The sequence below is a fragment of the Mus musculus genome, chromosome 7 (assembly GCF_000001635.26).
Source record: "Mus musculus strain C57BL/6J chromosome 7, GRCm38.p6 C57BL/6J".
Lineage (NCBI taxonomy): Eukaryota > Metazoa > Chordata > Mammalia > Rodentia > Muridae > Mus > Mus musculus.
The window spans coordinates 54,380,020-54,452,108 of NC_000073.6; the positions used below are offsets into that span (position 1 = coordinate 54,380,020).

Sequence of the window (72,089 nt, forward strand, 5' to 3'; positions counted from 1 at the left end):
AAGTTCCCTCTTCCTACTGACGGGCATTTGTAAACATTCTTATAGAATTTACTTGAATCTAAGCTTTACATTCTGGAGCACTGACATAACAAACAAGGGAAGTAACTGAAGTACAAGGGAAATGGTACTGTCTTTAACAGAGATGATGTATAATAAGGTCGTAGAATGTTTTATATAATTACTACATATGTTTTCAGACATAGAGTTTTTATAAAGGTAGATATAAGTAATTTTTTCAATAACAATGTGCAGAGTGGGAGCTGGGGAGATGGCTCAATGTATAAAGCACTTATCATACAACAAAGAAGACTGGAGATTGGGTGCTAGGAACAACTTAAAAACCAAAAGGGCATGAAGACCCTCTTGAAATTCCAGTGTGAATGTCAAGAGAAATGGGAGCCACAGAGTGAGATGGTTCCCTTGAGAATCCCACATCTGAGAGCTCTGGCTTCAGTGAGACCATGCCTCAGGGAGTAAGGTGGAGAGTGACTGGGAAAACTCTTAACATTAAACTTAGGCCTTCACACAAGCATGTGCACACACACACATTTACACATATGCAGAAAAACATGTTCCCACACAAGCATACACATACATACACCACATACATACACATACAGAAAATCAATATATAAAAACAGAAAATAATTTTATTTAATTGAATATCATACAAATGAGCAAGCTTCATGATCTTTTATGTCCTAATTGTCAGAATTGTGATAGAAAATACTACACTAACAGTGACTGTGTACCAAGTGTGTGAGGCATTGGATGGACACTGAGAGGCAAAACAAGTATATACAGTTTGAGATAAAATTTATGCTTAGTTTATTCTGTATAGTGTAAATGTAAATCATACAATTTTTAGACACAATAGAAAATGACCATTTTAAATAATAGAAACACAGTCTGCCAGAAATTTATAAGTGTGAGGGTAAGGAACAAATGGGAGCACAGATAAAGATAAATATATGGAGGGGGAAGGGAGAGGGAGAATTAACAAGTGGAATGCTTCATGGAGGGAGAAATCAAAGCTTTCTTTTCACTTTCATTTTCTACATTTGAACTGATAATAGCTATTTTGAAGATTTGATGTGTTTTACAGCCACCTACAGGGTCCCCAGTGAAGGAGATAAAGAAAGTACCCAAGAAGCTGAAGGGGTTTGCAGCCCCATAGGAGGAACAACAATATGAACTAACCAGTAGCCCCAGAGCTCCCTGGGACTAAACCACCAATCAAAGAAAACACATGGTGGGACTCATGGATCTAGCTGCATATGTCACAGAGAATGGCTTAGTTGGTCATCAATGGGAGGAGAGGCCGTTGGTCCTGTAAAGGTTCTATGCCCCAGTATAGGGGACTTCCAGGGCCAGGAAGCAGGAGTGGGTGGGTTGGGGAGCAGGGGGAGGGGGGAGGGAATAGAGGATTTTCGGAAGAAAAACTAGGAAAGGGGATAACATTTGAAATGTAAATTTAAAAATATCTAATAAAAAAGAGAATAGGATCACACACACAAAAAAAAATGCTCTTGCGTGCGCCAGACTCAACCAACAAGAATGACGCTGCAACAGGATCCTTCTGCACACATTTATTGGGAGAGCTTGATTGCAGAGGCGAAAAGACTCCGAGCCCAGAACTGATGCTGCTTATATAGGCCTAGGAGAGGCGTGTCTCACACCCGGATTGGTTATGCACTACACCTCATTTGCATGTTCCTCATCTGATTGGCTACTCTCTCTCTGTACCTCACAGAGCCTCATTATCATACCTCATTTGCATGTTTCAGATCTGATTGGTTATACTCTCAAAGCCTCATTATCATGCCCGGGCCAGGCAGTATCTTTGCAAAAAACTTTACTGCATATGTACACATTGGTTGTTTGTCCAAACTTATGTGTGGTGGCCAGCAGTAGTCAGTGCCACTCTGCAACGGCACATGTGGCTTCCCACATCTCCCCCTGTTTGTTTTAATAAAATGAGGCTGGACTAGGCCTGTGCAATTATGCCCATCCGCCATGGCTCCTGTTTTAGGTCGTTCCTCTAATGTCACAGCCTTACCTGTCATAGGGTAACCCTATCGCCACCGGGCCCCATGTCTTAGGTTGGACTGTGCACGAGGAAAGTTGCCCGTCTCTGGATACTGCAGTGCTGTGTGACAATAACTGCTAAATGATCTAGGGCGAACTCTGCAAAAGAGGCCAGCCAAAAAATGAATTAGTGGGGAAATCATGATCACTCTACCGCTTGCAATGAGGAAACCTCAGTGATGTGCAAGGACTGATCAATGATCATTGAGTCTCTCTCATCTCAGTGCCGTGGAGTGCAAGAGTAGAGAACTCAGATGCCAACTAATTCTTGATCATGGATAACCAAATTTCAGGGGAGGAGCCGTTTTCAATAGCTAAAAGTGCCTGAGTTATAATCACCTTGTCACGTTTTTGTTGGGTTCTGAATTTGCATACCAACCAGAGCATGAACACCAGTCCACAGCATATGGCAGCACCAAACAAAATCACTCCCACCCATTCCTTAAAGTAAGAAAAAGCAGAGGTAAGCCAAGAGGTAAATTCTCCGAGGGTCACTGCTTCCACTCTGGTCCCATTAAGGTTCAGGATCTGCATCTGCAGTCTCGTCTGCAACCTCTCCAGCTCCTGCGACCAGTTCCCCTTCAGGTAATTCGATAGGTCTGTACTTTTAATAAAAGAATTATTAATATACCTATTGGAAGTAATGCATACATGCGATGTGGATGCCACACAACTCATTTGTATGACATCCATCATCTGTTCCATATTATGTTGTAAAATATCCACTCTCTGATTCACTAACATTAACCCTGAGGCGATATGAGAATCCACCCTTTGCAAGGTAAGCAATGCTTCAGACGATTTTTCTGATATCTGACTTATGGTGTCAGCAGTATTAATTTGATGGGCCATAGCAGTTCCTGCGGTAACTGCTGATGCCGCAGACACCACAATGGCTGTAACAATGGCAGCTGTGATTCCAAAACCTCTCTTTTGCCGAATAAGACTCATTATTGGGAACTTCTCTGGATCTGCCCCAACAGGCACAGGGACAAAGATTGGTAGATGAACCACTAAGGCTAAGAATTTGGTTCCATTCCAGCATTGCGTCAAAAAACAAGTGACATTTGTACAATCTAACCATTCTGTATTATTTTGAAATTCAGCCAATATAAAGAAAAATGGAGGATTGACACAAACTTCTACTGGAGAAGTAGTCATATTTCTGATAATTCTATTAGTTGTCACATTATCTAAATGAGTAGAGGTATTGGAAAGAGTGGCAGAAACATTCAATATCTCATGAAAGTTTCCAGTCAGCAATGCAAAGGCTGACAGACTGGTACTAGCACCTGCCTCATTGCTTAAAATCCATTGGTAATATGGCCAAATATTTTCTTTCCCTGTAGCATCTCCTTTATCGTTCATTACAGCAAAATCTAGTGGGGGTGACAAAACAAAACCCTTTGCTATTTCTTTCCGAGGAAAAATTTTTGATTGACAAGGTGAAAAAACTATAGGAAATGTGAGGTCCGGATGACACCAAGGCATGCTGCATATAGCAGTAGCATTGCCAACAGGCCATCGTGATCTTTTGGGAATGGTCACCTTTCCCTTTATCATAATAGTGGTGATGTTTATAGGTGAAGTTATATTATTTTCAACATCACCTGAGCCTGATTGCGCTCCTTGAGCAACTTGTGTTAAAGCATTAAACAACACTCCAGAGCTCACCTTATTTTGGCTAATGGGATCTGCTCAATTAGAGATAATCTTTTTCTTTAAAAATATACAGGGTGTAAAAGGTTTATCCACATTATGCACAAAGCATAGTGTATAATTCAAATGAAAACTAGTACTATTATACACCCGTGGCTCTTGAGGAGTTTGTCGTGCACAACGCGCATCCAAATAACATTCCGTTGTAAAAAATAAAGGCAAGGTAGAAGAATTGGAATGTACCGGTAAAGGTACTGGCCATGATCTTACTATGGCCCACAAAGGTATACTTATCCCAGTCTCAATCATCAGGAGCAGGAGAATCATCTTGGGGTTCATCTTGCTCTTTCACGGTCCTTGTCCATTGCGTCGGGACCCAAAGTGGATTTTCTTCACCCTGTGGAAAAACACAAATAGCTCCCCGGGATCTGATTAAGATAGGATCCGGGCCATACCATTTATTATCAAGGACATTTTTCCATTTGACCATTTCATTGGGCGATTGAGGCCATTGTCCGGTGCCTTTCAGCTGGTGAACTTCCAGCATCATCCAATTTTTAAAAATTAAGAGTAAATATTGTAAGGGATAGAGCCATCTTTGGCGTCATAGCCTCTATTCCCCCTTTCTGTTTTTGCAAATATTGTTTCAGAGTGCGATGGGCTCTCTCAATTATGCCTTGGCCCTGTGGATTATAGGGCAATCCAGTAATATGTTTTACTTGCATTTGTTTGCAAAATTGGCTAAATTTAGAAGAAGTATATGCAGGACCATTATCTGTCTTTAACACTAGGGGCTTGCCCCATGCAGCCCAAGCCTCTAAGCAGTGAGATATGACATGAACTGCTTTTTCCCCTGTCAAGGGAGAGGCATGTAGGACACCAGAACTGGTATCGATGGATACATGTACATATTGTAATTTCCCAAAAGATGGGATATGCGTGACGTCCATTTGCCAAACATCTAGGGGTCGCAATCTGCGAGGATTAACACCCACGGAAGGTGCATTAACAAATTCTACACATTTACCACACTGTAGGACAATATCTCGGGCTTCTTTTCGTGTGAGCTTAAACTTTTGTCGTAATGTAGAAACAGGGACATGATAAAGTTGATGAAATTTCTTTGCACTTTCTATAGAACTTTGTAATAGGAAAACCATGTCTCTGGTGGATGAGTCAGCAATTGCATTTCCCTTAACCATAGGTCCAGATAATGATGTATGTGCTCTATTATGTTGAATATAAAAGGGATGCTCACGCATCAAAATACAATTTTGTATTTTCATCAAAATTTCAGATACAGGACTAGAGTGTTTAAAATTTCTGGCAGTCTCTAATGCTAGAACCGCATTAACTACATAAACAGAATCAGAGATAATATTTATGGGCATAGGAAATCTTTTAAAGACTTCTAAAACCACCAAACATTCTACCAATTGAGGGGCTCCTGGTGTAAATTGCAACCTTACAGCCTTTTCATTGATTACATAACTTCCAACTCCTGTTTTTGATCCATCTATATAAATATCAATGGCTCCCTTTATAGGGGTATTAGCCGTTACCTTTGGAAATATTACTGGATGTAATAACATAAAATGTAATAACGGATGTTTAGGATAATGATTATCAATTAAACCAGAATAACTGCATCTAAGAATGGTCCATTCATCTATAGTAGCACACAATATTTGCATTTGTGCGACAGTATAAGGGACAATTATGCTATTAGGCATTTTTCCAAAGTGAGTAATTGAAGTTTTTATCCCTTTGTGGGCCATATTTGCTACCATGGTGGGATAATGCTCTATAGTCTTATTAGGGGATACATGTGGATGTATCCATACTAAAGGACCATTTTGCCATAACACAGCAGTTGGCAGATTGATGGTGCATAATATGCATAGGCACAAAGGTTCTTGCTCATTTATACGAGTTAACTGTGCTGTTTGGATCGCCTTTTCCACTTTCCTAAGAACATCAGAAGCCTCAGGTGTTAATTGTCTCAATGAGGTAATATGTGAGTCTCCTTCTAAAATTTGAAATAAAGGTTTTAATTCTGAAGTAGGGATCCTTAAATAAGGTCTAATCCAATTTATATCTCCTAATAATTTTTGAAAATCATTTAGTGTCTTTAGATGATCTTTTCTAATACTAATCTTTTGTGGGGTGACACATCGTAAAGTAATAGTGGCTCCTAGAAAATGACTAACATTAGACTGCTGTACCTTTTCTGGTGCAATACTCAAACCATTATTTTTTAAAGTTTCATTAAGCAAGCCATAAGCTTGCTGTATACTTTCTTCTTCAGGTCCACAAATTACAATGTCGTCCATATAGTGACAAATTTTTAAGGAGGGGAAAACATCCCTAACCGGTTGCAAAGCTTTTCCTACATATAACTGACATATGGTAGGGCTATTTGCCATTCCTTGGGGTAATACCCGCCATTGGTACCTTTTATCAGGTTCCATATGATTAATAGAAGGCAAGGTAAATGCAAATCTAGGTTTATCTTTCTTATTTAATGGAATTGAAAAGAAACAATCCTTAATATCTACTACTATAATTCTCCAATCCTTAGGTAGAACTGAGAGTAGGGGGAGTCCTTTTTGTACAGGACCCATAACTTGCATTTGTGCATTAATGGCTCTTAGGTCATGTAACAATCTCCATTTACCTGACTTTTTCTTTACAACAAAAATGGGGGTATTCCAGGGTGATTGAATGGGTTCCACATGTCCCAGGTCTAATTGTTCTTGTACTAATTCTTTAGCTGCTTTTAACTTCTCAGAAGGTAAAGGCCACTGAGGCACCTACACCGTGTCCTTCGTATGTCACGGAATGGGCAAAGGCTCTTCAGTGGCCCCTAGAAAAAACCCAGCCCTTTCTTGTCTGCCTTTACTGTGGCTTTAACTGGTGAAATTCTACCTTGTAAATTTTTTCCAAGACCTAGTCCAGGTATATATCCCATTCCTTTCATCATTTCCTTGCTTTTTTGAGAATAGTCATTAGTTAGTATAAAGTTCATAGCTGATAACACATCTCTCCCCCATAGGTTTACAGGTAAAGGGAGTACATAAGGTTGAAAAAGCCCTGTCCTTCCTTCTTTATCTTTCCATTGTAAGGATTTTGCACTTATAGTTGGGGTAGCCTCATATCCTAATCCTTGTAAGCTATGTGATGATTGATTAACAGGCCAAGAAGCAGGCTACCACTTACTAGATATAATGCTTTTATCTGCTCCTGTATCCATTATACCTTGAAAGGGTTTTCCTTCTATTTGTAAAGATATGTACTTTATTTTCAAACCTACTCTTTCTACCCTTTGTACACTGCTTTTGCATATCACCTGTTTTCTTATGTTGTTTAGAATAACTCCAACCTTGAGTTTCCAATTTTAAGTTAACTTTCTGTTACAAGCAAAAGGCTGCCTGCCCCTTTAAAAGCTCCATTTGCAATCGGCCCTCAGCAGGGCTTTTTCAGCTGTACCTGAGTCCCAGCCACCGTGCAGCTAACTTGTCAATTTTTGCTGTGCAGACTGAGACTGCTTTTTATATTTTTCAACATGAAACACAGAACAACAATCATTCAATCATCCAAACAAAAACAAACATGAGTTGACAGACATATAGACAGTTTGGTGCACCAAAAAACAGACAGTAGAACACAGATATCCTATTCGAAGCTAAAAATATTTCCATAGGAGCCAGAGAGGAAGCAGGACGTCTCCCGTTTTCCTTCTGTCCCTAGGAGGGCTCTGAAATAGCTTATTTTCATTTTTTCTTCCTCTTCTAGGAATTCTGCACAGTGGCTGCTTCTAATAGTTACTCCTCTTTCCCTGAGAGCTATCTTTAAGCCTTTGATGAAGGCTGCCTCTTTAGTCAAAGTCCTCGAGAGGAGGGTAAATTGACTTAATATTTTGTTCTTCATTTTTATATTACCCTTTATATCTTTATATTATCCTTTGTATCTTTATATTTTAGCTTCCTTTCTTTTTCTCTTTTTATATTTCTTAAGTTACTTATTTTTCCGCGTGCGTCTTCTTTTTCCTTTCTCTCTGTTTCTGATATGCCTTCCTGATACTTCTACAAAGTCGCTGCCCTTCCTTAACAGCTGGTCTCACACAAACCCAGCAACAATTACCAGACCCACTGCGTAAGAAAGCATACCTCTCAGAGACTTACCTTAATTTCTTTACACTTACTGGTACCGCCATTCCTCAGCTGAAGAGTTCTGAATCCACGCAGTTGAATCCTTCTCAGCAGTCTGTTTTGCAGGAACCTTTATTAACACCGCTCCCCAGCTGAAGAGTTCTGAATCCACACCGGATCCTTCTCAGCAGTCTGTTTTACGGGAACTTTTATTAACCACTCCTTCCCCGCGATGCAGTTCTGAATCCTCCCTGTAGCAGGGGGTCTTCGCTCGTGCCTGAAGATGTTTCTTGTCCCAGGGTTTTCAGCACCACTTCTTGCGCGCTCCGGACTCAACCAGCAAGAATGACTCTGCAACAGGATCCTTCTGCACGCGTTTATTGGGAGAGCTTGATTGCAGAGGCGAAAAGACCCCGAGCCCAGAACTGGTGCTGCTTATATAGGCCTAGGAGAGGCGTGTCTCACACCCAGATTGGTTATGCACTACGCCTCATTTGCATGCCCGGGCCAGGCAGTGTCTTTGCAAAAAACTTTACTGTACACATTGGTTGTTTGTCCAAACTTATGCGTGGTGGCCAGCAGTAGTCAGTGCCACTCTGCAACGGCACATGTGGCTTCCCACAAAATGCTAGTTATTACATAAGCCTTTTTACCTGTTTTCACTGACTACACCTTGTTATGGTGGTGGCAAACTAATACAGCAGTTACATAAATGCACAAAGCAGACCTTAATGGGTTTGTGGCATTTATCTATTAAGAGTATCGACTGTATGCTGTCAAAGATTGTTAAGGATGAGACAAATGGATCTTACTATAGGGAAGGTGATTCACTCTTGCTGACCAAGGCAAGCCACAAAGTTTTTTGTTTTTTGTTTTGTTTTTGTTTTTGTTTTGGAGGGGAAAACAGGTAATTTAGGTAATTTATTTCCTCCATTGAGAAGAGGCCCCTATGTGTATAACATTTGTGGTTTCCTTTTTACTCATGCCTACTAGAATTTATATATCAACAAGTAATGATATCGTAGAACACTATAAATGTCATAATTTTCTGCAATGATCTATATGCAGACCCTTACTTCTAAGAAACTATAGACAGGATAGTGATAAGGAGACCCTTAACAACTTAAAGTTGTTTTTTAAAACAGTCAAAAGCAGTCAGCTCATGATATGAAGTAAATCACCCTGAACTGAGATGGTTTAAGGGAAGCACTGTGTATTCACTCAGTCTGTTACTCTGTTCTCAGCATTCCATGTCCCAGCTGCAACTAAGGTTATGCAATAGTCTGATGACACCAAATCCAGAATTATCTCAGTTCTACATAGGTGCTTACTAACACAGTCCCTTTGTCCTCAGCAAGTCAAACCTGCGCGGATTCTGTATACTCCAGTGACTTTCCAATGTAGTAAACCCCAAACTGAAAATACTGTGCAAGCTCCATTTCACTTTTCCTTGCTGAGGTTCCATAGAGCACAGTGATGTGATTGGGTACCACACCATGCTATGGACGGAGGTGAAGTGTATAATGGGTTCCCATCTCTGTGGCTTGTCAATCCAACAGCTCAGGTATATTGGTATCTCATTACCTTTTATAAAGGTAGAAAGATAAAAAGGTTAAAGTAAGAGAAATTCCACACTGAAATTAAAAGTCAGAATTCTTTACCTCATTTTGGAAGATAATGTAATTATAGGTGCTTGGAGTATTGAAGAAGTTGGGTGTCATTGTACAAGACACATGCTTACTTCCCAACTGAGTGTGTGTGTGTGTGTGTGTGTGTGTGTGTGTGTGTGTGTGTGTTATGAGAGAGAGAGAGAGAGAGAGAGAGAGAGAGAGAGAGCAGCATAAGAGCTTCAGTCAGGTGGGCTGAGACAACACTAATGGTCTCCTCACTCTCTTTCCTGTTTTTATTGGAGGCTAATATCAGTTAATATATATGTGTATTGTGAATGTGCTGTGTAGGTTTTGTGGCCCTGAGTCATTCTTCTTCTTCTACACAGATGATCATAATCAGTGCTGTTGAAGAGGACTTTTCTGTTAACCCCAGAATGCTGCAAGCAAAGTAGCAATGAGCTGAAACTGCTTCCACCATTGTGTTGCATCTGACATTTATTCCTTCCTTTATGCACTGTGTTGGGCTCTAAAGAGACTGCATTGGACTGGAGGTGAGTCAGGTTGAGGAGGCACAAGTCGGATGCTTTATCTCTTACTTGGTAAAAGGGAGGTCCTGGGGGTGATCGTTATTTTTTTTAAAGATTTTTAAAGTGTCTGACATCGGCATCCTAAGCATGTTTTGAACAATGGCACCGGAAGCTGAGGCAGCTTTAGAGTGGGCATTTGATGAGGCTTGTCCCCTCTAACACATGGAGCATCAAGGACTCTTCAACAGCCTGTGCCTACCCAAGGCACAGTGATCTCCTCTTCTGTGCCTGCCCCTTTGCTTTTCCTTTGTGTCTGTTTCCCTGCTTTGAATAACCACTGCATGAAGATTACTGACTATTGGCAATGCTCAATCTACCCAGATACGTAAGTCATGACACTGGAATGGACTCTGCCTTAGCTCTTTCAAGTTTCTTTGATAAATCTACTGAGCAGGACTCTTCCTAAGAACTGTGTGAATTTTTCTGATGAGTCTGTTAACAAAAGACTAGATGACTATTTCAGTTTTCCTCAGGCACAGCCTGTTTTGGCGTGTCAGCTTCATTTGTTGGCGAATCAATTAATTCCGTTTAGTAGATCTAAGAAGACCCATCTTAACTTACTTAAGATTTCAGTATATCTAAGGAAAGTCCTTAGCTTCGTCTGACTCATGTGCATATTGTCTACTTCCTGCGTAACACTGGAGAATCCATTTATTTCCAAAGAATCCAGAGTATCCTCATCATCACTGTGCCACACATTGAGAGCAACAGACTGACATCTCCATCTAATTGGTGACATTTTTCATTGCTTGTGTCTTGCCCTCTTCTGTGTTCCCACTGACTTTTCTTTACAATAAGCAATCAACCATTTTCTATGATACCCAGTCTCTGTTCTTCTTGCTTCCAGCCTATTTTACATCAAGTCGGTTAAATCAAACTATAGTGACTTCACATAGTCTCTCTCTCTGTGTGTGTGTGTGTGTGTGTGTGTGTGTGTGTTTGTGTGTGTGTTTCTTATCTATAAAAACAAATAAACAAACAAAAGTAATCAAAAAACTTGAACTTTAACTTAGCTACTATCCCCAAAATTTTTAGGATATTTGTGTTAATCTAATAAATTTTAAGGATCTGTAGCCATAGAGATATTTGTTGACTTTTGTAGGTTTTGTTATTTAGTTTAACCAATTATTGAATAGACTTTTGAAGTAGTGGATCCTTAGAGTAAAATAATACTTTTCTAAGAGTCAGGGAACTATAGAGAGGAGCTGTGATTTGCCTGAAGTGCCACAACTTTTCAGAAAGTCTCCATTTTACTGAAACTTAACAGGTACAATTCAAAGTGTCATGTGACTGTGTTCCAGCATGAATCATGATTGTTCAACCAACTAATGCTGCCTAGGGGTCTGGGCCATGAAAATAAATCCAAACCTCATGTTTTTATCAGTATCTGTTAATTACAGCATGTACACACAAAGACACACATACACACAGTAAAATCGAAGAGGAAGAGGTAGAAGAGGAAGGAAAGAATATATGCTTCAGTTCTTCTTAGAAGGAGGAACAAAATACTCTCAGGAGGTACAGGGTGACAGGGACTTGGGAGGAAGAGAAGAGATGGAGGGGGAAAGAGAGCATGAACAAGCATGTGAGGAGACAGGGATGATATACAGAGGGTCAGGAAATTGAACAGAGGTGTGTAGCAATGGGGGAATGGAGAACTTGGGGGGGGGGTGTAGCCACCAGAAAATCCCAGATGCCAAGAAAGCAAGAGTCTCCTAGGACTCAAAAGCGAAGGAGATTAGCTGAAATGCCCAACAAAGGGAGGGAGACCATGTAGAGAACATATATAGAGGTTAGGCAAGGCACCCAGATGGGGAATGGAGCCACCCACTCATCTCCAAACTTTTGAGCCAGAATTGCTCGTGCATAAAGGAAATACAGGGACAAAGTGTGGAGCAGAGACTGAAGGAAAGGCTATCCAGAGACTGTTCCACTTTGGGATTTATCCCATATACAGGCACCAAACCGAGACACTATTGCTGATGCCAAGAAGTGCTTGCTGTCAGGAGCCTAATATAGATATTTTCTGAGAGGATCTATGAGTACATGACAAAAAGAGATGTGGATGCTCATGGCCAACCATTGGACAGACTATATGACTGTTTCAGCTTTCCTCAGGCATACCCTGTTTAGGCATGTCAACTTCATTTGTTGGTGAATCAATTAATTCCTTTTAGTAGATCTGAGAAGACCCATCCAACGGAGGAGTTAGGGAAGGGACTGAAGGAGCTAATGGGTTTGCAACCTCATAGAAAGAACAACAATATCAATGACAATACTCTCCAGAGCTCCCAGGGACTAAACCACCAACCAAAGAGTACACATGGAGCGACCCATGGCTCCAGCCACATATGTAGCAGAGGATGGCCTTGCCTGGTATCAAGGGGAGGAGAGGTCTTTGGTCCTGTAAAGGCTCAATGCCCCAGGGTAGGGTAATTCCAGGAGAGTGAGATGAGAGTAGGTGAGTTGGGGAATACCCTCATAGAAGCAGCAGGAAGGAAGATGGGGTAGGGGGTTTGCAGAAGGAAAACTGGGAAAGGGGATAACATTTGAAATGTAAATAAATAAAATATCCAATTTAAAAAAATGTTAAAAAAAAATCATGATGTGTACGCCTCACTGTTCTGGAGATTTTACTGGATATCTATTTGCATGGAGACATTTTTCCTTTTTTATTTTATAGCACATAATTCTTACTTAACATGGGAGACAGTAAACTATTGTTTTGATATATAAGTAATATGTATTTTCTTATAAAAGTAGAATTTAATTTAATAATATCACATATTCTTAAGTCTAGAAACCATCTTCAATTTAACTGAGAGAAATTCCCTTTGTTTATTCTTTATTAAACAAGTATTTTTCACATTAAAGATTCCTAAAATATTTTGATGCCATTTGAGAAAGCAGAGACATAAGAAATGCTCATTTTTGGCCACTGGTGGTTACAGTTGTTGTGTTTTCTAGATATACTAGAAACAAACATATCAATTATTTAAAATTTAAAAAGTGATTAGAAAAGATATCAATTTTAAATAATATTTTATTTATTATTTAATTAGGTGCTTCTCTGCCATTCGGTATTCCTCAGGTGAGAATTCTTTGTTCAGCTCTGAGCCCCATGTTTTAATGGGGTTATTTGATTTTCTGGAGTCCACCTTCTTGAGTTCTTTGTATATATTGGGTATTAGTCCCCTATCCGATTTGGGATAGGTAAAGATCCTTTCCCAATCTGTTGGTGGCCTTTTTGTCTTATTGACGGTGTCTTTTGCTTTGCAGAAGCTTTGCAATTTTATGAGGTCCCATTTATCGATTCTTGATCTTACAGCACAAGCCATTGCTGTTCTATTCAGGAATTTTTCCCCTGTACCCATATCTTCGAGGCTTTTCCCTACTTTCTCCTCTATAAGTTTCAGTGTCTCTGGTTTTATGTGGAGTTCCTTAATCCACTTAGATTTGACCTTAGTACAAGGAGATAGAAATGGATCAATTCGCATTCTTCTACATGATAACCGCCAATTGTGCCAGCACCATTTGTTGAAAATGCTGTCTTTTTTCCACTGGATGGTTTTAGCTCCCTTGTCAAAGATCAAGTGACCATAGGTGTGTGGATTCATCTCTGGGTCTTCAATTCTGTTCCATTGGTCTACTTGTCTGTCATTATACCAGTACTATGCAGTTTTGATCACAATTGCTCTGTAGTACAGTTTTAGGTCCGGCATGGTGATTCCACAAGAGGTTCTTTTATCCTTGAGAAGAGTTTTTGCTATCCTTGGTTTTTTGTTATTCCAGATGAATCTGCTGATTGCCCTTTCTAATTCCTTGAAGAATTGAGTTGGAATTTTGATGGGGATTGCATTGAATCTGTAGATTGCTTTTGACAAGATAGCCATTTTTACTATATTGATCATGCCAATCCATGAGCATGGGAGATTGTTCCATCTTCTGAGATCTTCTTTAATTTCTTTCTTTAGAGACTTGAAGTTTTTATCATACAGATCTTTCACTTCCTTAGTTAGAGTCACGCCAAGGTATTTTATATTATTTGTGACTATTGAGAAGGGTGTTGTTTCCCTAATTTCTTTCTCAGCCTGTTTATCCTTTGTGTACAGAAAGGTGACTTGTTTGAGTTAATTTTATATCCAGCTACTTCATTGAAGCTGTTTATCAGGCTTAGGAGTTCTCTGGTGGAATTTTTAGCATCACTTATATATACTATCATATCATCTGCAAAAAGTGATATTTTGACTTTTTCCTTTCCAATTTGTATCCCCTTGATCTCCTTTTGTTGTCTAATTGCTCTGGCTAGGACTTCAAGTACAATGTTGAATAGGTAGGGCGAGAGTGGACAGCCTTGTCTAGTCCCTGATTTTAGTGGGATTGCTTCCAGATTCTCACCATTTACTTTGATGTTGGCTATTGGTTTGCTGTAGATTGCTTTAATCATGTTTAGGTATGGGCCTTGAATTCCTGAACTTTCCAAGACTTTTATCATGAATGCGTGTTGGAATTTGTCAAATGCTTTCTCAGCATCTAACGAGATGACCATGTGGTTTTTGTCTTTGAGTTTGTTTATATACTGGATTACATTGATGGATTTCCGTATATTGAACCATCCCTGCATCCCTGGGATGAAACCTACTTGGTCAGGATGGATGATTGTTTTGATGTGTTCTTGGATTTGGTTAGCAAGAACTTTATTGAGAATTTTTGCATCGATATACATAAAGGAAATTGGTCTGAAGTTCTCTATCTTTGTTGGGTCTTTTTGTGGTTTAGGTATCAGAGTAATTGTGGCTTCATAGAATGAGTAGGGTAGAGTACCTTCCATTTCTATTTTGTGGAATAGTTTGTGAAGAACTGGAATTAGGTCTTCTTTGAAGGTCTGATAGAACTCTGCACTAAACCCGTCTGGTCCTGGGCTTTTTTTTTTGGCTGGGTGACTATTATTGACTGCTTCTATTTCTTTAGGGGATATAGGACTGTTGAGATCATTAACCTGATCTTGATTTAGCTTTGGTACCTGGTATCTGTCTAGAAACTTCTCCATTTCATCCAGGTTTTCCAGTTTTTTTGAATATAGCCTTTTGTAGAAGGATCTGATGGTGTTTTGGATTTCTTCAGGATCTGTTGTTATGTCTCCCTTTTCATTTCTGATTTTGTTAATTATGATGCTTTCCCTGTGCCTTCTAGTGAGTCTGGCTAAGGGTTTATCAATCTTGTTGATGGTGTACATGTGTGGAGACTGGTGGGCAAATTTTTAGGCACAAAATGCTTCTACCCTGTGTTTTGAGTATCAAGCAAAAAAATCATCATGCTTATGTGGTAAACGCATTAAGCTGCTGAATTATGTCACCTGGCTGATATCAAAATTTCAGTCAGATGGTTAGGCACAGTAAGAGGGGCGTCACTGTTAGAGTACAACTACACAATGTAGTTTTCAATATTTTGAGAATTTTACATATGAAACCAAAGTGTTATATCATTTCCTCCCTGAAACTTCTCCCATACCCTGCCATATCTCCTTCTCAAAACATCATTTTCAAATTTATTTCCTTTTTCCCTATAATTATGTACCATAAATTTTATGGAGTCCAATATATACCTGGTTTCTCAGAGCCTTGGAGGTGTGTTGTGTTACAGATGTTCCATCTTTTTGAGGATGGGCACCTCACAGTCATGAATTCTTTGAACTCCAGCAGCCTTCTTGTACTGCAGAAGCAGCTTCTTTGATGAGGGGTGATGCTTGTGCTTATGACAACCCCCACACAGACGGGACTCTCAACTCTACACTGTGATATCATCTCAACTGCAACCCTCACAATTACCTCTGTACAGTCATGAATGAAATTCTTGGTTTTGTATATTTTTGAGTTTGGAGCAGGAGTCAATGATACTTTTAAAGTTGTGTGTCTCTTCTTAGGTGTCCTCTTCATTCTAAACCTGTGAGTTGGTTTGTCTCATGGGATACAACAAATAAAAGAGGAAACACAATGACCAAGAGAGAACAAAACAATTCCTATCACTTTAGCATCACCATCAGATCTCCCAGTGTATCTCTTCAGAGCTATGATTTGATTACTCATTAAAACAGTTTTAAAACTTGGAGATTAAAATTAATATGGACACTTACAAGACATATTAATTCTCATCTGGTAGTTGCTGATGCTTGTAGACCTCTGGGATTGTGATTAGAGGTGTGGACTTGAAAACTGAGCACAGAGAAGACAGGGCAGATCTCTTGGGGGCTGGGTTTGCTGGGGGTCCAGCAGGCCTGAGTTTGAGTATTGGGAAAATTCTTTGGTTATCCCTGGCAGCAGCCAAACAATGTGTTTTGAAAGTACCATTTATCATTTGAAAACAGTTATTGTGACTGGTAAAATGAAACACTTTGTGATGTTAAATAGATATCTCTGTGGCTGAGAGCACTTACTTCTTTTATAGGGGTACTGAGTTTTGTTCCCAACACCAAAGTTAGCCAGTGTTATGATGACTTGTAATACGACCTCCAAGGAAACTGACACCTTTAGCCACTGTGCCATCTATGCCAATGTGCACTAGCATTACAGACATATATAATTAAAAGGAATATTTTGCCTGGTTTAGAACATTTAAAAGGACAGCCCTGCTGATAATTCAAGGAGTAAGTGAACTGCTGTTGTCTGAAAATGAGTCAGAGACTCCAGTGAGCAGCTACAGTGAAAAGATTGAGAGTGGACTCTTGGCTTCAGTATCTCCAGGACCACTACTGCCCTCTGTAGGAAATGAAAGATTTTATATTTTCAACCATGAATATGGGTACCCTAGTGAACATGTTAATTCACTAGTTCATGACCAGGATGCATAATTACAACTAAACATGCTTGATGAAATCAGAAAAAAAATTCCTCATCAATTTTATGTTCCTAATAAAAATGAGCATATATGTTTAAAATATACAGCACACTTTCTCAACTGTTTCCAGTTAAAGATGCATAAATATTTTTAAAAACAAAGATGATTGAGGCTTATGCTTATAGGCATAACTTGATAGCATTGTGTGGACACAGAGCTAAGGATACGACCTCCTAAGGAAGGGAAACCACTTTCTGAAGCTATGTGTTCACTCAGGATTGACAGCTTCTATCAAGAATATTGTAGGATATACTATTTTGAGATTTGCATTTAATGATTACTGTGTTATCAAGCCAGTTCTTTTGCTAAAACGGCACCGTGCTCATGATATAGCTTTTAAAGGTTATAGCAACTTCATACCTCCTAAATCAGCCATAAACCAGTGAACTCCAATCAATATCATGAACGTTTTCCCTGAGACACTCCTGTTAGTAGTTTTTATAGTAACTTTGGCTTTATTGCTCTTTTTTGTAGTGGTTTTGTTGCCCCGCTCTTAATCTGAATCTCAGGTGGGAGCAAGTCTCTCACTTTCTTGTGGAACTCAGTATCCAACTGGGTAGAAAATAATACAAGTACTCAAAATGACAGTTAATCAAGAAACATCATTGTTAATAAAGCAGTGAAACATTCAATGTTTTATAGGACTATTTGTTTTTCAAACATACTGACATTTCTTCTAGGATTCAGTTTGATTTAGTTCATGGTTCCTTCCCTGGTCCATTTGCTAGGCCACACCCTATCCCTTCTTATCTCTCTTCACTTTCCTGCTCTTGTATTTCTAGCCAGCCCACATCATCTTTTCTCTTTTCTTTTTTTAAATTGGATGTTTTATTTATTTACATTTCAAATTGTATTCCCTTTCCCAGTTTCCCTTCCACAAACCCCCTATCCCATCCCCCCTCCATCTGCTTCTATGATCATGTTCCCCCATCCACCTGCTATATCCACTCCAGTAGTGACAGACATGATAGACCAAAAAGCCTGGATGCAGTCCTGAGGCAAAGAGTTTCACAGAAACTTAGTCTTCTGTTACTGTGGCATTCCATAGCATGTATGCTCCAATTTTGTCCTTGTGAATGGATCTGTGTGCTTCTTTTCAGTATTGTTTTGTTATAGGTGTCTCCAAGCCAAATACCTAAGAAAAATCGGACTTTGCTTCCTGGCCTTCACCAATGCCCTAGGTAGTCCTTGAGCCAACCCTGGGCTTGGAATTCAGTAAGAATGTTACCTATTCAGTGACATTCAGAATTGCCTTTAGTATTGTAAGAGATATAGTGAAAGAAATCAGGCATTACTATCTACTACATAGAGTTAGAAATCTCAGGGCAAGCTTAGCAAGTTTAGAATTCTTATTATAGTTATGTATGGCAGACTACATTACTTATTAGTAGAAAGTCCCCCCACACTATCACCTAGAATAAAAGCCAAGACGCTCCCATATACAGGAATTTACAATGGTTTAGGAAGTAGATCTGGATGTGATTTTAGAGTATTGCATTATTCATAGAGTAGAACTCCCTAATTAGAACCATGCCTTGGGTGTGAAAGCCCTTGCCCTGAGAGTGTAAAGACCTCACACCTGGCTTCTAAGACTATAGCTGACCTTACATAGGGCTGACTTTGTCTCAGTTGTTTTATTGCCCAGTTCCTGCCAGTCTTTGTGTTACATTCCTCTGTTTTGTGTAAGAGCCATTAAGCATCCGGTAACCTCATTTGTACCTTGCTGATGTGTCCCCTAACTTCCCTATTTTCTTCTGTATAAAAAGTTTGATGCTCAATTTGACAAATTACATTCAGATATTTGTGTCCTGTCTCTGTTTGTCATTCATTCACCAACTCCTTCGCCCACCTGCAACCAGAGACCCGTTCCACACAGATAGGAGACCCAAAAAAGAGGTCCATCTGCAGCATCCACCCACTCTTGCTTCCCCACCCTGGCATTCCCCTACATCAGAGCATCAATCTTTCACAGGACTAAGGGCCTTGCTTCTCATTGATGTCCAACAAGGCCATCCTCTGCTATATATGCAGCTGGAGCCATTGGTTGGTTGTTTAGTCCCTGGAAGCTCTCAGGGTACTGGCTGGTTCGTGTTGTTGTTCCTACTATGTGGCTGCAAGCTCCCTCAGCTCCTTCAGTCCTTTCTCTAACTCCTCCATTGGGGATCCCGTGCTCAGTTCAGTGGTTGACTGAGAGCATCCTCCTCTGTCAGACTCTGGCAAAGCCTCCTACCTTCTCACAGAAATGCAATTGTTGTTTCTTAGTCCCATGCATGCAAATAATCTGGCATCTTTTTGCAAACTACCTGGCAACCATGAATTCATTTCTTTCTGCCCAATATCACACGAAATCTACCTACTAAGAGTTAATAAAACATATGTTTTTGCAAGGACTTTGATATCAAAACTAACAGATAATCTGTGCCATAGTTGTTCTTAAAATAAGAACATCTGAACTTTAGAGAGATGACTCAGCTCGCTTTGATGGTGAATCATAAGGGGCAGCGTTTGTACACAAATCAGCTCATACCTGAACTCCTATTTTATACTTTCTTTTGTTGCTTATATTGTGTTATACAAATTAGTCAAACATATAAACTTACAAGGAAGAGTCAGAATTGAGAACAATGCAAAGGTATCCAAATTAGCATCACCTGGAATTCAGAAAAGAGTCTACCAGCCACATTGGTAGCAATTCCCAGAGAGATATAGGGTTTTTAAAGGTAACAAAGGACAAGTCATAGGGAGACAACTTTGATCTTTTTCCTATTAAAAAAAATGGGTGCCATAAATCACTATAATATAACAGCCTTTGATACTCAAAATTTCTAGGCAAAGGCAGATGTATGGCATCCATTTTTATGTGCAGTTTATTTATAACTATTCTCTTATATGCCCTGACTATTATCTGATAATGCAATTTCTATGGTATTTGCTTAAACTTCCTTGAAATGCTTCAGACTGTAATTGATTTGGAAAAGGCTGGCAGTTTAGGATTAGTTTTAAAGGGCAGCTACTTCTAGTGAAAATTAAGTGCATTTGTATACATAATGTGATATTTGCCCTTGGTTGTCAGCTTGGCTGGATTGAGGATCACCTATGAGAAATGCCTGTGCTTATATCTATGAAGGTGTTTCCAAAGAGGTTAAACTGAGGGCAAAAGACCCACCTGAGTGTGAGAGGCACCTTCACATGTGTTGGGGTATCAGACTGAATAAAAATGAAAGAAAGAGAAAGTGAAAAGATTGTCAGCCTTGACTTTTCTCTAAACCCAGGTCCCAGCCAAGTCTTCCTGCAACCATGGTGTCTGTCCTAGCACCCAACCATGTTGGAGTACACTCTTCAAGCAAGGACCCTAAATAAGTATTTAATCTCATCAACTGCTTTTTGTCAGGTATTTCTTCATAGTAATGACAACGTTAATGAATAAAAACAACTTATTAGCTAAATGTACTCAGCTTTTACATTCATATACCTTTCATTTGGCATTAGAACTATTTGGTAGGAATTTGAGCAAACTGTCAACACACAGATTCTGGAGTATATCTCCCATGGTAACGTTCCTCCTACATTAAATGACTATTCTCCAAAGACTTCCTTAGAAATTCTCATAAGGGATGAATTTCTGAACACTTATAATACAGAAACTGAAAGAAGTGAATAGGCCTGAGCCAGGCCGACTTCATGACGGGTGATAAACTAGCAGTGCAGGAGACCAGGCCTGAGTTTCTAATTCCCAGAAGTGGGCAAGTCAGTTACTGGGACAACCATAGGCTTAGGTCAAGAGGTAACCCTCCCCAGTTTGGAAAAGGACAATCAGCTAAGCTTGTGGCCAAGAGGTAAATATCTACCCTTCCTGGACATGTAGTAAGAATAGTTAGTATAATATAACCTAATAGCCAAAATATATAAATAACTCAAAATATAGATATTAAGAAAATAAATAACTCAACTTAAAACTGGGGTATAGATCTAAAGAGATAATTCTGTGTGTGTGTGTGTGTCTGTCTCTGTCTCTCTGTCTCTCTGTCCCTCTCTCTCTCTTTAAGATTTCTTTATTATTATATCTAAGTACATTGTAGCTGTCTTCAGACATCCAGAAGAGGACAATTCTCAATAGTAGAAATCAAATTGGTGAGAAAATCTTAAAGAAATTTTTACTCTCCTAAAGTAATTGCATCTCCTGTGTCCTCTTAGAGATTTTGGCAGGTTTTTTTTTCTGCTTCCTATAGTTCTCAGTTGGAGATTCAACTTAGCATTATAATTGATTCTTTTGTTTGAAATCTGTATGATAAGTATTGGACACCTGAAACCTAATGTAACTTATTGCATTATACATAGTATAGCACAAAGATATAATGCTGAACTACCAGAGGCACTGGGAACTCCCTTGTACATAAAGACTTTTTATTACAGTTTCAAAGCTGCCAGTTTACAAACTAAAATATTGATATCTGTATGTGCAGGATTTGTTTTGATATTTCCAAAACACCTCATTGGGAGAGAAGTGAAGAAGGCCCTTGAAGGTGGGAGAATGAACTTAAAGAGTTAAGAAGCAATCAAACTGTACGTACAGTCTCTAAACAACAAATTCTCAGACAGCAAAATCCCCTAGACGTGTTAAAAGGATTAGAATCTCATTCATTCATAATTTATACTTACAAGGGTGAATGCCATGAATTCCACCCAACAAGTAAATGACTAATGAGAACATAGAAGAAACAATAGTCATTTTAGGGAGTTATTGCTAAGTGTATAAGCTCCTATTGACACACCAGGAAAGTAAATGGGCATTGAAAGAAACCCAGAAGTACTTCTGAGTTATTCCTTTTAAGATTTTTCCTTTCAAGTTGAGATTCTAGAATCAATAGCAGCATAAACAAGAGACCCAGTGATTGTACTATATTGTATCAAATGGATGCAAATGAGAGAGGTAAGTGCTTAGAATTAGCAAAGCCTTTTCTGATCAAAGTTCAAATTTAGCTTTCTTTGTATCTTTTCTTTGTTTTTTTTTTATTAAACATAATTTTTAATAGAATCTTTGGGATTTCATATCATGAACTCAAATCCCACTCATCTCCCAGTCCTTAAATATCTGTCTTCCACCCAGGAGCCTCCCTCATAGAAGTAAATAAAGTTAAAAATGGAAACTAGTAAAGAAAGTTAACAAACCAACAAGATATGAAACATCAAAGACACATTACCCCTCTTCAGGAGTGTTTGAAACCTTAAACCTATTCCATCTATGTCAGAGTACTTAGGGTCAATTTGCTGACTTCATTGCTCAACTTATTGTCATTTTCCTTATTGCCTCCTTATGTTTAAAGCCTTTCTAGGTGACAAAGGGGAATGAGGACTTTAAAGCCACAAGGTCTAGTTCCTAATATACTTTGCTTTCTCTGAGTTTTCTTTGCTTCTATCAAACAGTTGTTTAGTTGGTATTATCCCTCAAGTAACCTGGTGGGTTTGTAAGACCTGGCAAATTTGAAAAGGCCCTAGAAAGGCCATGGCTGTTAACCATTACACTAAAATAGTTGGTTTTTTTGTTGGTTTTTTTTCCCCCTCCAACACATTTCAAGTACTTAAAAAGCCTACACTCTGAAATGAGTTTAGAGTTGCCATTAATAGTGGCTTGAAGACAACACCAATTCAGGAGCCAAGTTTCATTGTCTTGTATAATTACAGGGACGCTTTATAGAGGACAGTGTGCTCCTGCAGAGCCTGTCACAGTTTCTTTTAGTCAACCATGCTATTTGAAAACTTGAAAGATATATAATCAATTCAGTTCTTCAATCTGCCCAGGCTCTTTCCCTCTGCAAAGATATCACTGTGTTACACACTATTACACATCTCAGCTTCTATGGATAGAGGTTTTTTGTTGTTTGTTTTGTTTTGTTTTGTTTTCCAGGAGAAGTTTCAGGGTTTCAATATCAAAGGGTGGAAATGGAGGGGCAGGAAGATGAACGGGGTTGGGTATATGATGTGAAACTTATAAAGAATCAATAAAAAGTTTTACAAATAATTAGGGCATAGAGCAAAAACAGCAAAGATACCAGAATGGATTAGCATCTCTTATTTTTGAGTAAGTCACAATCTACAAGGGACTCTACTGATAAATAGTAACTGGAAACAGAGAAAAAAATAGCTAACAGGTTAATCCACTGTTTACCAGTCCTCCATCTCCCTTACATGTTTTCTGATGTTTATGCTTTGCTTAAGGTCTCATGTGTGTCTCTGTCTGTGATATGTTTTGTCGATAGCTCTGAAGGCTCCTGAAGCTATTTTAGGACCACAGGAAGAACACCTCACAGATCACAGTTCCAGTAATCTGAATTTACAGCAGTTGGATATGCTGAGCCTGCCTCACATTGTTTCTAAGGTAGTCTTGAGCCCTTGTGTTTAAGTTATCTCACTGTCTCAGCTTCTTGAGAGTATCTAAGGATAATGATTCACACTGCTATGCCTGACAGAGCTAATTAACTTTGATATAAATAGCTGGAAACTGCATATGATTCTGGTAAGGTTTTATTTATTATGAGACTGTTCATCCTGGTTGGAATGCAATTACCCACTTCTAATTTTTCCTTTAAGTAGTGAGGGAAGAGAAAAAAACCTCTTGATATTAACCCTATCAGAGTAAGGTTCTACTCTTCTGATCTCAGTTTACCCTGATTAGTTCCTAGAGACCTTCTTATTAATGCAATTTCCTTAGTGTCAGAGCCTTGCAAACCTGGGGAAGGCATACTTCAAACTATTAAGTTATTTCTCTCTCTTTAAGAGAAAAATCTGAAAACATATAAAAATTGTTGAACAGTTTATCTGCAAATACATTTAGCTGTCTGTGTATATGGTCTGTACCCAGGAGTATTGCCAATTATGGATTGAAAATATGTGGAATAAGATAGATTATACTAAACATTTTCAGATTCCTTTTCTTGTCCTTATGCCCTAAACAATACAGTATTTGCAAAAGGTTTCATTGTATCAGGCATTACTAGTAACAGAAATGAACAAAAGCATACAAAATAATGCATATATGACTTATTTAAATTCTACACTATAGAAAACTTGGATTTTGGTATTTGTAGGGGTTACTGAAATGAACTTCCACAAAAAGAAAAATTGAGATCACTTTTCATACTTGATATACTTTTCATACTTTTTTCAAAAACAATTCTTTACTAGATATTTTCTTCATTTACAATTCAAATGCTATTCCAAAGTCCCCTATGCCATCCTCTCCCCCAACTCTGCCCCCCAACCCACCCACTCCCACTCCCTGGCCCTGGCATTCCCCTGTACTGGGGTATACAATCTTTGCAAGATCAAGTGCCTCTCCTCCTATTGATGGCCTACTAGGCCATCTTCTGCTACATATGCAACTAGAGACATAAGCTCTGGGGATACTGGTTAGTTCATATTGTTCCTCCTATAGGGTTGCAGACCCCTTTCTTTTTATACTTTTATAATAAGAAAAGTCAGCTTGTTCAGCATGTTTCCAGTTCATATCAAATATGACAATTTCACTTTGAAACTGAAAAAGATCTTCAAAAGGGCTTGCTGTGATGAGGAATGAGAACCTCAAACAAAGTGTTGCTAATGGTTTCTGTGCAAATATTGTTGTGTTGACAAATACTTGAAAGAAACAATTTAAAAGAAGAATTCATTTTGGTTCAGTGGCAGAAGTATTGGTGCACAGTTGCCTGGACCCATTGTTCTTGGGCCTGTTGCAAAAGAAAGTATCTCTCCTGGTGGCAGCAGGAGAAGAGAATGGGATTCTCCTTCCTCACTCTTACTCCATCTGAGCTCAAGATATTAGATGATGCTGACCACATTCCGGGTACATCTGACTTTACCATCTATGGAAAGCCTGTCCATGAATACCCAGTATACACTCCCACTTCCTCAAGTATTTCTCAACAATATCAAGTTGGCAGATAGCATTAACATTTGTAAGACCTGGCCATAGTATTTCTCCCTTCTTATTTTCATAATCCTACACAAGAGTATATTTCAGCAGCAGCAATAGCATCAATGACTTACTTCATGCTATAGAGGTTATGCATAGTCCTCTGTGATAGGTATCTGAGGGACAGAACTGTGTTGATATAGTTTTCCTGAGATGCTATATGGTTTCAAAATTGCTACTGTGAACACTGTAGGCAGTTAGAAAAGATAATACCATGAAAAAAGAGCAATATTCTGGAGTTATTCACAGACTGTAAGATCATTCTGTGAGCCTAGGGGGAAATCCAAAAGGGAACCTCTGTAGTGATCGAATATTGGCTTACGTTTATACAAATCTTCTCATTTTACAAGCTTACAATGTCTCAGAAATGTGAGTGCATTGATCCTCATGGCTGCTCACAGGGACACTAAAGGGCTATTAAAATGGAAAGTGGGTCTTGTTCTAGCAAATGATCATCACAGTTAACTTAGGGGCAAATGAATATGATTTCAACAGATTAATGGATTTGTATCACTTTTGAATGAGGGAAGGTTTGACAAGAGGATACAACTCTGACATGCTTACTGCCTTGTCTAAGTATATGATTAAACAAGACTGGAAAAAGGTCAGGAAGGGATGGCAGACAGTTAATCTTACCATTCCTCCAGGGAGCTCAATTTGTCTGGAAAGGAAATCTTAGCAACCTCCTTCAGCAATTCTGTCTTTTCCCTGTCTGTGTATTTTCTGCAAGCAGAGATATTCTAAATCTGTACACAGCAAATAGAAATTTTAAGAGCTGTGTCTCCATGTCCCTGTCTCTATACAGCGGATACATGAACCTCTCTGCAAGAATGCAAGTGAGTCAGATTAGCGGTGAGTCTGCAATGTGTTAGTGAGTGTTCACTTAGGATACAGAGGTCCACAGAGATGCTGAGCCCTTTGAGAACATTATGTTTAGATTTGTGTGGGTACATTTTCCCTCGGAGTAAACTGCATAAGAATGGCCTCAGGTTTCAAAGATTTTGGGAAGTTGCAGAGGTAAGAAAGCCTCCTTGTTCTTAAGATAAAGGCTGTGGGTAACATAGACATATACAAATCGACCTCTCCGGACACAGTCTGAGCTCATCACTTCTTTTTTATATGCATGCCATCTACACACATATAAAATATATTTAGATGCATGAATCAAAGTGTGACACATGCCAGTTCATGTCCAGTGCCTCTATCTTTTGTGTCCAGGGTGTGTGATGTATTCAGCAATATGATCTTTCCAGTACCCCATCACACAAATCTTTCCTCCCACTCCTCCTTCCTCTTCTCCTTAAGGGGAAGGCCCCCTCTAGATATCAACACCCCTACACACACCCCACAGATCAAGTTATGATGGGACTAGGCCCATCCTCTCCCACTGAGGCCAGACAAGGCTGTCCATTTAGGTGCATGGGATCCACAGTAGACAGGCAGGCAACAAGCTCAGTTACAGCCCCTGTAACAAATTTTTTTGAGGAACCCACGTGAAGACCTAGCTGCTCATCTGGAGCTGTCCAGTGGCCTCAGAGAACTGGATATACCTGAAAGGGAGGCTGGGAATGAAATAGGACAGGTGGGCGAGAGAAGAACGAAGCCCAGACAAAGGTTCTCTGATCAAGGTTCAAAGTTTAATTTTCAGCTCTGCAAATATATAGGGGGGAAACCCAAAAACCCATCCTTGTTTTGGCTGGGTTCTGCTGCTTTGTTTCAGCTGGATTCTGTTGCAAAACAAGCTCAGCAACTCAGCAGCTGTCTGCTTCTGCAGGAAATTGCATGTGGGCTCAGCAGGAGACTTCTGACTTCTGCCTAGGTCAGAAGACTCCACCCAGGTCTGACTGTGGCAAACAATTAAGGTCTGATTAGCCTGCTCAGGGAAGGGCACACTCATCTGCTACTTTTGTGCAAGGGGTCTGATTCCAGCCAGTGCTTGCTCTCTGGCTGATGATTAAGATCCTGGGAGCTCCCAAGGGTACAGGTGAGTTGACTATGGTGGTCTTTTTGTGGGTTCCCTATTCTTTTAGGGTCCCTCAATCTTTTTCCCAGTTCTTCTGTAAGACTCCCTGCGCTTCATCTAATGTTTGAGTGTGTCTGTATCTCTTTTCATTGGCTGCTATATGGAGCCTCTCAGAAGACAGTTATGCTAGGTTCCTGTCTTCAAGCATGACAGAGTATCATTAATAGTGTCAGGGATTGGTTCTTGCCCATGGAATGGGTCTCAATTTGGGACAGTCATCGATTGACCTTTCCCTCAGGCTCTGTTCTCTTTGTTCCTGCACATATTGTAGGCAGAACACATTTTAGTTCCAGGGCATTGAGGTGGGTTACTGTCCTATTCCTTTCACTGGGAAGGGCATTTTTGGCTACAGGAAGTGGCAAGTTCAGGAGCCATATTTCCCACTGCTAGGAATCTCAATGAGAGTTGCCCCCTTAGATCCTCTGGAGCCTGTCCCCATTCCAGTCCCTGGTACCACCTAAAGATTGCCCTCCCCAGTAACTGATTTCCCTTCTCTCTCTCCTACTCTCTCTATGTATGACCTTCCTCTTACCCTTCCCTGATCTCCTCCCCAGCCCCTCTTCTATCCCATTCCTTCCATCCACTGATCTCTGATCTGTTTTGTTTCCCCTTCTGAGAAAGAGCCAAATATCCTCCTTTCTGCCCTCCCTGTTATTTAGCTTCTTTGGGTCTGTTCATTATAGCATGGTCATCCCATACTTTATGGCTAATATCTGTTGATAGATAAGTATATACCATGTATGTACTTTGGGGTCTGGGTTACCTAACTCAAGATATTTTCTAATTCCACCCAATTGCCTGAGAAATTCATGATGTTCTAATATAAAAACTCAAGGACAGCACATGCTAGCGAGCTTATGGAGGAAGGGAAACACTCCTTCACTGATGGTGGGAGTGCAAACTTGTATAACCACTCTGGAAATCAATTTGGTGGTTTCTCAAAAGACTGGGAATAGTTCTACCTCAAAACTCAGCTCTACAACTCCTGGGCATGTACCCAACAGATTATCCAACATCCCACAAGAACACTTTTTCAACTATGTCTATAGCAGCTTTATTCATAATAGCCAGAGATCAGAAACAACCTCGGTGTTTCTCAACTGAAGAATGAATACAGAAAATGTGGTATATCTACACAATGAATACTATTTAGCCATTAAAAACAAGGTATTATTCTTATGATTCATTGCCTGCCTCATTGTTTTGTAAACATATACCTTCCTCCCTTGCTGATTGGTTTAATAAAGGGCTGACCACCAATAGCTAGACAGGAAAGGGAATGTGGCCCGAGAGGGTCTGTAATAGAAGAATCAAAATCAGGTGTGGGATATTTTCCAGTGGGGCATGAAGGAGGTCAGAAATATAGATCAACAGGGGAGAGAGTGGGGGAGGTTAATGGGCCACAGGGCAGGATATATGCCAGAATTAATCAGGATAGAGTATGTGGGAGACTGCTAATCTAAGGCCTAAGCTATTATAAAATTGATAAGTGTCTGTGTCATTATTCATCCACTAACAGGCCCAGGAAATACTTATATACTTCAATAACAACTCAAAGGGAAGTTTCTTGTGTTTGCTACTGGGATTTACTGGAGAGCTAGTCTCTGTTTCAGCAGCTGAATGCTGCCTATTCTGAGGGAAGTAAAACCCCATGCAGCTCAGCCATTGCCCGTGTTTTCCTTTATCCTCAGATGTGACATGAGCCTGACATTAGTGCTAAGTGTACAGCTTATGAGGCTCTGTAGTTTATTAATATGATAAAAATTCCATTCAGCAAACATTATGTGCATGATAAATGATACATTATGCCAAATTATAATCACTTACAATAAATAACACCACAGACATGCTTATTGTCACATCCCTTTGAAGTCACAAACTCCCTCATGGACAGAAAGAATGAAGCTGCATCTCATCCTGCATTGTGTGACTTTGCTGCTGAGACTGAGAAAACCCCCAAGCATCAGTAACTCTGATTATGGGATGATTGGTGCTAGGCAGTGTAAATGACATTCAGGAAGTACAAACCACCGGGCTGCTCTCAAATGAGGCGGGCAGGTATGAGATTCTTGGAGACCTAAGCATGATTTAAAGGAGTGAGAATGAGGAAGTACAACTGAAACTCATTACACATAGGGTTAGGAGGCACTTGGTAACCAGGAGTGCTGCTTATGGGAAGTGCAGCTTTTTAAAGGAGAAAATAACTTCCACAAAGCAACATCTCTTTGATTATGTGACTGCAATGTTGTCAGAGGCTTATAAAGATTTATAGAACAAAGTATTGGTTATAAACCTGACATAGTTTAGACTATCAAAATAATGATTAAAAACATTGTGAGAAAAGTATATTTTATATTTTATTGAAAAAGAAAAAGCTATTGATTATGACATACTTTGGAACGGTAGATTTCAAATTAAAATAGACAAAACTAAGATAGGAAATAAAAGTTGTGAGCATTTTGATAGTTTTTGCCCTCAGTAAAATGTTGCAGATGAGGCTGGAGAAGATCATGAGAATGGGTAGACGATTCTTCTTTATCTCCCTACCTTCCTATCTATAAAGACAAGAGAAAGAGCTTAGCCTACAGAAACTTTCCTGTGACTCTGGTCTCTGAGGAGATATCCTCCTTATTTTGAACTACCATGTAAGGTGTTTTTAATTTCTTACAGTTTTAAATAAATAAGAAGGCCTGAGTATAACTAATGCATTTTTTGTCATAGAGAACAATTATTCCAGATTTTCTTTCATATGTTGAATATGGATTTATTTACGAGGCATGAAAGTAGAAAAGACACTTTTTGGAAAACAGGAAAAAGAGGAAAAGGAAGAGAAAAAGGAGCAACAAAATTACCTGGAAGAACAAGGGATCAATAAGGGAGTATATGAGCAAAGTATATTACATAGATAAGCAAATGTCATAATGAAAACATTGCTTTGTATAGTCAATACATGTAATATGAAAAAGGGTAAAGGAAAACCAATTAACTTTTTTTTTCTTTAAACCTCGTCAAAAATAGTTAACTCCTTCCAGGAAACAAGTGGTATTAGGATCTGATGTTCTGCATGCAGCTCTTACCTGACCACTTTAGAGACTAACTACTCTAAATTTCTGTGACCCAAGTTCTTCATCCAATTCTCTTGGATTAATGGAACATCACTTATATGCATCACTTAGTGCACACAGTAGGTTCTCATAATAGCGCCGTTTCTACATTGAGTAAGAGCCTTTTCCTCCATGATTTGAACAATGAATTTTAGGATCACAGATGAATATATCAACTAGACCAAGTGTGTGGAGGAGTTTTAAAAGATCACTGGAAGACTGTTTCAGAAGACATGTAGTCAGAATAAAAATAGAGACGCCAAGCTATAGTGATGAGTAGCAGAAACAATGGCCTAAGCAGGGGATAGCTCAGGTGTTTATTAAGTCTCCCCAAAGCTAGAGGTTCAAGATCACATCAGAGAGTTCACCCTTGTGAAGAGAAAATTCAAGAGTTCTTTAGAAAATCAGTTGAATGGTGTTTTGATGGGGCAAACACATGAAGGAATGTTTCTTTAAAGTGGACAAAGGTGTGAAAGGCTAAGGCAGACTATTGGACTATTTCAATGAAGCAGACACAGAGAGAGGATGTTCTGCTAAAGCACAACAGTAGGTGAACAGACACATGATAACTGGACACGTGTTGGTCTGCCTTACATTGTGGAGTTGAGCATATGTCAGGACTCCATAAAGAGAAACACACCAAAAAACTGCAGCCACTTTCGAGAATTCCAGCTGATTAGATGTACATTCTGAGGTAAGTCCCATGCTGAGGCAAGGCACATAGAGGAAGTGTGGTGTTTGGAGGGTAGAAATAGGACTCCATGGAGTAATTAGACAGATCTTGGCTTGCTGGTATAGCTAGGTGTCCGATGTGTGCGAGTATTGTATCTTTGATGGCCATCGCTTCCCTGAGAGAGGAACAGTTGAGAACTTCTGGGTGTTCCTGTTGGTCCCTCCTGCTGATTCAACTGGAAGCTTGGGGCTGGCTGTCTCTGCTAGGTTGTATAACCTTTGTTGCTAACCTGACACTACCCGACTCTGCTGGTGTATTCTTGAAGTGTTTATGCGTGGATCAAACTGCCACTGGCTGGTAACATGTGAACTGAACTGCCAATTTCCAAACAATACCGAGAGGAGTTGCTCCAAAGAACCTTTCTAATCAGGTCCACTTCCCTGTATCTTTTTTTTTCCACTACCTCTGATGGGTGTGGGCTACTAGAGAGGTTAAAGTGTTTAAAAACATCATTTAAAAACAGGATTTGAAAGAGTTAAAGTTACACACTTCCCCATTTACTGAGGACTATTGGTGCTGCCCTTGAGAAAAACGAATGTAGCTACCCAATACAAAAGTTCCTTATAGCAATCAACATCCTGAAAATGCCTGAAATAATCTTAACCTTTGTAACTTATTAAAACACAGCATGAAAGTGGTCATAAAATAATGCAGTTCAAATATTATGAACATTAGTCATAATCAGAATTCCATCCCTTCCTATAGGCTCACTTGCCATGAGACTCTGACTAGAGAAAGAATATTGGTGAAAAACTATCTTCAGAAAGGAAATTCAGGTAATGAATGCTAGACCTTGGGGACACTATGGTGCCAACCAACAGTCAAGGTGACTAGAGCTAACTTTTGAGGCATCTATAGCAGGCTGTGAGATACACTCCTCGGAGTATGAAGAATCTAGAAAGCACTGGCCCATCATGTTCATGGGTAGATATGTTGGAGCAAGGACTCATAACAGAGTAGGGATAGAAAAAGACCAAGTTCTGGCAAATAGAAATGGGCTGAGTAGTACAAATAAAATAAGAGGTAGGGCTTTGAAGTAGCACTGAAGTTTTTTTTTTTTTTTTTTTTTTTTTTCAGTCAACAATAGTTTATTCACTCCATTATAGAATTAGGTATGCTTCAGATTACAAAACCAAGGTCATTATAATTTTGAAGGATTAGAATATTATCTTCAAGAAACCAGTCACAGCTTAACTGAAGTAAAACGTGAACACAGGGTTGGCGTCTACTGAGGGAAGTCATGTTCCTCTAATACTCGGGAAGATAATGAGATGCACTTTCTTAGTCACTGAGGAAGGCATTTGCTTTCTTGATGAGCTGATGCTATTTCTTTTTTGTAGCTCTCTTCCCTTCTCCTTTCCTCGGTTTCCCCTTCCCACGGAGCTTCTTTAGACGTCGTTGCTCATCCTTAAAGTCCTGATGCTCATCTCTGTAAAGGCCAAGGAAACGGAGGTTGCCCATGAGCGCAAAATATGTGTTGTGATTTGGATACCAGTCATAAGTCTCTTTCTTCTTGGCCAAGGGCTGCTCGCTAAACAGGCTCACCACTTTCATGGACTTTGAGTCAGTAGACCTGGCCACTTCACCAAAGATCCGGGCACTCAGACGAGACATGCGCAGTGCATACTCCGAAAGCGGAGACATTTCTTCACCAGTAGGGAACAGGATTCCTGCTCCTGACCTCGCGCACAGCACTGAAGTTTTAAATGAACACCAGCTAATACATGAGCCAGTGACCTCACTCCAGTTCTCTAAGCTTCACCTCTGTGTGACTCACAGAAAGAATAATGAAATGAGATAAAGGTCTACCAAGTGCTTACTGGAGCAAACACATACCAGAGGTGCTCAATAGTCAGTTTAAATTTATTCCATCTTAAATGATGCCATTGTCAAGTGAGGGGGAGCACCAAAAGTTAATTTCTATGTTTCATTTCCTTTCTTCTCCTCCTTAAAAAAAAAAGATTTGGGATTTCATAAAATATACATAATTTTAATAATAAAAAGAGTTATGTTTTCCTTGAAGACCACTCAAAAAAATCTGTAATGTAGGTGTGATCAAAAATATGCAACAACATATCAAGACTTTTCATAGATGCAGATGCCAAGACAACCTTTGCCTCATGAGATAAGGGAGCCACTGTAGATAGAATAGCGTGCCCCAGAGAACAAACAGGATCAGCAAGGAAACTTTCATCCTGAGGAGCTGAGGACAAATTTGAGTGTCCTATAGTACCTATAAAAAGTATAGGTTTAGAATTAACCACCAAAATATAATAAAACTAAATGACTTGATACTAAAGACAAGATATGACTAATATTTGATGAGGTTTGGGGATGTTGTGCCACTCAAACGTTCTTGTTGCCAAGCCTGGTGACCTGATTTCCATTGGTCCCTGGGTCCCACACAGTGGAAGGAGAGAACTGTCTCTTCTAGCTTTACTCCAGCAACCACAAACATGCCATGGAATGTGCATCCAATTATGCACACATTTTTACACACTAAAACATATACACATACATAGAAAACACTAAATATAGGAAAATAATTGAAACCCTTCGAGAATGATAATGTAATCCTTTGACAACAATGAAGTGATGTCCCAAAAAGATCACTTCCCTTAGAATGGAATTCTCAGGTTTGCACACTATTTTACAGAAGCAAAGTCAAGGACTCTGATGTCAATCAATTTTACACATCTGACAACATCTGGATTGTATAAAACCACCAGGCATTACCTGTGACTTCCCTAATCCATTCCCATAAACTGGCCAGCAGAAGCAAGGATAATGTCCATGATAAAGCATGCTAAACACAGGAAATATCTCTGTATATGTTTGTATAGATGATCCACTGAAACTGAAAGTCATTTTCCTTTTCCTCTTACAGGATGATGTCTCAGAAGAAAGCTTACCAAAAAAAATTCAGCATATGTTCTGTTCCTCAAATACTCTATCCTCTGAGCCCCTTGATCCCAGTCAGGCCTTTAGTTTACAGTAAATGATGTCTCTAAAAATTGATGTCTGACAAAATTTCAATACCCTTTAACATACTTTTATTTTAGTAGCCATTTGTCAAACACAGAACCTGTTATGGATGCTGAAGCTCTGCTTTTATTTCCACAGATGAGTCTTTTAACCTCCTTACACTTTAAAGATACTAATAAATTGTTCCCTGGACGATTTCACCCACTGGAACATTTAATGGTGAGATAATGTCTGCAAAACAGAGTGAATGTCTCACTAAAAAGCAATTTGCTGCGTCTTCTGACACTGAAGTTGAAAATAAAACAGATGGAAACAGAGATGGGGATGAAGGAACATGTCTGTGAGTTCACAGATATACGGAATGGAAGCAGAGGTTGACAACTCCACAAGATTGGGGATGAAGGCAAATGTTTGTGACTTCACTGAAATAGTGATGAAGGCAGAGTCTGGGATTTCACAGAGGTAGGGAATGGGAGCTGAGATAACATATGCATAACCTCTTGCATACAGGAAGGATTCTGTTGTTCTGTGGTGCTACAAGAATTGAAGGGTCTTGTATTTCTGATATTATAAATATTTTTAATTGACTTCACAGACACTGAGAAATCTGAAATAAATGCACTGGAAGTGTCCAAGGATGACAAAATGTGGGCAAAAATATGTGAAGAATGAATAAACTTTTCTAATCCTTTGTGAGTGGTCTTAGTGTTTACAAAGGTCAACAAGGGAACAAATCCCTGCTCCATTCTACAGTTCTCCTACAAATCTAATCACCCTCCAAAGCCAGTGAGTTCTCTGACAGCTCACTGCATCTTTGTAGTGCTTCACTTTGCTCGAAATGCCAGCATTGCTTTTTCTTTGATGATGTTTGCCCTCTCCTGCTAAAGCTAAGTGGTATCATTTCATCTTCTATATGAAAAGAACACACCAGGCTGTTGTCTAGAACCAGTTTTTCCACCAGACCTTTGTTTTACAACTCCTGTCACATAGTCTCTGGCCCACCATGCTGAATTATTTAACTTTCCAACAGCGTATTCCAGGCCCTTGTCTTGTGCACATCACCTCTACCAGGGATGTCTGTTTGTTTTGTACAGCAATAGTGGTACAATACTTTGGAACTAGGCTCTTCCACCTACCATAATTCAGCTACCCCTCCTAAGCCTTTGGGTAAATATCTCATTTTCTCCTTTTTAGTAACTTTTTGCTAAAATAACATGATAATAACACCCTTATAGCCAGCAATCAGAAGAAATGAGGAAGTTTGTACAATGGAAGCCTTGTCACACATGAAGAACTCACAGACTCTGCTGTTAGTCTTTGTATGTTCCTAACACTTTCCTTTCTTTGAATCTTTCTTCCTCTTCTCTCTGCTGAAGGTCGTTTCTAACTCTATTTTGACCTACTTTTTCTTACACATGTAGAATGAGTGTAATTCTTAATGTGTTTGAAAATACTAATTTTAATAGAGCACTTATCTACTCTGACATGAATTGAAAATAAAGACATGTACTATTAATGTAATATTCTAGAAAATACTGGATTCTTAGTATACATGTGTTGAAGTATGGGGTAGAGGGATAATATCCCTGTTTCTGTAATGAAATTAACTGCAAAGACTAGAGAAATACTTCTCTTCTCTTCTGAGAGGCAGAGATTCCCCAAGATTCTGAGAGACAGGTGGCTTTATTTCACTACATGTGATAGTTTTCAACTTATTTATTTACGGGTATGCAAACACATAATTGTTTGTTCAGCAGAAAGTCCCAAATGGCTTTTAATAGTCACAGCTCGGTCACAACACAAAGCATAGATGTGTTAAACCTATTGTGTTGTGTGTTTCACGCATTCTGGTAACTAAAATGTATGGATTTTAAAAGTAGTTCTTGTTAAAATATCATTGTTTACATATGCTGATTAGAAGGCATAAGAACAGAATATTGGATATTTGTTTTGAAATATAAGAACTGGAAAAAATTTGGTTATTCTAAAATGTATGTCTTGCACATTTGCATATTAAAGAACTATCATATTTTTGAATAGACATATAGTGTAAATTATTACAATTTAATTGAAAAAGCTGTGAAAGGCAACTGAAAAGCCACAAGTTTTAATTCTTAGAATTAGTATTGCTATAACTATTTCTAAAAGCAATCTGTGCCACGAACAAATGATGTACTAAAAGACATAAGGTAATTGCATCTTGGGTAATAATCAGAATGTTGAGTCAGACTCTAGCCTCTGGCATTTGGAAAATATTGAAATTGATTTTTTTAGTTCCATGGCATTTGTCTTTAAAAAGCAAGATGAAAATAGCCATAGAAACCAGCCGCAAAATATTTGCCTCCATAATAGGATTTCCCAAACCAATGGGTCATACAAATAAAATTTAATGGAATATATGCTTCTTATAATACTTTCTAGATTTCGCTCCTCCTCTTCTCTGAAACTCTGACCTCCCCTGCTTTCTTCCCTTTCTTTGTCCCACCCTTGAGCATATCAATACAGCTTCATCACTTCTGAAGCAAAAGTGAATGGTAGATTTTTCTCTTGCCCCTCTTAGCTTAGTGCATTGCCTCAGCAGTAAACCCTTAAGTGTCTCTTTCATCCTATGTGATCAATGTAGCTTAGTCTAAGAATCTCTAAGCAAAGGAAAATACTTAATTCTACCCTAGAGATTGTGCCAACCAGAATAGCAAAGATCAGAAGCTTTTAGTCACTAAATGCAACTTTCAGGACCATGACAGTGACTTTACCTTGCTTTTTCTAGACAGGCAGAACATTAAACTGAGCTGGTTAACAGCTAATATTCAAACTTCCTGTACCTCAGATCCTCAATAAGAAAAAGAGTTTAATTGCAATCACATATCATTAGTTTCTTATTACCTTGTTAATGAATTTCCACACAATTATGGCTTATACCAAAGTTCATAACCTGGCAGTTTTGACAATCAGGTTGCAATCTTGCTAGCTTAAAATCACCATTTCTTGGGCCACTGTACATTTCTACATACTCTAGAGCACTCGTTTCCTTGTGTTTCCAGATTCCAAGTGTCTCCAGGTCCTGCCTTCTAGAGGTGTTTCTTTATCTTGAAGACTGATCCTTGTGTCTCTCAGTCTTCTCATTCATTCCAGCCAGGAAAATATCTCACGTCTATGAACCAAATGTTTATCTTGAGAGCCTTGAACAAAATAAGATTCTTACAAATTTGAGGTAGTCAAACCAGTAATTTCTCTTTGCTTGTTAAAATACCATATCTATAGACTCCACTGATGAGAACACAGACATTGTTGGGATCCACAATTCTACTTGTCTCCATGACCTTAGGAATTTTCTGTTCACACTATTGGTAGTTTTGTGACTGGAGTGCACACTTGTTGTGCTAGCCATGGTGACTCAGGAAAGTTCATTTCATCTCCAGGATATTTTCCTTAGTGTGCTTTCTCACATTCCTCCTCTGTTTAATTCATTCATAAGTCTCACTTTATCATTCAATATTATTCCTATTCATTACAAACACTTTCATTTTTAAGTGCATCTTGGGTGGGACATATGAATATCTTCACTTCAAAACAGTCCACAACATTTAGGTTCCTTATTACATATAGAGCTTTTTAATATGTAATTGAACATGCTAAATTAACATAGGTATTGGAAGCTATCCTAGGGCACACACAAAAGGATTTTACACTGAAAAATTTAGCCAACCGATGAAAGTGTAAAGTGACATTGTGCCATAAAATGTGACTATCTAGATGCTAGCAGCTTTCTCCTCATAGATATAAATATGATATTGAACACCTTATTTTTTGAATAAAGATGCAGAATATATAATTTTTATAAAAATATAATATGATGTTTTTCTATGTTGTTGTTATTGAACTTTTTTTAAAGTTAGGTATTTTCTTCACTTACGTTTCAAATGCTACCACAAAATTCCCCCATAGCCTTCCACCTACACACCCCTACACACCCACTCCCACTTCTTGGCCCTGGCAGTCCCCTGTATTGAGGCATAAAAAGTTTTCAAGACCAAGGGGTCTCTCTTCCCAATGATGGCCAACTAGGCCATCTTCTGATTCATATGCAGCTAGAGACACGAGCTCCGGTGGTACTGGTTAGTTCATATTGTTGTTCCACCTATAGGGTTGCAGATCTCTTTAGCCCCTTGGGTATTTCCTCTAGCTCCTCCATTGGGGGCCCTGTGATCCATCCAATAGCTGACTGTGAGCATCCACTTCTGTGTTTGCCATGCCACGGCATAGCCTCACAAGAGACAGCTATATCAGGGTTCTTTCAGCAAAATCTTGCTTGTGTATGCGATGGTGTCAGCTTTTGGAGGCTGATTATGGGATGTATGCCTGGGTATGGAACTCTTTAGATGGTCCATCATTTCGTGTCAGCTCCAATCTTTGTCTCTATAACTCCTTCCATGAGTGTTTTGTTCCCAATTCTAAGAAAGAGCAAAATGTCCACACTTTAGTCTTCATTCTTCTTGAGTTTCATGTGTTTTGCAAATTGTATCTTGTATCTTGGGTATTCTAAGTTTCTGGGCTAATACCGAATTATCAGAGAGTACATATCATGTGAGTTTTTTTGTGATTGAGTTACCTCACTCAGGATGATGCCCTCCAGGTCCATCCATTTGCCTAGGAATTCATTCTTTTTATATTTATTTATTTATTTATTTATTTATTTATTTAATTTTAGGAATTCATTCTTTTTAATAGCTGAGTAGTACTGAATTGTGTAAATCTACCACATTTTCTGTATCCATTCCTCAGTTGAGGGGCGTCTGGGTTCTTTCCAGGTTCTGGCTATTATAAATAAGGCTGCTATGAACATAGTGGAGCATGTGTCCTTCTTATTGGTTGGAACATCTTCTGGACATATGCCCAGGAGAGGTATTGCAGGATCCTCCAGTATTACTATGTCCAATTTTCTGAGCAACCACCAGACTGATTTCCAGAGTGGTTGTACAAGCTTGCAATCCCACCAACAATGGAGGAGTGTTCCTCTTTCTCCACATCCTTGCCAGCATCTGCTTTCAACTGAATTTTTCATCTTAGCCATTCTGACTGGTGTGAGGTGGAATCTCAGGGTTGTTTTGATTTGCATTTCCCTGATGATTAAGGATGCTGAACATTTTTCAGGTGCTTCTAAGCCATTTGGTATTCCTCAGGTGAGAATTCTTTGTTTAGCTCTGAGCCCCATATTTTAATGGGATCATTTGAATTTCTGGAGTCTACCTTCTTGAGTTATTTATATATATTGGATATTGGTCCCCTATCTCATTTAGGATTGGTAAAGATCCTTTCCCAATCTGTTGGTGGCTTTTTTGTCTTATGGATGGTGTCTTTTGCCTTGCAGAAGTTTGTAATTTTTTGAGGTTCTATTTGTTGATTCTCAGTCTTACAGCACAAGCCATTGCTGTTCTACTCAGGAATTTTTACCCTGTGCCCATATCTTCAAGGCTTTTCCCCAATTTCTCCTCTATAAGTTTCAGTGTCTCTGGTTTTACGTGGAGTTCCCTGATCTACTTAGATTTGACCTTAGTACAAGGAGATAGGAATGGATGATTTTATTCTTCTACATGATAACCACCAGTTATGACAGCACCATTTGTTGAAAATGCTGTCTTTTTTCCACTGGATGGTTTTAGCTCCCTTGTCAAAGATCAAGTGACCATAGGTATGCAGGTTCTTTTCTGGGTCTTCAATTCTATTCCACTGGTCTACTTGTTGGTCACTATGCCAGTACCATGCAGTTTTTATCACAATTTCTCTGTAGTATAGCTTTAGATCAGGGAGGGTTTTTCCAACAAAAGTTCTCTTATCATTGAGAGGAGATTTTGCTATCCTAGGTTTTTTGTTATTCTAGATGAATTTGCAAATTGCCCTTTCTTTTTTTTTGTAATTTTTTATTAGGTATTTTCCTCATTTACATTTCCAATGCTATCCCAAAAGTCCCCCATAGCCACCCCTCCACTCCCCTACCAACCCACTCCCCCTTTTAGGCACTGGCTTTCCCCTATACTGGGGCATATAAAGTTTGCAAGTCCAATGGGCCTCTATTTCCAGTGATGCCCTACTAGGCCATCTTTTGATACATATGTAGCTAGAGACAAGAGTTCTGGGGTACTGGTTAGTTCATATTGTTGTTCCACCTATAGGGTTGCAGTTCCATTTAGTTCCTTGAGTGCTTTCTCTAGCTCCTCCATTGGGGGCCCTGTGATCCATTCAATAGCTTACTGTTGAAAGACCCTCGAGGGGAGACCCTCACTCAGACACTCAAGTCCCGGGACAGCCGCGTACCCAAGAAGACACTGAGACCATACATAAAATGTAGAAGGCAAGATTTAATAAAGCAGCGACATGAAAGCACACAGACCAGAGCTCTGGGGTCGAAATAAAGCAGCAACATGAAAGCACAGAGCTCTGGGGTCGAAACTCATACACCTTAGCACAGGGTAGAGGAGTCTCGACGGTCAGCAAAAATTTTTTACAGGCTTATATAGTAAAACTCAAAGGGGGAGAACTGGGCAGGGAAAGTACAAGTTTACATCACTAGGGAGTTCTGCCAAAGGAATCTACGTAACTAAGGAGTCATGTCCTATCAAGGAACCTACGTAACTAAGGAGTACCTGGTTCATTTTGAGGTTGTTCCAGGAGGCCTTTATCTCAAAAATGTTCTTGGAACAGTTTTTAGTTGGGAGGGTTCGAACTTTAGGGTGAGGAGTTTTGGGGTGAAAAGTTTAGGAGTGTTACAATCTCTAGATGGGAGGGGGTGGGCTCCGAGGTAAAAAATTCATGTTTTCACAAGAGGCCAGTAATTTTCTATTCTTCACTGTGAGCATCCACTTCTGTGTTTGCTAGGCCCCAGCATAGTCTCACAAGAGACAGCTATATCTGGGCCCTTTCAGCAAAATCTTGCTAGTGTATGCAATGGTGTCAGCATTTGGAAGCTGATTATGGGATGGATCCCTGGATATGGCAATCAATAGATGGTCCATCCTTTCATCACAGCTCCAAATTTTGTCTCTGTAACTCCTTCCATAGGTGTTTTGTTCCCAATTCTAAGAAGGGGCAAAGTGTCTACACTTAGGTCTTCCTTCTTCTTGAGTTTCATGCATTTAGCAAATTGTATCTTATATCTTGTGTATCCTAAGTTTCTGGGCTAATATCTACTTATCAGTGAGTACATATTGTGTGAGTTCCTTTGTGATTGGGTACCTCACTCAGGATGATACCTTCCAGGTCCATCCATTTGCCTAGGAATTTCATAAATTCATTCTTTTTAATAGCTGAGTAGTACTCCATTGTGTAAATGTTCCACATTTTATGTCTCCATTCCTCTGTTGAGGGGCATCTGGGTTCGTTACAGCTTCTGGCTATTATAAATAAGGCTGCTATGAACATAGTGGAGCATGTGTCCTTCTTACAGGTTGGGACATCTTCTGGATATATGCCCAGAAGAGGTGTTGCTGGAATCTCTGGTAGTACTATGTTCAATTTTCTGAGCAACCACCAGACTGATTTCCAGAGTGGTTGTACAAGCTTGCAATCCCACCAAAAATGGAGGAGTGTTCCTCTTTCTCCACATCCTTGTCAGCATCTGCTGTCACCTGAATTTTTCATCTTAGCCATTCTGACTGGTGTGAGGTGGAATCTCAGGGTTGTTTTGATTTGCATTTCCCTCATGATTAAGGATGTTGAACATTTTTCAGGTGTTTCTCTGCCATTTGGTATTCCTCAGGTGAGAATTCTTTGTTCAGTTCTGAGCCCCATTTTTTAATGGGGTTGTTTGATTTTATGAAGTCTGCCTTCTTGAGTTCTTTATATATATTGGATATTAGTCCCCTATCTGATTTAGGACAGGTAAAGATCCTTTCCAATCTGTTGGTGGCCTTTTTGTCTTATTGACGGTGTCTTTTGCCTTACAGAAGCTTTGCAATTTTATGAGGTCCCATTTGTTTTTTCTCGATCTTACAGCACAAGCCATTGCTGTTCTATTCAAGAATTTTTCCCCTGTGCCCATATCTTCAAGGCTTTCCCTACTTTCTCCTTTATAAGTTTCACTGTCTCTTGTTTTTTGTGGAGTTCCTTGATCCACTGAGATTTGACCTTAGTACTAGGAGATAGAAATGGATCAATTCTCATTCTTCTACATGTTAACTACCATTTGTGCCAGCACCATTTGTTGAAAATGCTGTCTTTCTTCCACTGGATGGTTTTAGCTCCCTTGTCAAAGATCAAGTGACCATAGGTGTGTGGGTTCACCTCTGGGTCTTCAATTCTGTTCCATTGGTCTACTTGTCTGTCACTATACCAGTACCAGGCAGTTTTTTTTTATCATAATTGCTCTGTAGTACAGCTTTAGGTTGTGCATGGTGATTCCACCAGAGTTTCTTTTATCCTTGAGAAGAGTTGTTGCTATCCTAGGTTTTTTGTTATTCCAGATGAATCTTCCGATTGCCCTTTCTAATTCATTGAAGAATTGAGTTGGAATTTTGATGGGGATTGCATTGAATCTGTAGATTGCTTTTGGCAAGATAGCCATTTTTACTATATTTATCCTGCCAATCCATGAGCATGGGAGATTTTTCTGTCTTCTGAGATCATCTTTCATTTCTTTCTTCAGAGACATGAAGTTCTTATCATACAGATATTTCACTTCCTTAGTTAGAGTCACATATTTTATATTATTTGAGACTATTGTGCAGGGTGTTGTTTCCCTAATTTCTTTCTCAGCCTGTTTATCCTTTGTGTAGAGACAGGCCATTGACTTGTTTGAGATAATTTTATATCCAGTTACTTCACTGAAGCTGTTTATCAGCTTTAGGAGTTCTCTGGTAGAATTTTAGGGTCACTTACATATGCTATTATATCATCTGCAAAAAGTGATATTTTGATTTCTTCCTTTTCAATTTGTATTCCCTTGATCTCCTTTATTGTCCAATTGCTCTGGCTAGGACTTCAAGTACAATGTTGAATAGGTAGGGAGAAAGTGGGCAGCCTTGTCTAGTCCCTGATTTTAGTGGGATTGCTTCCAGCTTCTGACCATTTACTTTAATGTTGGCTACTGTTTTGCTGTAGATGGCTTTTATCATGTTTAGGTATGGGCCATGTATTCCTGATTTTTCCAAGACTTTTATTATGAATTGAGAGTTCCTCTTGTAAGATTCTAACTTTGATGTGTATGATGTACCCCTCCTTGTCTTTTTTGATAACTTTGGGTTGGAAGTCGATTTTATTTGAAATTAGAATGGCTACTCCAGATTGTTTCTTCGGACCATTTGCTTGGAAAATTATTTTCCAGCCTTTCACTCTGAGGTAGTATCTGTCTTTTTCCCTGAGATGGGTTTCCTGTAAGCAGCAAAATGTAGGGTCCTGTTTGTGTAGCCAGTCTGTTAGTCTATTTCTTTTTATTGGGGAATTGATTCCATTGATATTAAGAGATATTAAGTAAAAGTTATTGTTGCTTCTTATTATTTTTGTTGTTAGAATTGGCATTCTGTTCTTGTGGCTGACTTCTTTTAGGTTTGTTGAAGGATTACTTTCTTGCTTTTTCTAGGACGTAGTTCTTGTCGGGTTTTTGTTTGTTTGTTTATTTGTTTGTTTGTTTTTTCTGTTATTATCCTTTTAAAGTCTGGATTTGTGGAAAGATATTGTGTGAAGTTGGTTTTGTTATGGAATACTTTGGTTTTTCGATCTATGGCAATAGAAAGTTTGGCTGGGTATAGTAGCCTGGTCTGGCATTTGTGTTCTCTTAGTGTCTATATAACATCTGTCCAAGATCTTCTGGCTTTCATAGTCTCTTCTGAAAAGTCTGGGGTAATTCTGCTGGCCTGCCTTTATATGTTACTTGACCTTTTTCCCTTACTACTTTTAATATTCTATCTTTACTTAATGCATTTGTTCTTCTGATTATTATGTGTTGGGAGGAATTTCTTTTCTGGTCCAGTCTATTTGGAGTTCTGTAGGCTTCTTGTATGTTCATGGGCATCTCTTTCTTTAGGTTTGGGAAGTTTTCTTCTATAATTTTGTTGAAGATATTTGCTGGCCCTTTAAGTTGAATATCTCCATTCTAACCTACTCCTATTATCCATAGGTTTGGTCTTCTCATTGTGGCCTGGATTTCCTGGATGTTTTGACTTAGGTACATTTTGCATTTTGTATTTTCTTTGTGCCCATGTTCTCTATGGAATCTTCTGTACCTGAGATTCTCAATTCCATCTCTTGTATTCTCTTGCTGATGCTCACATCTATGATTCCAGATTTCTTTCCTAGAGTTTCTATCTCCAGTGTTGACCCACTTTGTGTTTTCTTTATTGTATCTACTTCACTTTTTAGGTCATGTATGATTTTTTTCAATTCCATCACCTGTTTGGTTGTGTTTTCCTGTTTTTCTTTAAGGACTTCTACCTGTTTGGTTGTGTTTTCCTGATTTTCTTTAAGGACTTGTACCTCTTTAGCAAGAGGTACATATTTCTTTAAGTGAGTTATTAAAGTCCTTCTTGATGTCCTCTACCATCATCATGAGATATGCTTTTAAATCCGGCTCTAGCTTTTCATGTGTGTTGGGGTTTCCAGGAGTGGCTGAGGTGGGAGTGCTGGTTTCTGATGATGGTGAGTGGTCTTGGTTTCTGTTAGTAAGATTCTTAAGTTTGCCTTTTGCCATCTGGAAATCTCTGGAGTTAGTTGTTACAGTTGTCTCTGGTTACAGCTTGTTCCTTTCATGATTCTTTTAGCCTCTATCAGCAGACCTGGGAGACTAGCTCTATCCTTAGTTTCAGTGGTCAGAGTACTCTTTGCAGGCAAACTCTCCTCTTGCAGGGAAGGTGCACAGATATCTGGCTTTCGGACCTGCCTCCTGGCAGAAGATGAAGGCCTGAAATAGGACCTTTCCCAGAAGCTGTGTAGCTTCTACCTGTCCCAGAAGCTGTGTAGCTTCTGTAGTCGACGCTCTCACCTACACTTACTAGTTCCTGAGAGATCCTGGACCAGATATGGCTCCCCCAGTTGCTCTGGCAAAGCCCTTTTGGGGGGCAGTCCACCTCTCCTCTGTCAGGGAAGGTGCCCAGATGTCTGGATCTCGAAACGGGGCCTGTCCCAGAAGCTCTGTGGTATCTGCCTGTCCCAGAATCTATGTAGCTTCTGTAGTCCGCACTCTCATCTGCACAGACCAGTCTCTGAGGGATCCAGGAACCAAGATGGCTCCCCCTGGTGCTCTGGCAAAGCCCTCCTGGCCAGGGAGGACACCTCTCCTCTGAAAGTGAAGGGGCCCGGATTTCTGGAGCCCGAAATGGGGTCTGCCCCAGAAGTTGTGTTCCTTCTGCCTGTCCCAGAAGCTGTTATCTTCTGTAGTCCACACTCTCACCTGCGCATACTAGTCTCTGAGGGTTCGGGAACCAAAGATGGCTCCCCCAGGTGCTCCAGCCTTTATGACGTTTTCTTAACTAATGACTCAAACTACAGATTAAATGAAAGTATCTGCTATACTTACAGTGATTAAAACTTTCCATTTTGGGCTGGAGAGATGGCTCAGTGTTTAAGAGCACTGACTGCTCTTCCAGAGGTCCTGAGTTCAAATCCCAGCAAACCACATGGTGGCTCACAACCATCTGTAATGAGATCTGATTCCCTCTTCTGGTGTGTCTGAAGACAGCTACAGTGTACTTATATAGACTAAATGAATAAATCTTAAAAAAATAAAACCAAAACACAAACTTTTCTTTTACATATAAAAATGCATGTTCCTGATATTCAACAAAACAAAGAAAATACTGTCTGTTGCTTCCCTAACATAGAGCTCATGTAATCTGCCCTTAATTTGCTCATTTATTCATTTCCTGACTTAATTTTTTCTCTACCATCTCTCCCATGACTAAGTCCAAGGAACACTACATCTTCCCATCACTGCCCCACATTCCCCAGAATGGAAGTTTACATGCTCTGTGCTTTTATGTTGCTGATTTCTCTGCTTGTGTGATATGGATATATTAGCTCTCTAAAATAATGTTTATCTTTGACTCCAACTTAACAGCCAATTTCCCCCTTATTTCTTCTATCAATGTACTTGAATCTACTGTAGGTTTCCAGAGTGTGATGGTCCTGCAGGGTTATTTTACATACAAATGCTGCTTAGTCATTGCTTACAACTATTGCTCATACCTCTTTAATCTCAGCTTCCTGAGGTGTACACTTAAAACACAATGTTAAGCTATTCATACTGTATCATGTTGTATTGAAATGTTAATCACTCACGATACAAAGCTGATAAACCACAATTAGGATTTCTATATATCTTATTTTGATCGTCTACTATTTTTAATCATGACACAAAAGTCATACTTTACACAGTTGAATGGAAAATATAATTAGTACAGACTAAGACAATATCCTTATGTTGCTCAGAGACATGTTCAGCATATAGTAACTGCTCATAAAAGACAAAAGTTAATAAAATCTACGGCTATATGTTCCCTATCAAAGCATTCAGTGCTACAAGTCATTCACATCTTGTACCAAAGTCTGATAAACTGCGGTGGGATAATTGTAGTAAAGTTCAAAATTTGAGTATCTATACCCTCTCATATTCCTCACACATATAATTCCCATACACAAAGGATTTCATTTTTTGTTTCCAAAGGCCTGAGAACACATCAAACTCTCTGTTATTCCAGAGAGTAGGATTTTGTACAAGGAAAAATGTCCATTTGCGTACTGGGGAAGTGTCCTGTTGGATATTATAGCAGACATATTTTTCCTAAAATGTTGGTATATTTTTGCTCATATGTCTTGCTTACAAGGTACACACAAGATATCAAGATCAGAGCACCACAACTACTTAACTTAATCATGGAAATCCTTGGTGCATAGTTAAATTGTCTGAATATTACATGGAGTTACATTTTAATGGACTTTTGTAAGCTTTGCACTAACCACAAAATTACTACATGGAGAAAAATGTTTTATGAAAACCTAGAATATGGTTCCCTGTCATACATAAAGCAAGCTTTTTATTTCTGCTTCCTTGATGCATCCTACAGGTCAGATGTAAGGCTTTTGCAATGTGCAGACTAAGAAATGGGGGTACTAACAGAAGCCCACCAATGCCCAGAGAATCATCTTCTGACTTCTATATTTCTAAAGCACACAGCATTCCTCTTGTTATTTTGTAATTTTTATCAAAATGGCAACTTGAAAGTCATTTATATATCAAGAGTTTGTTCCTTTATTCCTAAGTCCCTAAAATATTACCTCTGTATATTAAAGAGATTACACATATGCGTGGTCTGAAAGGCCTTCGGCCCAATAACCTGGCAATGTTGAGGGGTGTTCAAGAAGGGCTCAAAACTATTGGAACCTTTGATATTGCACAAGGAACTCGGGATTGAACCCATAATCTTACACATGGCAGGCAAACTCTTACAATGTCCCATACCCTACCCATTTCCTTCCTTCATAAAGCCAAAGCATCAATACTATTACCATAGTACTTCTCTGTGGGGTACTTTTTTTTCTTAAAATCTATTCTATGCTTTAGTAAATGAAAATATGGGACCTGCAATCCCTTTCCATTTATTTTTTCTAGTGTAAAACATGCAGGAAAAAATTATATATAAATGATTTCTTTTCCTATTACAGGGTAAAATGAATGCATAATTATTTCTTTAGACTATATAATCACCCTTTGGTTTTTTAGCCCTAAGGCCATAAAAGTTTTTCTAGTTGTTAATGCATGCTATAAAATTGTTCTCCAAAGGGACCATAGCCACTACTTATTGCTAATAGTAATTACAATGTGTGCCTCTCTAGTTCTCAAAGTCCTGTCAGTTGTGAATATTTAGTGTTGTTAAGTAGCCCTTTCTAATAACTTTAATATATAGTGGTACTTAATAAATCTCATATAAATATTTTATATTATGTGTGATGAGTTGCTAAGGATATCTGTAACATTAAAAACTGGGAAATATAGTATGAAATCCTGTATACAAACATTCTTGACTGCCTTCTAGAGCTAAAGGACACAGATCAAAATAGTAGTAAAGTTTATATGTAGTGCTTTTGTGACATCAATAAATTCACTTATTACCAATATTAAAGATGTTGGCAAAAGGATAGAAGTCATAAAAGAGGTTACAAAGCTAGTGTTCTTCCAGTTTCAAATCCACCATAGCTTTTGTTGTGATTGTTGGATAAGAGAATAGAATTTTCTGAATAATGAAGTAACATGAACAATAAAAATAAAGAATAAATAAAATGTGGTTGACAGTTACAATATAAAACCCTAAGTGACAATTCATGGTTACAGAATGACCATAACCATCTCTATAGAATTGGATTAACATGCCAGGAGTTAGGGAGTCAGTAAGTGTTTCACTGGCTTCCTTAAACTGTTGTGTTTAATTTTTTTTAATTTATGAATTCATTAGAGTAAAGTGATTTTATTAAACTGAATATATAACTTCATTTAAATATTTATGTTTCTCTATTATTTCAGTTTTACACTATTTTACACTAACAGAGACAATGTTAACTGTGTAAGGAAACCATTTTAGTTCTTCAAAATTACTGCATATAACATGATACTCTGAGTAGAAGTAGATCAAGTTCAATGAAATTGGGGAAATTTTTCCATTTTAACCATTAAATTTTATATAAAAGATTAGTTTTTCATTTAATGATACTAATAATACACTGAGAAAAATTTCCTAATTTCTCACTTTCTGAGGTTAGTAGTAATAATAATAGTAGTAGTAGTAGTAGTAGTAGTATACGATAATGTTAATTGTCTGAATATCTTGCAATGACTGGTTTTCTACTATTTTTTTAATTAGGTATTTTCTTCATTTACATTTCCAATGCTATCCCAAAAGTCCCCCATAACCCCCCCTACTCCCCTACCCACCCACTCCCACTTCTTGGCCCTGGCCTTTCCCTGTATTGAGGCATATAAAGTTTGCAAGATCAAGGGGGGTCTCTCTTCCCAATGATGGTCGACTAGGCCATCCTCTGATACATATGCAACTAGAGACACAAGCTCTGGGGTACTGGTTAGTTCAAATTGTTGTTCCAACTATAGGTTTGCAGACCCCTTTAGCTCCTTGGGTACTTTCTCTAGCTCCTCCATTGGGGGCCCTATGTTCCATACAATAGCTGACTGTGAGCATCCTCTTCTGTGTTTGCCAGGCCCCGGAATAGCCTCACAAGAGACAGCTATATCAGGGACACTTTTCCCCTTCTTAGAATTGGGAACAAAACATCCATGGAAGGAGTTACAGAGACAAAGTTTGGAGTTGAGATGAAAGGATGGACCATCTAGACACTGCTACACCCAGGGATCCGTCCCAGAATCAGCCTCCAAACGCTGGCACCATTGCATATGCCAGCAAGATTTTGCTGAAAGGAGCCTGATATAGCTGTCTCTACTATGTTTTTATAGCTGATATAGTACTGAAGACAATTCAATGGTTTAACACAATAAAAATTTATTTTCCTATTTTGAAGGCAGAGGTCTGAACTCAGTGTGTTATCAGGCCATGTTACTGGAGTCCAGAGTGCTGGAGTTAATGTATTTAGGAGGACACATCATTTTGGTCATTTTCAGGGAGACACTTTTTACCTTTGGGCAATTCCTAGTGTCACTAGGTTTGTAGTGTGTCAGCCTGGTGAAGTGTTCTTTGAAATAAGGACAGAACTGATGCTATTCCAATTTCATCTCTCTGTGTCTAAGTTGCTTTTGTTTTTCCTTCTCTTCTCAGGCAATACCAGTCACTGAACACAGGCTCATCCTAATCAAGGAAAACTAGAATTTTGGAGCCATTGTTAATTAAAGTGTGACAGACACTGTTTCTAAATTAGATCAAATCCTGAGGTTTTGGGGTCAATGTGCATGCATGGGAAAGAGCTTGTTTCAATTCATGGTGAAATTCATTGACTAATTTTTCACAGTTAGAAACACTCATGTTTTCGATGAATAAAATGTCATGATATACTATAGAATTAAAAAAAAACAGATTGACATAGGAAGAGTGTTCACATCTGGGTTTATAGAGAATTGTACTGGCTAGTTTTGAGTCAACTTGACACAGCTGGAGTTATCACAGAGAAAGGAGCTTCAGCTGAGGAAATGCCTCCATGAGATCCAACTGTAAGGCATTTTCTCAATTAGTGATCAAGGGGGAAAGGCCCCTTGTGGGTGGTGTCATCTCTGGGCTGGTAGTCTTGGGTTCTATAAGAGAGCAGGCTGAGCAAGTCAGGGGAGGCAAACCAATAAAGAACATCCCTCCATGGCCTCTGCATCAGCTTCTGCATCCTGACCTGCTTGAGTTCCAGTCCTGACTCCTTTGGTGATGAACAGCAGCATGGAAGTGTAAGCCAAATAAAGCCTTTTCTCCCCAACTTGCTTCTTGGTTATGATGTTTGTGCAGGAATAGAAACCCTGAGTAAGACAAATTGGTACCAGCAGAGTAGGGTATTCCTGTGACAACCTGACCATGTTTTGGGGAGGACTGTGAAAGGACTTTGGAACTTTGGGCTTGAAGATCCATTCGTTGTTAAGAGCTCTGTCAGATGTTGTGTAGGAGCTTGGAAGATAATGTTGAGAATAGTGCAGAAGATGGAGGTCTGGTTTGTGAAATTTCAGAGGGAAAATTAAAGACTCTTTTCAGGGCCATTGCTGTTTTGATTGTGAAGATTTTGTAGTTCTGGTTAGCTGGGGCTGAAGAATCAGCTGTGGTTAACAAGATACCAGAACTGCTAAAGCAAAAGCTTTGCATTACTAGGACTATTGATGCTGGTTAGCTGGAGCTAAGAAATTAGTGGTGATTAAGAAGAGACCAGGATCATTTAAGTGACATCTTCTGGGAAGTGTTTTCTGAAAGCACAAAGAGGCTGTGTTCCAGAGATAGCCAAGGTTGTACTCCTGCTGCAGAGGGATTTGGTAATATGTAAAGGTCACCCACGTGGAACTGGTTTGATGGCATGAAGGGGTCACACAGAGCAGCTGAGGCTTGCCACTGTGAGAGGCCATGGAAGGCCATTTGTGAAGCTGCAGCCTCAGTTGCAATTGAAGGCCCAGGACTGAAGGGGTTATGCAGTGTTTTGGAGATGCCAGTATCATGAGATGACCACCAAGAACAGCAGCAGCAGCAGTGGAATACAGGTATTTGGAGCCCACAGGATGACGCGTGTGCTACAAAGGGCATGGCTGGAGAAGTGAACCAAGCCCTTGGAAGAGCCCAGAAGATCATGAGTTGGATCCCAGACATTGGACGGTTGGAGATTGATTTTTGCTTTGATTGTGACTGTGCCCTGATATTTTCCCTCTTGAAGGAAGAAACTGTTTTAGTGGAGCCCACAGTTAAGAGACTTTTAATTGTAAAAAGATTTTGGATTTTAAAAGAGATGGATATTTTAAAGAGATTGAAAATTTAAGAATATGTAAAGACTGTGGGACTTTTAAAGCTATTTAGATCTTGGGGATGAATAAGAATGTAAGGGTTGAGGCTTACTAGTGATGTGTTTGTGTGTCAAGTTGACAAGGGGTCAATTGTACTGGCTAGTTTTGAGTCAACTTGACACAGCTGGAGTTATCACAGAGAAAGGAGCTTCAGCTGAGGAAATGCCTCCATGAGATCCAACTGTAAGGCATTTTCTCAATTAGTGATCAAGGAGGAAAGGCCCCTTGTGGGTGGTGTCATCTCTGGGCTGGTAGTCTTGGGTTCTATAAGAGAGCAGGCTGAGCAAGCCAGGGGAGGCAAACCAATAAAGAACATCCCTCCATGGCCTCTGCATCAGCTTCTGCATCCTAACCTGCTTGAGTTCCAGTCCTGACTCCTTTGGTGATGAACAGCAGCATGGAAGTGTAAGCCAAATAAAGCCTTTTCTCCCCAACTTGCTTCTTGGTCATGATGTTTGTGCAGGAATAGAAACCCTGACTAAGACAAGAATATTATTTGGCTGGGCTTCTTGTAGAGTAATAACATTCTTTGGTTTGGAAATCAAGATAATAATGATATTATAATATACTGAGTTGATTCAAAATAGATTCTATCACCTATGCTTCCTAAGCCAGGTTACAAACTGCCAAGTGCTTTCAGCATTTTGTCTCAGTGTGTGCTTCCTTAGAAGTTTGAGCTGAGCTGGGTTTGGCATCACTAGGAGTACATTTACTAATCTGGTCTCACCATTAAAATCAAAGCTGTCTTTCTGTTCCTTTTATTTTCTGTATTTTTTAGGTCTGTCTAATTGATTCTGGTTTACAGTACAGTGGCTGAGAGTTAAGCATCACCTGACACTTTGAATGGTCATGTCATATGCATTGATTTTCTAGATGGGAGTTTTTCAGGTTTTGAATTTCCACATGCATGGCCACTTACCACTTGGCAGCTCAAAATGGCCATGCTTGGTTTTTTGAAGCTTCTTCTATGTGCAGACTCCAACCATGTGATCTGTTGTGGAAAGTCCAACTATATCAGATATGGGGGTCTGTCTTCTGTCTTCTCGTAGAGTAAACATGTTGTTTAAAACTTGATTGATTGAAAAAAAAAGACCAGTTAACTAGTTTACATTGAGAATCCAAGTGATGTAAATGGACCATAATTTCTGTATCCATTCCTCTGTTCAGGGACATCAGGGTTGTTTCCAGCTTCTTGCTCTTATAGATAATGCTGCTATGAACATAGTGGATCAGGTGTCCTTGTTATGTATTGGAGCATCTTTGGGGTATATGCCCAGAAGTGGTATAGCTGGGTCCTCAGGTAGTAGTACTATGTCCAATATTATGAGGAACTGCCAGTCTTATTTCCAGAGTGGTTGTATCAGCTTGCAATCCCACCAACAATGGAGGAGTGTTCCTCTTTCCCCACATCCTTGCCAGCATCTGTTGTCACCTGAGTTTTTGATCCTAGCCATTCTGTATGGTGTGAAGTGGAATCTCAGGGCTGTTTTCATTTGCACTTCCCTGATGACTAAGGATGTTGAACATTTATTTATGTGCCTCTCAGGCATTTGAAGTTCTTCAGTTGAGAAATCTTTGTTTAGCATTGTACCCCATTTTTAAATAGGGTTAGTTGGTTCTCTGGATTCTAACTTCTTGAGGTTTTGGGGTCAATGTGCATACATGGGAAAGAGCTTGTTTCCATTCATGGTGAAATTTATTGACCGATTTTTAACAGTTAAAAACATGCATGTTTTCTCTGAATAAAATGTCATGATATACTATTGAATTTAAATAAAACAGAGTCACTTAGGAAAAGTGTTCTCATCTGGGTTTATAGAGTCTAACTTCTTGAGTTCTTTGTATATATTGGATATTAGCTATCTATCAGATGAAGGGTTGGTAAAGATCTTTTCTCAATCTGTAGGTGGCCATTTTGCCCCCTTGACAACGTCCTTTGCCTTACAGAAGCTTTTCAATTTTATGAGACGCCTTTTATCTATAGTTGATCTTAGAGCCTGAGCCATTGTTGTTCTGTTCAGGAAAATTTCCCCTGTGCTAATCTGTTTGAGGCTCTTTACCACTTTATATTCTATTAGATTCAGTGTATCTGATTTCCACCAAAGAACTCCTACAGTTGATAAACAACTTCAGCAATGTGGCTGAATATAAAATTAACTCAAACAAATCAGTAGCCTTCCTCAAAGTTTATACTCAAAGTATAAGCGGGCTAAGAAATAAATTAGGGAAATGAAACCCTTTACAACAGTCACAAATGGTATAAAATATCTTGGTGTGAATCTAACCAAGCAAGTGAAAGATCTGTATGACAAGATTTCAAATCTCTTAAGAAAGACATCTAAGATGACCTCAGAAGATGGAAAGAACTCCCGTGATCATGGATTGGCATGATTAACATAGTAAAAATGGCCATCTTATCAAAAGCACTGTACAGAATCAATGCATTTCCCATCAAAATTCCAACTCAATTCTTCACAGAGTTAGAAAGAGCAATTCTCAAATTCATCTGGAAAAACAAAAAAAACCCAAGATAGCGAAAACTATTCTCAACAATAAAAGAACCTTTGGGGGAATCACCATCCCTGACCTCAAGCTGTACTACAGAGCAATAGTGATAAAAACTGCATGGTATTCATTTAGAGACAGACAGGTAGATAAATAGAATAGAATTGAAGACCCAGAATTAAACCCACATACCTATGGTTACCTGAGCTTTAACAAAGAAGCCAAAACCATCCAGTGGAAAAAGACAGCGTATTCAACAAATGGTACTGGATCAAGTGGGAGTTGGCATGTAGAAGAATGCAAATTGATCTATTCTTATCACCTTGTAAAAAACTCTAGTCCAAATGATTCAAGGACTTCCACATAAAACCAGATACACTGAATCTTCCTGATGCCAAGAAGCACTTGCTGTCAGAAGACTGGTATGGCTGTCCCTTGAGAGGCTTTGCCAGAGCCTGACCAATACAGATGCAGATGCTTGCAACCAACCATCAGACTCAGCACTGGAACCCCAATGGAGGAGTTAGGAGAAGGAGCTGAAGGGGTTTGCAGTGCCATAAAAAGAACAACATCAACCAAAGAGAAACCCCAGAACTCCCAGGGACTAAACCACCAACCAAAGAGCACACATGGAGGGACTGATGACTCCAGCTGCATGAGTAGCAGAGAATTGCCTTATCTGGCATCAATGAGATGGGAGGCCCTTGGTCCTATGTAGGGTGAATGCCACAGTGTAGGGGAATGCTATAGCGGGGAGGCAGGAGTGGGTGGGTGGTTGTTGGAGCAACCTCATAAAGGCAGGGGTAGGGGAGATAGGATAGAGGGTTTGCAGAGGAAAACAGGGAAGGGGATAACATTTGAAATGTAAATAAATAAAATAACCAATAAAAAAATTTTAAAAATCCATCCAAGTGATAACATTGTTTTCATCTGCCAGAGCTCAGAATTCTAGGCCTTGTTACAGTGCCTAGGGAATAAATAATTTTTAGAACATAAATTTGAATGTATGAAGCAGGTATTGGCTTTGAGCAGGAAGGGTATCCCTTCTGTAATAGTAGCAGAAGCACGAGTTGTGCTCTGGTGTCTGGAATCTGGCCATCTTGATCAGAGTCTGCCAGCTTCCCCTGCGTTCATAAAGCACCTAGTGCTTACATTCATTATAGTCGTCATATTACAGTACTTTTGGATGCAGGTTTTACTCCCTGGGTGTTTTGCTGCTTAAGATGGTTTGTTTGCTACATATGCAGCTAGAGTCAAGAGCTCTGGGGTACTGGTTAGTTCATAATGTTGTTCCACCGATAGGGTTGCAGATCTCTTTAGCTCCTTGGATACTTTCTCTAGCTCCTCCATTGGGGGCCCTGTGATGGGCCATCAATGGAAAGAGAGGCCCATTGGTCAGGCAAACTTTATATGCCCCAGTACAGGGGAACTCCAGGGCCAAAAAATGGGAATGGGTGGGTAGGGGAGTGGGGGTGGTGTGGGGGACTTTTGGGATAGCATTGGAAATGAAATTGAGGAAAATACGTAATAAAAAAAGAAATTAATATTAGAATACAAAAAAAGATGGTGTGTTTCTTTGACACATAGCTCAGTTATCATATTATATAGTGAGAATAAGATAAATTAATAAACAAACAAGCAAACAAAGCATTCTCTGTTGCCAAGAAGTACACACTCTGACTACCCAGGGAAAGACATAGATAAAGAAAAAAATCTAAAGAGAACACCATAGACTTCAATTCCAAGGTGTGGCTGTGAGCAAAGACACTTGTGCTGTTCAGCACAAATGAACATAATTATTTTTCTCAATTGGCAAACAATTCCTCAAAACAACACAATAAATAACCACAAACTAGAGTCAATATTTGGGAACCTGATGCCCTGTAAAAGTGCACTTTAAAAATAGATCCAAATGGTGTAGGGTGATATGTGGTCATTTTATCTCCTGGAGTTCATTTAACATAAGAAATAGTGAAAGAAACAGGGTAGCAATCTACAGTGTGTGTCTCAGAACTTCATTTCTCATCACAATGTTTATTCATACTTAGGAGCAGGAGAGACAGTTCATGAATGAACCTTATTAAAACAGCCATGAGCTCTTTTATCCAATCAAAAGAAACTTTAGGTTTAGTGCAATCCAGGTCAACATCCTTAGCCATTAGGAAATACAAATTAAAAATATTTTGAGATTTCATTTTACCCACATTAGAGGAGCTGAGATTAAGAAAACAAATGACAACCAATGCTGACAAAGAGGTGAGAAATTAGAATCTTCATGAACTATTTATGGAACTCTACATCCTTCTGGGGAGACACCCACTCCTCCATGTTCATTTCTGCTCTATTAATAAGGCCTGGGAAATGGAGGCAGCCTGAATGTCTATAAACACTGAGTAATGGAATAAAAATTGTTATGAAATTTTATAAAATAATGGTAGATGTATACACAATAAAATTTTATTTATCTGTTTAAAAATTATAGTTAAATGGCTAGAACTGGAAATAATCATTCTAAGTGAAGTAAGCCAGACACAGCAAGATAGGCACTATATCTTTTCTCTCACATTTGGATCCTAACTTTTACTTTTAATCTTCAAATTTTGCCCACATGCTGTTAAGAGGGCTTGGGGCTTAACTAATTAAAATATTCCCAATGGCAGAATTTTGTATTTAATGAGAGACCTCCAGTCATTGTTCACTAATCAAACAATGTACTGGAAAGAATTGTGGTGTCCCATGATCAGGCTAATTATGGCCAGGCTGGAGAGTAGAAGCTAATTTCTTTCACTGGTATAACTCTGGGTAATGTTCATGGGGAAAATTAGTGCAAAATCATAGTAATTTTACAAGTGTTTCTAACATATTTTATAATTCATAGCTCATGTTGAAAGGCCTAGAGTAGGATGTAATAGATTCTGTTAGCTGCATGCCGTATCAGGTTTTAATAGTACCCAGGTATCTTGACTAAATAAATTATATTTATTCTATAAAGGTGGTTGAAAATGTGGTGATAGAAAAGAACTTGTCTTGCAAATATGAGGCCCTGAGTTCTGTCACCCAGAATTTACATTTTAAAAGCAATATCCAGGCACTGAAATGAAGGCAGAGACAAGCAAACCATAGTGACTCATTTGGGAAGCCATTCTAGCCAATTTTGTGAACTCCTGGCTATCAAGACACCAAGAAACCCTCACTCAAATACTATTTGCTTTTAGATTTCCTTAAGAACAACACCTAAAGTTGGTCTCCTGCACACACAGTATACCTCTAGACACAGAAACATGCTCACCTACTCCTAATGTAGATAAGACTTAGAAAGTCAGTGACTTAATGCTGTCTTCTAGGTACAGATTCTTTCTATATTTTCCCCCCAGATATTCAATATGTCAGTTTTATTTAACCCAATAGTTGCAGAATGGCCGCTGGTGTTTCAGAGCAGCAGAAATATTTGCTTCATCATGACTTCTGAGACACATGACCATCATTTTGTATGTCAACTTGGTGAACAATAGCAATCATTTTTATAATTTAAAAAAATTGTAGATGTCACTGTGACAGGGTTATCTGATGTAATTAACATCTACAATGAGTTACCTTTATGGAGTAGAAACTGGATTGTATGAGTGTCTGCATCCCATTACTAGAAGGTCTTAAGAACAAATAGGAGAGATGGTTAAGAGGGGTAAATTATATCTGTGGACAGTGGCTTCAGCTCCTGACAGAAGCCTCCATTTACCTGTCTTAAGTATCCTTTTCATATGCATTTGACTTTGCTAGATAGCTCAAATTGTTTGAACCAAGGCACTGCAGAAAACCTCTGTCTCTACTTGTGTGTTTTAATGGTTCTGTGATCATTATGAACCTGCTCTGATACACTGTATGCCCCCACACAAAGGATCCTTCCTCACCAGCCTGGGCACACTTAGATCATGTTTGTCATCCCATGGTAACTGTCATTCAAAGTAAAGGAGTTTCTGTTTATTGGGATCAATTCCCTGTCACAGAGAAAGAGGAAGAGGAAAGAAATAAAATAAACGCAGGATTTTGAATAGTTAATACAAAGGGAAGAGAGCAAAGCTGCAAACATAAGCAACCCCCTTCCCATTCACACTCAATGATATAAGTCTGTGCAATGGGGTCATTAATCCGTGAACATGGCTGGATAGCAAGGCATATACTCTCTCAGAGTGTTGATAAGATTTTGGCTGAGAATCACAGATTCTTGGACTTGCCTCTTTATCTGCAATAAAACTAAAGAATCTGAACAAAGTGAATTCAAGCATGATATAGATTGTTCTGGGACAAAACCGTAATGATGTTCTCTGTAAATTCTCTGTAAATTCATTGAAATAAAACCCTTCTTTCCTTCTCAGTCCATAGCCTTCCCTCTATATTACAGAACCCTTTTCCCGACTCAGAGATTAAACAACCCTTCAGCATTTCATTAAGTCCACAGCATCCTACATACGTTGGTACCATTTTAAATGTTAAATGATAGATTTTCTTATCTCTACAATGAGTCCTTTTTAATGGATGGCAATATTATAATCAATGGATTATGTACAAGACTGAAGGGTCTAGAACACAGTGAGCTTCTAGTGAACTACTTAATCTTACTTAAATTTCTATAGTTATCTTCTTATTTCATTGCTTCATGAGTTGTTTATTAAAAATTGGTAATCCATCAAACTATATCAATCTTTTCATTCTGGCATAGAACTTCATGTATATTCTGATGAAAGTTCAGAAACGAATTGGCAAGTTCAGATCAGTAGGAGTGCTGGCTGTGCATCATTGAATGTCAATCTCTAAAAAAAAAAAAAATGACCTAGTGTTAAAATTGGAAAACAGGCTGCTTGGTCCAGTGTTATCCTAGTCTTGAATCTAATGTAATGACAATGCAACATTATTCATAAATAATATGATGGAGACTTGTATATGAACTTGAGGGTTAATATTAGATTAAAGATTATTCAACAAAGAGGCCTGTCAAAGCCACATCACATTTCTAACACCATCCATCTCCTAACATTATTCCTGGCCATTAATATTCTAGTTACCATGTATTAGAGTTAGAATGCAGCTTACCTTCTTGTATCCACTGAGAAGGCCTCCCACCATCAGAATTGTGCACTGCTTTAATTTTTATTCCATTCTCCTTGCTTATTAAACTGAAATCCTACTTTGTGTCAAATGGTTCCATTTCACATTATATACAATATAATACAAAACATTTACAGTCATTTATTACCTAACTACCATTTCAGGACAAATAAAGAATCATGGATCTTCCCTTTTCATAACTTTTATACTAATAATTCAATTTTACAAAAAATATGTATAGTTAGAACTGATTTCCACTTACAGTACAGATTTGATTCAGACCATATGAAGTCAACTGCCAGGATTTTGTTATTAGTGTGGTTAAAATAATTTATCTTCAATAATGTGAGTGTGTCTAGCTTTACAGATGTCTACCATGTGCATGACAGAAGAGGGTACTGGAATTAGTGTATGTGAGATGACTTATATGGAAATTAGGCACTGAATTTGTATCTCTGGAAGAGCAACCAGTGGTGATTATGACAGGAGTGAGGTTTATCTTTATTATTGGAAAAAAATGGAAAAGAAAAAAAAAAGGTCTGACTCTACATATTTTCTTCTAAAAGTGATCTATCTATATAATGAAGTGCAATATATTTGAAATCAGGGCTCAAATTCTCCCTAACCAAGGAATATGTATGAATTATCTTCCATGCTGTGGGAAACATCTCATGGAAATATTAAAGCATGATAATTAAAATACAAGAAAACTGAACTGCATGCACCCAGTGTTTGAGGGAAGGAGTAGGCTTTATATAAAGGAATCACCTTTATGTGGTTAAGTAGGTACATAGGGCACACTAGTCATAGGAATTGGGAGATTATCTAAAAAGTTCAGAAAAAGTAAATAATCTCAGTCCCTATATGCTGTCCTTTCATTATGTGCACATTCTTCAAGAATCACGTGAAGTGTCATTTCTTACTCTCTGTTCTCATGATGTTCAAGCACAAAATTCCTGAATTAAAAGCAGTGATTATAACCTGTTCATTTTTGTGTTTACAACTCTTAATTGCACTGAGAATAAACCTAGGGCATTTCTGGACTGCATTGTGGGTTTTCTGCATAAAATAAAGCAAATGCCAAGATTTCCATGTCATTTTATATTTTTCTATTATTGTGTAACTATTTTTATATAATTGTAGGGGTTTACACTTTTGTTACTATATAGGACAGGCAATTGTAGAGTAGATGAACTAAATGAAAGTAAACAAAGAAATCAATCATGCAGTATCAAGCTTAAAGCAACTTTATTAAGATATCTATATCAAGACTAATGAGCATCAAACCACAATTGCTCTGCAGACGATATTATGAATAAAGGCAATAGCTTCTTATTTTCTGCATAGTTTGCAGAATTATCAGGATGGAAGCCTGCATGGCAACAAAATTATCTTGAAAGAAAAGCATTTCCTCAGCTGTCAAACCATAACGGCTCTTCACTGTGAAAAAATTCAGGACAAAAACAGCAGTAATGAGTTCTTTGCACAATTTCACTGCTTAGGAAAACTGTGCTTTTCAAATTTGACAAAAACTGGTGCACTTTGCTAGTAAAAAGGCCCTTCTTGATGACAGCATAGTTTAGAAAAGATGTGTTAGATGACGTAAATGAGACCAGAGATAAGACTGTATTTAAAAATTATTTTGTTGGTAAGCATATTGAACCTGTTCAATTAATTATCATTAGTTAATTAATTAATTGACCCCAAGAAATCACCGAATCTTTCTAGTATTAATTTTATTTGTACCTAGAATACAGAATTTAAACTTGATTTTACCTTGAAGATATTATGTTCACAGTTTTGTCTTCTGGTTTCTAAAACTAATCACAGGGACTCACAAATATGGGGATCTTAATGCCTAGGTGAATTTATAAGATACATACTGTCTGATTTCAAAGAACAAGACACCTATCTTTGCGCGTATGGTGAAAAATCTGAATGACAGGATCATTGGTTGTTCTAACACAGGTGCTGGATGATTCCATATGAGGTTTTGGGAGAGTGTGGCAAATTATATTGACGTTTAATCCTTTTCATCATGAAACCACAAGGGTTACTGTAAGTTAGAGACTATAATTGGCACAAAATTCAATTATGGCTGTTTAGGAAATATATTCTATCTTACCAATCCTACTTTCAGCCTAATCCTCTTCTTTGTCTTGTCATAATTCTTTATTTGTGTAGGTCAAATAAAACCATGAAGCCAGTCCACAGTATTTGTGGAACAAAAGAAGATAATATGCATGTATATATGCATCTATCTAAACACTGTGAAAGTAGGAAAAAGCAATTGTAGAGAGGGTTTTTGAAATTTTTTAAATATGTAAAAAGGGAGTGATTAGCATGTCTTACACTGAATCTATTTTATGTTTTATTGACACCGTTATAAAACTAACTAGCTGTATACCTACAGTCATGACTAAATTTAAGTCTAAGTATATACTCTGAGATCTGCCACTTGAAATGAATTCTGTTTGATCAGCCATGCATTTTCATCTTTCATGATTTCAGAAATAGACTTTTCAGAAAATGATAACTTGAAAATTTAGGGAGAATAGTAAGAAGCTGATTGCCATGTCCCACTTCCTTTAGTAAGTCTCATCATTCATATTCCAGAATTTAATTAAAGATTCAGGTATTTATCCTATAGAAATAATGACTGCATGGAAACTAGCAGACTATGAGTTTTACCTCAGAGAAGACTTTGAATGTGAAAATGAGTTCCAGGAAAATAGCTCAAAAGCTATGAATAGAAACTCAGCCAGAATAAGGATATAGCTTCATTTGTAATTTTTAAATAAATAAAAGTAGATAGAGATGTAGAAAGATCGATAGATAGATAAAGATAGAGAGATAGAGAGATAGATGATAGATAGATAGATGCATAAATAGATGCAAAGATAGATAGATAGATAGATAGATAGATAGATAGATAGATAGATAGATAGATGTATAGATAGATGCAAAGGTAGATGCATAGATAGATAGATAGATAGATAGATAGATAGATAGATGCATAGATGCATAGATGCATAGATGCATAGATGCATAGATGCATGGAGACATAAATATATAGATATGCAGAGAAATATATAGGTATATAGATACACAAATAATTTCCCTTTTGGTAAACAAATATTCAGGACTGGCCTCAATTTTATTTGGCTTATACAAATAAATAACTATGACAGGATGAAAGAGGTCATGAGCTAATAAAAAATATTAATTATTTTCTTTCCCATGGGTAGTATTATTTTCTTTTTTTTTCCATTTTTTATTAGGTATTTAGCTCATTTACATTTCCAGTTCTATACCAAAAGTCCCCCATACCCCCCACCCCCACTCCCCGTTTTTGGCCCTGGCGTTCCCCTGTACTGGGGCATATAAAGTTTGCATGTCCAATGGGCCTCTCTTTCCAGTGATGGCCAACTAGGCCATCTTTTGCAGCTAGAGTCAAGAGCTCCGGGGTACTGGTTAGTTCGTAATGTTGTTCCACCTATAGGGTTGCAGATACCTTTAGCTCCTTGGCTACTTTCTCTAGCTCCTCCATTGGGAGCCCTGTGATCCATCCATTAGCTGACTGTGAGCATCCACTTCTGTGTTTGCTAGGCCCTGGCAGAGTCTCACAAGAGACAGCTACATCTCGGTCCTTTCAATAAAATCTTGCTAGTGTATGCAATGGTGTCAGCGTTTGGATGCTGATTATGGGGTAGATCCCTGGATATGGCAGTCTCTACATGGTCCATCCTTTCATCTCAGCTCCAAACTTTGTCTCTGTAACTCCTTCCATGGGTGTTTTGTTCCCAATTCTAAGGAGGGGCATAGTGTCCACACTTCAGTCTTCATTCTTCTTGAGTTTCATGTGTTTAGGAAATTGTATCTTATATCTTGGGTATCCTAGGTTTGGGGCTAATATCCACTTATCAGTGAGTACATATTGTGTGAGTTCCTTTGTGAATGTGTTACCTCACTCAGGATGATGCCCTCCAGGTCCATCCATTTGGCTAGGAATTTCATAAATTCATTCTTTTTAATAGCTGAGTAGTACTCCATTGTGTAGATGTACCACATTTTCTGTATCCATTCCTCTGTTGAGGGGCATCTGGGTTCTTTCCAGCTTCTGGCTATTATAAATAAGGCTGCTATGAACATAGTGGAGCATGTGTCCTTCTTACCAGTTGGGGCATCTTCTGGATATATGCCCAGGAGAGGTATTGCTGGATCCTCCGGTAGTACTATGTCCAATTTTCTGAGGAACCGCCAGACTGATTTCCAGAGTGGTTGTACAAGCCTGCAATCCCACCAACAATGGAGGAGTGTTCCTCTTTCTCCACATCCATGCCAGCATCTGCTGTCACCTGAATTTTTGATCTTAGCCATTCTGACTGGTGTGAGGTGGAATCTCAGGGTTGTTTTGATTTGCATTTCCCTGATGATTAAGGATGTTGAACATTTTTTCAGGTGCTTCTCTGCCATTCGGTATTCCTCAGGTGAGAATTCTTTGTTCAGTTCTGAGCCCCATTTTTTAATGGGGTTATTTGATTTTCTGAAGTCCACCTTCTTGAGTTCTTTATATATGTTGGATATTAGTCCCCTATCTGATTTAGGATAGGTAAAGATCCTTTCCCAATCTGTTGCTGGTCTTTTTGTCTTACTGACAGTGTCTTTTGCCTTGCAGAAACTTTGGAGTTTCATTAGGTCCCATTTGTCAATTCTCAATCTTACAGTACAAGCCATTGCTGTTCTGTTCAGGAATTTTTCCCCTGTGCCCATATCTTCAAGGCTTTTCCCCACTTTCTCCTCTATAAGTTTCAGTGTCTCTGGTTTTATGTGAAGTTCCTTGATCCACTTAGATTTGACCTTAGTACAAGGAGAGAAGTATGGATTGATTTGCATTCTTCTACACGATAACAACCAGTTGTGCCAGCACCAATTGTTGAAAATGCTGTCTTTCTTCCACTGGATGGTTTTAGCTCCCTTGTCGAAGATCAAGTGACCATAGGTGTGTGGGTTCATTTCTGGGTCTTCAATTCTATTCCATTGGTCTACTTGTCTGTCTCTATACCAGTACCATGCAGTTTTTATCACAATTGCTCTGTAGTAAAGCTTTAGGTCAGGCATGGTGATTCCACCAGAGGTTCTTTTATCCTTGTGAAGACTTTTTGCTATCCTAGGTTTTTTGTTATTCCAGATGAATTTGCAAATTGCTCCTTCTAATTCGTTGAAGAATTGAGTTGGAATTTTGATGGGGATTGCATTGTATTATTTTCACAGAGCACCACAAAATTACTCTAAAAGAATAATAATCTAATGAAGATGTAATGACACAGCCTTCATGAGAAGTCAGTATAAAATGCTGTGTACTTAGCTAACACTGCAAATCATTCTGCCACATGATGGTTCTGAACTTCAATAGGACAAGAATTGGAAATTGTGATGCCTTGGTTCATTTTTAGTTCTATATTCTCTTTGTCATCAACGAAAGACATAGTATTGTGGTGTGAATGTGGTATCCCCTGTAGGTTCATTTGTGAGAACACTTAGTCATTAGGTGGTAGTGCTATTTGAGAAGGTTCTCTAGCCATTGGAAGGTAGAGCCATGATTAAAGACTTCAGTAGGTTGGGCTCTGTGGTTTTATGCCCTGGCTCATTTCTTGTTCTGTCTCTTTGTTCCTAAGTATAGATGAAATGTCATCAGTGTATTTATCGATTGGTAGGCATGCCTCAGGGCTCCTCCTGCCAGACTTTCTCTACCACGGGGGGCTATATCCCCTTTGGAACTGGAAAACTGAATAGACTGTTTCTTCCCCAAGTTGCTTTTCTCACAATATTTTGTCACAGCAACAGGAAAGTAATTAGTAAAGGCACTAAACCTAAAGCAGATACCTCAGTGTGCTAAGTGCTAACTAATGTTTCAGGACATCCTTACTGTAAGTGATTGGTTGCAGAAAAGCAAATCCTGTAGACACTCAAATCCCTATACAGATGATACTGTGCTTAGATGTGCAGCCCTCTTGTGTGCCTCAGTCACAAATAGATTAACCTTTCATAACACAGATGCTTTGCTGTACTGTATTCTGATATTCTTCCATAGCTCATGGATTATTACTTTTTTGGTTCTTGCTTAGCCTATGCTTTTCTCTTTGTATTTAATTAATTTTGGTCTCCCTGGGGATTTTTTCTTAGCTTTTCAACTACATTAATGTAATTAACATATCCACTCCAGAGGTCCTCACACAAAGACTCACTTCAACATAGATAAAGCTATTCAGATAAAACATAGGATGCTGAAAGAAATAGAGGAGGTCAAATGCTGGTGAGTGAGAGAATTAGTTTTCTTCAGGGACTAGCTCCTGAAGTAGTCTGCTCTAAACGCATATACATGGGCGCAGCACTAAATGAGTTCAGTAAATTGTATGTACATACATATATTCTACATACACATATGTGTACATGGGTGGACAAATGTGTATGTATATAGTTGTGTGTGTGTATATATATATGTGTGTGTGTGTGTGTGTGTGTGTGTATAATCATATATATGCATATACATGTGTGAGTGCATGACAGTGAGAAAAAAAACTGAATCACAAAAGGAGGAGAGAGGGACATGGGAAGAATTGGGGATAAGAGAAGGAAGGTGGGACTGATGGAGATGCAGCATTCAATTATAGCAAATTTCTTACCATCAACTAGTTATCCAAACAGTGTTGAATGACAAGCTATAAAATGAAAATTAATGTTAATTCAAAAAAAAAAAACACCACCAACAACAACAACAAAAAGAAAACAAAATCAAAAGGAGGTATGTTGCCTTAAATCTTCTCCCAAATATGCCCTGGCAATGAAAACACAACACAGTTAATATGATTACATGCTGTGCGCCTAGATTGGGCAGATCTACCCCTATACAACCATCTTCCACAGCTTATGAGACCCCTTAGAACTATCAGTTTCTCTAGGCCATGTGCTTCTGCTCTGCTTTTCTTCTTCCTCCTCCTCTGCATTCTCTCCCTCTTCCATTTTCTCCTTCTTCTCCCTCCAACCTTCCCTTTTATCTGCCCAATCATCAGCTCTCCTTTATTTTACAAATTAAGGTGGGAAGCAGGTTTTACAGGAAATCACCTGAGTGCTGATTCATATCTTGTTCACAGCCCCTCACAGGAGAACAGAATTAACATCAAATATAATTAGCCCCAGGGCTATCGCAACAGAGGTATATACAAATGAATGAAAAATAAGAACTTAAATAAACAAATAAGATAAAAAGTCCAAGGTGTACTTAAACATCCTGGCTTACACTGGAGATCCAGGAGGATGGGAAGTTTAAAGCTAGCTTCATCCACATGATTTTGAGGACTACCTAAGATACATGAAATGTTGTTTTGTATACAAGAAAGATTCCAGGAGGAGGATTTCTGACATGAGACACTTTGATGCACACAAATAGATGTAATGCTTCAAGAATGACCAGGTTTAACATGTGGGCACAGCTTCCTGACCTCTAAAACTGTCCTTTAAGGTTTTCAGTATTTTAGTCTAAAAGTAAGTTGTGTCCAGTAAAATCAGGCTTCAGATTGAAATTTTTGATTATTTTATAACCAAGTGATATGAAAGTAAATATGCATGATGCTGGGAGCCAGTGAGGGACACACTCAGAGTCAGGATTTGGGGATAGTGAGGGCCACTCTTGGATTATGAGTGGGCAATAAAGAGAACTCTGGCATATGGAGAGGGCAGGGAGGATTACTATTGGATTCTGGGCAGAGCAATGACTTCGAGCTCCAGAGTATTAGATATTCATAGGAATAGTCAGGATGTATCTCACAATAGAATGCCTTTCCAGTTGTTTCTGTATATTCTGTCCTGTGTTCTAGCACCCCAGCATGTCACAACAAGCCAGAGTCTATGTATTCATGAACTATGTCTGTGTTATTTTAGATCTCACTGTTGAATGATGTAATTGCACTTAGCAAATATGTGTGAGTAGGCTCAGCTCTGATTCTGGATATGCAAGGAAAATAAAAGTATTTAAAGTTTAGGGTACTTTTATTTTAAAATATAAGCACATAACTCCACTATAATTTGACCGGCATCTGTGTAACATATTTCTATTGCTTAATTATTCTAAAAATATAATTGAGATCCAGAAGTCAAAAGAATAATGAAAAGCAGAAAAAAATACAATGCAAAAATAAGAGGTTGCATTCTAATGTACTATATTACAAGTTTTTCAAGTTTACATAAGGATAATTGTTCCTGATCAGAGATTATTGCAAATTGAAAAATGTATTTAACCACACAGCAAAATCTAATGCTAAACCTGGTAGAATTAATAAGCACTTTTGGAAATAATGTGAGACAACAGTTATTATTTTAAAAAATTCACAGCAGCAGTTTTATGTTATAAGAAGTATTAAATAAGGCTGCTTGAGTAGAGAAGAAATTAATCAACTCAGAAATGTAAATCTGCAATAGATTATGATCAAAATATGAAAGCAATCCAATTAAGTAATGATAAACTGTGTGGTTTATATACATATCCAGTAAAAGAAGTTTCAACAATGGCAAAAAAAGAATGTGAAAAAAACATGCTGAAACCATATTTATCAAGTTAATGTAAATGAAACGTGCATTATATTTGTACACATTACTACAGTGGATGAAGCTGAAAATCACTGCTCCATCTGGCTTTGTCCAGGCCATGAAACCATAAATATTCTGAAGCTTCACAGGATATGTAAAATCATAGGAACACATTGAGAAACAATTAGTCAAGTCTATGAAAGTCAATGCTATATGGCAGAGACAATGCATGCCATAGAATAACTAAGCAAGTGAAACTCTGTGCCCGTGTCTACACATGTACATAATATACTTAACATCTTTGTCATGTGAAGACTTCAGAATGAACAAGGTTTGCATTATAGAGAAAGTTAGTGGACAATTTGTAGGACTATAGTATGTTGCAATAGTAGGAATTGTTGCAATGAAAACAGCAATGTTGAAATGTTGAGCACTTTTGCCAGACACAAATATGCATATATATATATATATATATATATATATATGCACATACACACACACACACACACACACACACACACACATACATATATTTACAACAGGATGGATGGCTTAAAAGTAATTTTCTTGAAAGAAAGTTGCTGGACTCCTAATCCCTGCATACTAGATAGTTTTATTTATGCAAAACCCTTAACATAACTCTTAGGAGAATCAGAAAACAGAAGGGCATTGCTTCAGGATGCCATGTGACACAAGAAAGCAGAAAATATTTAAAGTCCTATTCATATTCTTACTCTCCACTGTACAATAAACTCATGCATAGATATACATTTCAAACGTAACTATTTCTACTTTGCATGAAATTTATTTATGTGTCAAAAATTTAACACAATATGTACCAATGATTTTTATAACTGTCATAATCAACTATACCTATTGAAGCATTACCTTCAAACAGAACTACTACTTAGTGAAATGAACTACATACAATAATGTACAAAGCCATCCTAAAGAGCACTTTATAATTTAGGAAAATAAAAAAGACCTCAAGAGTTATACAATGTGATATCATATGTAGCACATTCTAGAAAATGCTGAGGTGTGAAATAAAACAAAGAATAGACCCATGGCTCTTAGGAAAAAAGAGGAGTTAGATTGATTTAAGAGGAAGAAAAGTTAAATCTTTAAGGGTATGGGGGATATTTATGTCTTTTGTCTAACTACATTTGACAAGAGACATAAACTTTTTCCTAGAATGTGTTAATTTTGTTGATGCAAATTTCACCATAGTATATCTGCCTTGTAGACGTATTCTAAAACTGCATTAACAATGGCCTTTTGGTCTGGAGATATGACTTAGTGATTAAGAGCACTTGCTGCTTGTGCAGAGAATCCTGGTACAATTCAATTGTCAATCACAACTGCCTATACATTGTCAATCACAACTGCCTATATATCCAGTTCCAGGTAATCTGATTGCCTCTTCTTACATGCTTAGGCTTCTACACACATGAGGTACAAATGCATGAATTAGTATACTCAGAAACACACCCATACACATAAACTATATAAATGTTAAACATACACAACAACAGCCATTACGTTTTTTATCTTTTCTGGCTCTATGCTGAGCTCAAGTTGCATGTTGTATAGCTTCAGTACATAAAAAATTTAAACATATTTTAAACCTAATAGCATTGTATTGCACTGAACTTGTCTGAGAGACTCTGGAGATTGCTGTTGGATTTTTAAGTGATCCAGATTAAAGTTTCCCTAAAGTATGAAGAGAAGAAAGACGAAATCAGCTGAGAGAGATTTCCATCAAATGACTTCTTTATTATTTGATGAAACATTCATATTCTGTAATGAAATAAGTCCCAGTCTTTCTTAACTCTTAATTTTTAATGCTTGAGGATTTCTCTGAGCTACACACTCATACTTTGATTAGGGTACTTTTTAAGTAGCCCAGATATAAAATAGTAGCCTAACATTGCATGTAATTTACCAAATACCTAATCTCAGCAGCAACTCAGTAGAGTCAAGAGTGTCAGGAGTTTACACTATCTTTTGATTCTTAGAGAGGCTATGGATAGCCTGGAGAAAAAGGACAGACATCTCTGAAGTAATGCTGGGTCATCAGGTTATTACTTCAAAGAGCTGTCATGCCCCCAGTTTTACATCCATGGTAACCTGCTTCACCCCAGCTTTGTACACAAGCTCCTTTAGTAATGAATCGCCTGGTGACTTTACTAAGACAAATAAAGGATGGACTTTCAGCATTCTGTGCTACTACCAGTAGCATAGGCAGTTTTTGATAAAATCATTGAAATATAACTCTAAATTAAAATTTGAGTCCCCACAAAGCTCAGAAAGCAAATACCACTCTCCTTGTTCTTCTTCCTTCAAGAAGAGCAGAACCATGCTAGTTTTCCTATCTAGATCCACTGAGCCTTGATAGAATTTGTTCTCAAGACACGACCTGGGAAAACTGTCCCTTTGCACAAAATAGGTCTCTAAGACCTTAGTTTGGCAAACTCTGCCTTGAGTAAATGATCATTATTAATCATGGAGGGCTGATTTTGAATTCCTCCAAAGATATCCATATCTCTCAGAAACTGACATGTTACTAATATGGAGAAATGTCTCTACAGCGACAAAATTTTAAAATCTACTGTAAACCATATACTTAACTAAGGGCAATCAGATTATATAATTATATTTGGATAGCATGATTAACTATTATCTTTGTCTAAATCACTGTTCTATTGCTATAAAAAGACACCATCACCAAGATAACTCCTATGATAAAAAGCATTTAATTGGAGGCTGGATTGAACTTCCAGAGGGTGGGTCCATTATCATCATGGTAGGGAGCATGGTGGCTTACAAGTACTTGAGCAGCAGTTGAGAAACACATTCTGATCAATATGCAGAGAGAGGAGGTGGGCAGAGGCATTTATTATCTTTTAAAAGTTCAAAGCCCATCGCCCCCCCCCCACACACACACACACATTTTCTCCAACAAGTCTATATCTCCTAATCCTTTCAAATACTGCCACTCCCTGGTGACTAAGCATTCAAGTATATAAATCTATGAGGGATATTCCTATTCAAACTACCAAAATCATTGCTCTTTTGTTGCTTCTGGAACTTGGTAAATAGATCCTCTTTAAGACTTGTATTTGAGAGAACTTGTAGTTGAATGGCCTTCCTGCCAGTGGAACTGCCCCATTCTTTAAATTTCGTTCCCAAAATCCCAATCAACTGCCTCATCCATCCCACTCACCGAAATTCCTTCCTGCTGCTGTGACCTTGGCCCCAACTAGGGCAGACTTCTGCTGCCAGGAACAGGCCATACCAGTCAGAAGAACAGGTGAGTAACCCACATTCCCATGAAACTCTCTCATTCCCTAGTAAAAGACCCATTCCACTGCCCTTCCCTGTCTTTTTTTTTTTTTTTTTTTTTTGGTTTTTCGAGGCAGGGTTTCTCCTCTGTAAAGCCCTGGCTGTACTGGAACTCACTTTGTAGACCAGGCTGGCCTGGAACTCAGAAATCCGCCTGCCTCTGCCTCCCAAGTGCTGGGATTAAAGGCGTGCACCACACCCCCCCACCCCCAGCGCCCCTCCCTGTCTTAGCCCGGCCACATGCCCTGCTGCCAGGCCCTTGCCCAAAACTCCAGCAAACCTCCCCTGCTCAAGTACAGATAATACCATTTAGAGAAGAGGTGACTGACTCACCTGCCAGCTGAACTGACTCACTCCCTAAATTCTTTTCCAAAGACCCATTCCACTGCTGCCATCATCTAGCATCACCTCAGTACCTGCCTATTGTGCCCCAGGTTCCAACTCATGTGGATTTCTGCTACTGAAGAACAGGTGGGCCAGTCAGGAGAATTGGTCCAGGCCATCGTAGTTTGAAGAAAAGCTATAGACCATGCAAGCCAGAAAATCAGATAGGCCAACTCAGTCAGAGACTATAAAGAACATCAGTCACCAGAGCCACTGACAGGTGCCCATCAGTGGACCTCCTCCACTCTCCTCCTCATAACTTTATCCCAGCCTACAACTCAGGCAGAGAGAGAACCCTGCTACAATAAAGGTCACTAGCTACCCAAAGTGCAACCCCCAACTTATACATAGTCTCCCTACTGAGTCAGAGCTCATGCCAGTTGCTAGAAATCTAGAGCACAAAAACTAGATGACCAAAGAGGAAACAAAAACAAAGTAACAAAATACCCATCCAACAAAGACAAACCCAGAAGTCAACACCTAAATTAATAATCATTCCAAACTCAGATGCCTAAATGCTGGGGTAAGGACCCAATGGACAACAGCCATGGCAATGTCACCCCCAGAACCCAGCTATTCTACGACAGCAAGGCCTTGATATTCCAACACAGCTGACAGGTAAGAACACAACTGTAAAACCAACCTTATGAAGATGAAAGAGACCCCTAAAAAGAAAATGAAAAAAAAATTGCTCATAGAATTCGAGGAGAAGATAAAGAAAAAAATCAGGGGAAATTAATAAGTCCCTTAAAGAATGCCAAAAAATGCAAGAAACAAACAAACAGACAGACATTGGGAAGTGATCAAGACTCGAAAATGGAAAGAGATGTAATAAACAACAACAACAAAAACAAACAAAAAGCTAGAAATGGAGAATCCAGGTAAGCAAACAGGAACTACAA

The 72,089-nt window shown here is 38.7% G+C and overlaps 1 pseudogene; it reads right to left on the bottom strand.

Moving 5' to 3' along the window:
- Positions 31,889–32,505, bottom strand: Gm5776 (predicted gene 5776; annotated as a pseudogene).